The sequence below is a fragment of the Oncorhynchus gorbuscha genome, linkage group LG23 (assembly GCF_021184085.1).
Source record: "Oncorhynchus gorbuscha isolate QuinsamMale2020 ecotype Even-year linkage group LG23, OgorEven_v1.0, whole genome shotgun sequence".
Classification (NCBI taxonomy): domain Eukaryota; kingdom Metazoa; phylum Chordata; class Actinopteri; order Salmoniformes; family Salmonidae; genus Oncorhynchus; species Oncorhynchus gorbuscha.
This window is the reverse complement of record NC_060195.1, coordinates 35,595,754-35,655,015: the sequence shown is the minus strand read 5'-3', so window position 1 is coordinate 35,655,015 and position 59,262 is coordinate 35,595,754. Positions and strand designations below refer to the sequence as shown.

Sequence of the window (59,262 nt, the reverse complement as noted above, 5' to 3'; positions counted from 1 at the left end):
TGTGTGTGTGTGTGTTAAAAACTCCAACCACCCAAGCCATAGACCGTTCTCTCTGCACGACAAGAGGTACTAGTGCATCAAGTCTGACACCAACAGGCTCCTGAACAGCTTCTATCCCCAAGCCATAATACTGCTTAATAGCTAACAAAATGGCTACAAGGACTATCTGAGGTGACCTTTGCATTTTATTCTTATTTCTGCACTTCCTCAATGAACACTCACAGGACCCTACACACTATGCACACTGATACTCCAACACACACACACACACACACACATTTTCTCACTCACACATAATATGCACATACATTTATACTGACTCTACACACCCGTACACCCACTCACAAACAATCATCATTCAAGCTGCTGCTACTCTGTTTATCATATATCCTGATGCCTAGTCACCTTACCCTATACATATCTATCTCTATCGATCCAGTATCCCTGCAAATTGTAAATATAGTAGGGGAGAGCAAGGTAAGTTGTCACACGGGTAAGTTGTCAAACTGTTCATACCTCCAACACTAGAGGCGCTATCTCAAAAATCAAATAGCTAATTTGTGCGACTGCATGTTCTATGTTTAACTTCCTGTTCACGTGTGGTCAAGGTCACTCTAATCTGAGGTGAGCACAAGTTTCTTTTTCCCCCTTCAAAAGTAAAAAAATGGCACTTTACATTTTATTCAATAAAACTTTGTTAGGTATGAATGTTCAAAATTATAATCTTGCACTGAGTAGAGGAGACAATAACGTGTCTTTTGATACTTTAGCTGCAGTCCTATGTTGAGCTAACCTTGAGATTTAGCCAACATTAGCACACATGTCAGTTTGGGGCAAGTTGTCTCAATGACCTTGGGGCAAGTCTTCACATGTGACAACTTGCCCCAGTATACATAGACACATAGAACATGCTCCAAAAATTGTGATATCAGCTCTGATAATAGTATTAAATGTTACTGTAAATTGATTATTATATATTCGTATAGTTTAGAGCAGCAGACGTATCCCTGGACTACACAAGACAGGCTCTGGCGTGTGTGTCTACTAACACACTACATGCCTACTGTATGAGACAGTATACACACACACACACACACACACACACACACACACACACACACACACACACACACACACACACACACACACACACACACACACACACACACACACACACACACACACACACACACACACACACACACACACACACACACACACACTACTTCATACAGTGTCATGAATTTAGTGTGGTGTTATGAAGTGAATTGTGGCAACAAGGATAGTAGACAGGAAGGTGGGCGTAGTAAGCCTGTAATGCATATGTAATTGCAATGAGGAAATGTGTTTTGGAAGGAAGGAAGGATAGAAGGGAAGGAAGGAAGGGAAGGAAGGAAGGAAAGATGTGTAGAAATTATAAAAGAAAGACAGAGAATGGCAGCACACCACCTGGCATAATGTTAAAGGCAGTGAGGCAGGTGAAGTTGCAGAACAATCAATCAGGAGTACAGTGAAGGATTTTGACATAAATTACCGTACTCTGACTCGGTATTGTCAAAAGGTTGCCAGAGAGGAAGATGAAAGTCAGACAGCCATGCCAACAACAGTGGTTGGCTATACAAAGCCACGGCAGGTTTTTTCACCTGATTTGGAGATGCAGCTTGTTCAGTATGTTACTAGGTCAGCTGACATTTATTTTGGTATGTCGCCAAGTGAGGTCAGAACTCTTGCCTACCTGTTTGCTTTGGCACACCAGCTTAAGTTCACTGCAATGTGGGCAGAAAAAGAAAAGGCCAGCTCGGAGTGGTTTACAGGATTCTTAAAGTGGCACCCAACGATGTCACTGAGAAAGCCAGAGGCAACTAGCCTTGCCAGGGCAAGTCGCTTCAACAGAGAAAATGTTAACTCTTTCCTTCGACAATGTAGCAGAAGTGCTACAGAGATATCAATTTGGACCAGGAGACATATGGAATGTCGATGAAACTGGGTGACCATAAACCTGACAAAGTGGTGGGCAGACGTGGATTCAAACAAGTAGGGTCACTGACATCCGCTGAAAGGGGAACCCTTGTCACACTGGCCTGTGCTTTCTCAGCTACAGGGAATAGTATACCTCCATATTTTATATTCCCCCGTGTCAACTTCCTCAATCATTTCCTGATCAATGGGCCACCTGGCAGCAAACGAAGGGCAAATCCCTCTGGGTGGATGAAAGATGAGCACTTTGTTGACTTCCTGAAACATTCTGTCGAGCATACAAAGTGTTTACTCCTTTTGGACAACCAAGACTCCCTTCTGTCCTTTGATGGACTCAAATATGCCAAAGAAAATGGCATAATTATGCTGTCATTATGCTGCCATCCCATTGCTCTGATCGGCTTCATCCCTTAGACAGGTCTGTCTACGGGCCGCTAAAGAGGCACATCAACACCGCGTGTGATGCCTGGATGAGAAACAATCCCGGGAGGACAATGTCAATTTATGACATTCCTGGGATTGTGACAATCGCCTATCCTCTGGCTGCAACCCCCTTGAACATTCAGTCTGGCTTTAGGGTGGCTGGGGTACAACCTTACAACAGGGATGTATTTCTGGAAACCGAGTTTGCGCCATCCTACGTTACAGATCGCCCCATTTAGAACCCAACCCTACCAGGCCCCAGCACCAATCCTGCCCTGCCCTGCCCTGCCAGGCCCCAGAACCAACCCTGCCCTGCCAGGCCCCAGCAACATTCCAGTCCTGCCAGGCCCCAGCACTATTCCAGCCCTACCAGGCCCCAGCACCAACCACCAGGCCCCAGCATCATTTCAGCCCTGCCAGGCCGCAGCACAAACCTGCCAGGCCTCAGCACCATTCCAGCCCTGCCTAGCATGAGCTCAGACACAGACCTGCCCAGTTCTTATGCTAGCACCAGCTCACCCTTGCCCAACAGCTGACAACACACTACCAACTCCAGAGGACATCCGGCCAAATCCAAAAGCTGGCCCCCGGAAACCAGCTTGCAAAGGAAGAAAACGGCGCCAAACAATTCTGACACACCAGTGAAGCAGGCACTAGAAAGGGAAAAGAATAAGGCACAATCTAGCAAAAAGCTGTTTCCAAAGAAAGGGAAGCAAGGGGGGAGTCAAAGTCTGGATCTGCAAAGAACAAGAAGGCAGCTAAAAAAAGAGAAATGGTAGAAGAGTCATCATCAGATGAAGAGGATTGCTTCGGCCTCGTCTGTGTGAAGCCATTTTCAAATCCTTCCAAAGGAGACTTGAGTGAAGTGCGTGAGAGGCAACAAATGGGCCCATGATGCTTGCACCTCAGGCCAGGCAATTTATGTGTGCCAGAACTGTGACTCTGAAGATGAGTCTGATTAGTCAGATACGGATGTAAGTCGTATAGGCTGTTACAAAACTGTGTGTTAGTGTGTTTAAACACCACATCTGTTTTGTTAAGACTTTAAACACTTAAGCAAGTTATCTGCAGCATTACATTACATTCCGATTCCAACAATAACCGTGGATCTATGTGCACGCCAGAGAATGTTCGGTCTACAACTCCGGTGCTGAAATAAGATATGAAGATGTAATGAATACAACATATGTGCCCAATACTTCATTCTTTCATTTGGTATGACATTACAATTCCGGTGCTGAAATAAGATATGAAGATGTAATGAATACAACATATGTGCCCAAGACTTCATTCTTTCATTTGGTATGACATTTATACCATTGGGATGTATTGTGCCCAGTAAATGTTAGACAGCGTGAAAAGTGTGACATCATACCTCACTCTCCCCTACTGGAACTGACCCTGTATATCAAATGAAATGAAATGAAATCAAATTGTATTTGTCACATGCGCCGAATACAACACCTTACAGTGAAATGCTTACTCATGAGCCCCTAACCGACAGTGCAGTTTCAAAAAATATGGATAAGAATAAGAGGGGGGGGGGGGGTGCAAATAGGCTGGGTAAAAGCCTCTTGGACTTAGACTTGGCACTCCGGTACAAGCGGTAGCTGAGAGAACAGTCTATGACTAGTGTGGCTGGAGTCTTTGACAATTTTTAGGGCCTTCCTCTGACACCGCCTGGTATAGAGGTCCTGGATGGCAGGAAGCTTGGCCCCAGTGATGTACTGGGCTGTTCGCACTACCCTCTGTAGTGCCTTGCGGTCGGAGGCCGAGCAGTTGCCATACCAGGCAGTGATGCAACCAGTCAGGATGCTCTCGATGGTGCAGCTGTAGAACCTTTTGAGGATCTGAGGACCCATGCCCAATCTTTTCAGTCTCCTGAGGGGGAATAGGTTTTGTCGTTTCCGCTTCACGACTGTCATGGTGTGCTTGGACTATGTTAGTTTGTTGGTGATGTGGACACCAGGGAACTTGAAGCTCTCAACCTGCTCCACTGCAGCCCCGTTGATGAGAATGGGGCCTATTTTTCCTGTAGTCCACAATCATCTCCTTTGTCTTGATCACGTTGAGGGAGAGGTTGTTGTCCTGGCACCACACGGCTAGGTCTCGGACCTCTTCCCAATAAGCTGTATATAGTGTGCTTACTTACTTAATCGTGTTCTTCTCATTTCTTAATTTGATATCTCCTGTGTTTTATACCTTGTTATTTTTACTTCTACATTGTTATTGATTACTCTATTGTTTGGTTAGATCTTGCAAGAAAGACATTTCACTGTACTTGTGCATGTGACATTAAAACTTGAAATGTGTGTGTGTGTGTGTGTTAGGCTAAAATGGGGTATACTATTACCGACAAACTACAAGCGTAACCTAACCACTAGCAGGCATGTTCATGCCTTCAGAGAGACATTATAAACAATCAAATATATCAAGTTTCACATCAAAGCATCCTCAGTGAGCACTGCAGAAAGCTGCCTATTCAGCGTCAGAATGTCTGTTGACATTTATTCACAAATCCTCTTTCACTTAATAAATTAATTATGTTATTACGCTAAGTTAATGCCATTTATGTTTTTTCTTGTCTTGACTTGGGTCACTGAGAACATAGATTACAAAATAATACAGCGAAATGATTCTACAAAATCCCCCAAATTAATGCATCAACAAATTGGGGGCATGGTGGTCATCAAATCATAAAAACTAAAGCTCTTCTTATTCTCTGCATATTCTTATTTTCTACATATTTTTATTTTTGTTGATGAGATAGGCATTGTTATTTGATTGTAAAATAGTTGCCAGAAAACCGATCTTGATCAAAAGGAGTGGAGATGCCGGGGATTGAACCCGGGGCCTCATACATGCAAAGCATGCGCTCTACCACTGAGCTACATCCCCTACTGAGACCAACATATGAATTCACCCTATACATACTGAGATATCAAATTTGGTCAAAAATAAAGTTGATCGTGTAGGAGTGTGAAACTACTTGCAACTTTCTGTTGTGCGGAACCTTTGTTCATTCCATGTCTTGCTGCTAAACACGATTATTACACTGTATCTGGCATGTACATCTCACGGCGCTCTGTTAAATGTAAATCTACTACCAATGTAAATCTACTACCACCATGCGGTACGTGGAGGTATTTCCTCGGATTCTCGGCTTCCGGTCTTTGAGGAAGCGTTAGCATAGTCGTCTCGTCTCTGGCATTAGATGCAACACCATGGCCGACAAAGCACAGATACAAGAGGCGATTAAAACACAAGGAGAAGTCGTGCGGAAACTAAAGGCAGAAAAAGCAAGCAAAGAACAGGTCAGTATTCAACGCCTAGCACGACGATGTTCCAAAATGTTGTACGTACAGCGGGACTGTGATGGGATGAACAAAGACGCGTGCTACATATGTCATAAACGAAGCTAGTGTTAGCTGGCTACTCATGCCAAAATACGGGCCTTGCCGGTTCAGTCTGTTAACTATCTAGTCAGTTCAATTAGAAGTGGAATTTAATGGCTATTACAAAGTAAAGCATGAATGCTATTTTTCTTCTGCACGTAAGTTAATAATAGTGCTTCAAATTATACAGCTAGTTATCAATCCAAACTGATGCAATCCCCTTAGGATAGTTGTCATGTGCATGGGCTGGTCATTCATTGTGTAAATTCATGGTTCCTTTTAATGGCTGAATGTTGAGCTTCTCCGACCGTCTCTCCCCACCTTTAACTAACTACACAGGTGAGGATAGAGATGATCTGTATGCGTTTTCATTTACTTGGTTGGTTTGATTCTTGGCTGTGACAGGTTGGTTTGATTGACCCCTGCCTCATGTTTTGTCCTCCATGTTGTGATGATGCGTCATGCCCGACCGTCTCCCTAGTGATAGGGTTGCTCACCACTTTTCTCCTGTTCTTCCTGCTCGATGCCAACAACCCTGCTGGGGTCATACCTTCATCTCCGTCCGTCATCTACTTCCTCACACGTCACCATTTGGAATCCAAACACTCCCGACTGGATATTCCTTGATAACACTGCGTTTGGATTGGATAACCCTGCCGTCACCTGGCATTCACGGACTGTGGTTATTGGACAACATGGCTTGGTGGACTTTGCCATTGGACTGTATTGCTGCTCTGATGCTGCACTCCTGAACGGCCATATTGGTTGTTTTTGTTTTTTGTTTGATTTTGTTTTGCTTTCCCCTGCTGGTATGATTAACCTGGGTATGGCGTCCCTGCGTCTTTATGCGGGGTTGGTGGGCTGTCGGTCTGGATTTTGTGCCCGCTCTCTACGCACCCTCTCTGGGATGACGGTGTCTCAGGTAGGACCCTGACTCTGGGGTGGGGGAGGATCTGTTCCAAGGTTCTGAGGAACATTGAACTGTGTTTGTGTCTTTCTTTCCTAGATTGATGAGGAAGTGGCCAAACTGCTAGAGCTGAAGGTTCAGCTTGGAGGAGATGAAGGCAGACACCAATTCACGCTCAAGACCGCAAAGGTAAATACTGCCACCATGGAGAGTGCACCTCACAGGCAGCGGGTGATCATGAAGAGAACTTGCTGCATAATATGTTTACTTCTAGTCTTTTATTGAAAATCCAAATTAGCAGGTGATGTCTTGTTTATGCACTCCTTCTCTCCCTCAACCTCTCTCAGGGAACCAGGGACTATAACCCTAAGCAGATGGCCATCAGAGAGAAAGTCTTCAACACCATCATCGGCTGTTTTAAACGCCACGGAGCCGAGAACATCGACACACCCGTCTTTGAGCTGAAGGTGTGTGGGAGGCACAGAGAGAGAGAGAGAGAGAGAGAGAGACACACACACTGTTGACAATGAATAGAATGTTGTAAACTAGCCGGTGGATTTGTAATAAATCGGGATTTTGTGCTTATGTTGACAATTTGTAGGAAACGTTGACAGGAAAGTATGGCGAAGATTCTAAGCTCATCTACGACCTGAAGGACCAAGGAGGAGAGCTGCTGTCCCTTAGATACGATCTCACTGTATCCTTGTATTAGTCCTGATGCGTACATTGCTAAGTGGGCTAGCCTGCAAGCTGGTCAGGTAATTCCCTGTGTTTTTCATGGTCATGCCTCGAAAGCAAACCAACTGGTGGATTTTAACAAGGTTAGGAGCCAATCGGGTGTTTACTAGTCCTTGACCCCACCCCGTCCCAGGTGCCTTTCGCCCGTTACCTGGCCATGAACAAGGTCACCAACATCAAGCGCTACCACATTGCCAAGGTCTATCGCCGTGACAACCCCGCCATGACCCGCGGCCGCTACAGGGAGTTCTATCAGTGTGTAAGCGTCAGAGCGAACCCTGGTTTGACCGTTCATATCAGCCATAACACTGGAATCATTTTTGCTTTCTGCTACATCCAGATGTTTGTGGATACGCATGACCCATTTTCTTGCTAAGTGTGTGTTTCTCCGCCTCCCAGGATTTTGACATTGCAGGCCAGTACGACCCCATGATCCCAGACGCTGAGTGCCTGAAGATTGTCCACGAGATCCTGAGTGAGCTGGAGCTGGGTGACTTCCGCATCAAGGTAGGTCAGAGACACACAGCACCCGTGGTAAAACATCCTGTGACGCGATATGAGGCAAGGAATACATGGAAGGTCTGTATGTATGGCCAGACTCGTCCTAACTCCCCTCCCCCGCCGTAATATCCTCTCTGTGCAGGTGAACGACAGACGTATTCTAGATGGGATGTTTGCAGTGTGTGGAGTTCCGGATGACAAGTTCCGCACCATCTGCTCCACAGTGGACAAACTGGACAAGGTAAACCCACTGCACCCAAACCTTATGTGGTTAAGGAAATGGAATGCTAAACTTTAAACATGAACAATGGTTTAATATGCAAACCAAGTAAATAAAGGATTTTTTTCTCTCCACCTTTTCTATGCTGCTCCCTGCTTTTCTCTCCCACCTTTGTGTTCTCTCTTCACCCCACACCCCAGATGTCTTGGGAGGATGTGAGGAGTGAAATGGTGAAGGAGAAGGGTCTGTCTGAGGAAGCAGCCGATCAGATCGGACAGTATGTCAGCTTGCAGGGTGAGGACAGGTCACACACACAGAGACTGACCTTTGACCTTTCCCCTGGTCTGACCCTGTTTGTGATTGGTGTGTGTTCCAGGGGGGATGGACCTAGCTGAGCGCCTGCTGCAGGATGCTAAGATGTCACAGAGCAAGCAGGCGTGTGCCGGCCTCACAGACATGAAGCAGCTCTTCAGCTACCTGCAGCTCTTCCAGGTTACAGACAAGGTGAGCGGTCAGAGGTGAAAGGTGAGGGGTCAGAGGTGACAGGTTATCTGGTGACCAAGGTGATATGACAGGTAATGCGTCTATAGAAATCTGTCCATCAACAGCCTACTCCGTAGAGGCATTTAGTTCTCAATGGACAGTAATTGTTTTATTGGGGGTTAGATAGATAATGTCATGATATGATCAGCTGAAATAAGTCTGAGGATGCAGTCCTTTTTTCCAAATCCCTCGCCTCGTGTTCCTTCCTACTGTCTCCTTTTAATCTGTCCTTTCCCTCCCTTTTCTCTTCCCCCTCTCCCAGGTGGTGTTTGACCTGAGTCTGGCCCGTGGGTTGGACTACTACACAGGTGTGATTTATGAGGCCATTCTGACCCAGACCGGCCCGGTCCCAGTGGCGGCAGCCCAGAACGGGGCGGGCGAGAAGGCTGAGGAAGGTGTGAGCGTGGGTAGCGTGGCGGGCGGTGGGCGCTACGACGGCCTGGTGGGCATGTTCGACCCCAAGGGCAGGAAGGTGCCGTGTGTGGGGGTCAGCATCGGCATCGAGAGGGTCTTCTCCATCATGGAGCAGAAGGCTGAGGTAAGGAAGGGGGATGGGGTATTGTCAACGGCCAGCTCTCCCCACAGGCTGGTCTGTTCATGAATGTGTCAGAGAGAAACTCTGTGTGGCTGACTGGTGTGTTGGGGTCTGGCTCCCCCAGGCATCGGCGGAGAAGGTGCGAACCACAGAGACTCAAGTCATGGTGGCCTCGGCACAGAAAAACCTTCTGGAGGAGAGACTCCGACTGACCGCTGAACTGTGGAACGCTGGGATCAAGGTGTGTGTGTGTGTGTTCGATTTCAGATGGTGCGTGTGTAGAGTTGATTTCCACTGGTGAAACGGCTGAGTGTGAGCTGTGGCTATTCATAAGAGGAACCTTTATATAACTGTGTTTGTTGTCAGGCAGAGGTGATGTATAAGAAGAACCCCAAGCTGCTGAGCCAGCTGCAGCACTGTGAGGACTCTGGGATCCCCCTGGTGGCGATCCTGGGGGAGCAGGAGCTCAAGGACGGGGTGGTGAAGCTCCGAACGGTCCACAGCCGAGAGGAGGTGAGATTCTCATACACACACAGCATCTCTGTCAGTTAAACACACACACACTCTTGAATAAAACACCACGTTTTTGTTTTTTTCTCAGATTGACGTGTCCAGAGCCAAACTAGTGGAGGAGATCAAGAGAAGGACCTCGGACGACTAAGTCGTGGTTTTGCCTGACAACACCCCGCCTCATCATCCGATTGGCTCAAGAAGTTGTTTACCACAGGTCTCATCGCTGACCACACAAAGCCCTCAACATGCCCACCAAGATATCACGTCTCAACTGCAGAAGATTTCCCAATAGTTTCATTTGTCCAGGCTTTGCATATTAGTGGTCTCAAAAGGCAGTGGTTTCATGCCGACTACCCAGACACCTGCGTACCCTCAAGGACGAGGAGCTTTGATAATGTACATAAGACAATAGTATGACATGGGTAACATTTCAATAGTCACTGTATTAGTCTTAGCCCTAAAGGTTAATCTGCCTATATAGGAAACATTAAAATGCCTGTCTTATCAGCATACCAATAAAGGGATATATACCTCCACCTTAAGAGATTGATTTACAACCGGTGTATTCAACAGCAGGTTACAATTGAATGTGGTCTGTCGTGTTTTAGAAAACCTACTTGAATAACTAAAACGAGAAACTGTCAAATTACAATAGTAAAACCATTGGCCTGCAATAAATGCTACACGGTCCACGAGTGTTGGATATTTCCAAAACAATATAGGACATGTACCCCTTGTGAATTCTTCCTGTGTTTTATACTAAAAGGGAATGCTGTTAAGTGGTTTGCAGCATCCTGAAAAGATGCCGTATGTAAATGTAAATGCTTACTAAATGTACATTTGTTCAGCTGAACTATCGAGCTGTTGAGTGTTCATTGTTGACGGATGTAACCCTAGTCTGTTGCTGCCTCCAGGATGCTCCCAACCACCACCAGCATTCCCTAATACTACAAGGGTTACACCCAGTCCTTGTGAAAAGACCTCAAATGTACATTTATGGAATCCATGTGGGATATTTCAGATGTATAATTACCTACCACCCTGAACTCCATATTAGACAGCCAAACTGACATTTATTACAAATATTTTTATTCAAATTTAGAAAACAGGCAAAAGTAAAATCACGCATCTACTCACGATTTACTACATTTAAAAGAGTGCAAGACAAGTATTTTCACAATTAAAACAAAACAGTACAGTAGCCACTCTGTCCCTCACAGGGGTGTGTCCAGCCCCGGTAGCTGAAGCACAGGAACCCGTCAGGTTCCATGTGGCGGTACTGCAGGTCGTTGAGGAGCTTACCCTGCCCGTACACCTCACACACACCCTGGAGCAGAGCTGCTGCGTACACAGGAGGCACCTTAGACATCCTCCTGGGGGAAACAGGAGCTGTGTGCACCATGGGAGCGCCCCCACCCCCAGCAGAACGCAGGGGAGATCGGGGGCTGTCGAGGAAGCGGCAGGGAGAGGGGGGGGGGTCTGGAAGGCTTGTCGTGCTTGGGCCTGCCACTTCACAATGATGGCCAGTCTGAAGCACTTCTTAACGGCTGCAGAAATACGGAGGGTACGGGATGATTGACGGAGAGATGCCAGCATTTCAAATGTAAACGAGATGATAACAGAAAGCGGTGTATACTCTGATCATTGGAGATTGGTTCTAAAAATCATGGTTCTAGTTCAATTTAAGAGTTTTGAACGAAGAGCGGTTTGGGAGCCTAATGGGCCTGCCGGCTCACCGAGAAAAAAAAAACAATGTCATCACTATTTGATGAGACATGTGCGTCTTGCAATAGACTAGCCAAAACACCAGCCAATTAGCTGCTTTTGGAAACAGGCCTCGGAGAAAAAAAAGTTTCTAACATTTTGCGCCCTTCATAATATAAACAGAGACACTTTAGGTGACATAAGTAAGTTAAGGATGTTGAAGTGTATGTGCACTTGTTATCGGTGGAAAAAAAAACTGTCACGCGCAAAAGGCATTGCACACCATTGTCCAGTGTGCGTGCATCATATTACGCGAATGCCAGCAAAACCAGTGAACTGCATCAGAAACACGTGGATGTTATGTCAAACGACAATGCTTAAAAACAATAACGGTATAAGTAATTTTAGTTTACCTGGCTTGAGCGGTCCTCCATCATCCCAACTCTCGAAAAAGTACCGTTAGCCTTCAATTGCAGATTCCCATTTCCTATTGATTAGTGAAGTACAACAGAGATATACCGTGCCATCAGGTAAAAAGCGATTACATCGCTGATGTTGTCGGGGGAGGGGGCAAAAGGTTGTAAAGTTGCTCACGTTTGAAGGCCAGGGCGACTGACAATACATTTGTAGTGTCGGAAAGGACATTTGCAGCAAGACAAATGTTGAAAATCTTCCGGAGAAGAAACCTCAAGTATTTTAACTGCACCGGGTCCCAGAGAGGCAGTCCTATGTGAATTTCTAACAGGTGTATCCTTCAGCCTGCGTTATTTCAGAGCTGTATCATTTTAATCTTTGAATGAAAAAATTTATAAAGGGAAACAGGATTCTACAAGGATGACGGTGGTCCCCTATTTGGAGGGATGCAACTACACTTTTCTCTCACAAGATGTCAGCATCTCACCAGGTCTGTTGTAAGTAGGCTTCTAGTCATCATCATCAAACTCTCAATAGGATCTTGAGCTTCTCAGCACATCCTCAAACACATAGTCTGTGCGCTGCCAGTGTTTCTGGGTTGTGTGTAACAGTATTGTATCCATCCCTCAACCAGGGCTGAAACCAGGGACCCTCTACACAAATCGACAACAGTCACCCATGAAGCATTGGTACCTATCGCTCCACAGAAGTCATGGTCTTTGCAAAGCAAGGGGAACAATTACTCCAAGGTCTCAGAGCAAGTGACACTAACTAGCTAGCCATTTCACACCGGTTACACTCACCACCCCCCTTTGACCATCTCTATAGCAACCCCAGCTGCTGGGCAGAGCCCAACTGAGTGAACCAGGTCACGGCACCAATATAACAGCATTGCTTCCGTCCCTCGACCCAGGGTCCCTCCGCACACACCGCCCCTGCAGAGCAAGGGAAACAACTACTCCAAGGTCTCAGAGCGAGTGACGCTAACTAGCTAGCTATTTCACACCAGTTGCATGTGCGCAATGGTGTTTCCCCCCCCCCCCCCCACAGTTGTGTTAGTACTCACCTGTATGGCATGTAATGGGGTTACCTGAAGTGAGGGTGTATGGGATTTTGTAGTGTATATGCTGGTGGATGTGGTTTGATGGGGACACAGGGTTCGAATTGCTTGACTGTTTGGTGATGGTTTTGCTTTGTAGTGTGACGTAGCCAGGCATCACTACAGATGTCTCTGTGTCTGAGTCTGTCATTAAAGGAGTGTGTCATTCCCACTGCTAGCCATTCTCCCTCACATCTGCATATCAAGGTCTGCTATCTCTCTCTCTCTGTGTGTGTAACACATACATCCTGTAAAACATGTTTTAAAGACCAACCGTGTGTGAGGGTGGTTGGGTCGGTGGGTGGTCTGTGTTGTGGTGCTGGTGTGTGTGTGTTACCGTTGGTAATTAGATGTGTTCATTTGAGTCTGAGGGGAATAAGAATTGGCTTTGAACTTGCTTGCTCTGTGATCCACTGTGTGATAGCAGGGGCTGTCTGTCTGGGTCCAAAACAACACAGTGGGGGTGGTGGATAAACCGTGGTTGGAGAATTGACTACTGTGGAGTAGTTTGGCCATGTCTTTGCAGGGGTGCACTGCACCTTCGGATGACTTTTATGGATTTCTGATAATGGCTTTCGGAGCAGCTTGTTAATTTCCCTCTGCCCCAAGGAGAGATGGAAAGTTGGAGAGAAAGAGAGGGACACACTGTTTCCTCTTAGACTGTTCCCAGTAGAGTGCTTTATCTGAAGTGTCTCTATGAAACAAAGTGAATTACTGTATCTAGACTGGCCAGATAAGAGCCCTGCTTCAAGCTAATGAGATTTACATCAAGGTCCTGAACATTTTTATTGACCATGGCTTCTGGACTTGATGCTGAGGTGGATATAGATGAATGGGTTTCCCCCCGTGTGCTTGTTTGAAGGTTTCCTCCCCTTCTCTCTACACCATCCTGTGCGTGTCTGTGTGCCTTTCCATGATTGGGTGAGTGACTGTGCAATATAAAGTGTTGACGTGTGCGGTAAACGAACACACACCCCCATTACACACAACAGCACAGGGCCACTGAGTGGTTACACGGCACTGTGTCACGCGTAAATGTGTTTATTAGTCTACACAAAACCAACTAGATTATTTAGTGCTGCAAGTTGTTACATCATTGGAGGCATAACTGCTGCCTGCCATATTGGCCCTGGTTAGGAGACAGATACGGTACATGACAGTAGCAGGGAGCCACAGGGGACAGTCTTCCCATTGAAAATCCGTTTTATTACTGTGAAGTTGTGAGCAACTGTGTTGGTGAAGAAATATAATGTCTTCGTAATTGAAAAAGTATTTCAAACTGAGTTGGCTTCTGCTATTTTATGCTGCTGCCTTTGGGTAATTTTCAGCTTTTGTATCTCTTAATTTTAAAAACTACGAGGCACATTTGAAGTAGAGGTGAAAGTTCCAGAATATCTACTCCTGTCAGAGTCAAATTAGTCTCTGAGACTGTGTCACTCTGTTGCTAAGAAGTGTCAGCTGCATAGCGACAGCAGATTCTGAGCCGTAGGGCCTTGGGATGCTCTCTCTCTCACACAACACACACACACACACACACACACACACACACACACACACACACACACACACACACACACACACACACACACACACACACACACACACACACACACACACACACACACACACACACACACACACACACACACACACACACACACACACACACACACAGCTGTGTCCCCGCCTCTCTCACCTAAACATCAGGGACAGGGAGTGATCTCTTTCCCCAGTCTAACCTGAGGGCGTGCCCTGGGCAGCGTCAATCTGTTTCCTTTCACCCTGCATCTGCCGTTACACAACTCCCAACAAGTCTTAAAGACTTTGAAACAGACTTTAATAATCTGAGTGTGTGAGTTTTGACATCAGCATCGTACACTGTGTAGAAAACTTTAGCAACACCTACTCTTTCCATGACATAAACTGCCCAGGTGAATCCAGCTGAAAGCTATGATCCCTTATTGAGGTCACTTGTTAAATCCACTTCAATCAGTGTAGATGAAGGGGAGGAGACCGTATAAAGAAGGGTTTTTAAACCTTGAGACAGTTGAGACATGGATGTGTGTGCCATTCAGAGGGTGAACGAGCAAGAAAAAATATTGAAGTGCATTAAACGGGGTATGGTCTTAGGAGCCCGGCACACCAGTTTGTCAAGAGCTGCAACGCGGCTGGGTATTTTCACGCTCAACAGTTTCCCGACCATCAAGAATGGTCTACCATCCCAAAGGACATCCAGCCAACTTGACACAACTGTGGGAAGCATTGGAATCAACATGGGTCAGCATCCATGTGGAACGCTTTCAACACATTGTAGAGTCCTTGCCCTGACGAAGTGAGGCTGTTCCGAGGGCGAACGGTGTTCCTAATATTTTGTACACTCAGTGCATTTGCTTGGTTATGAGAAGGACCTTGATGTTGGCTTCTGAATTGCTGAGGGCTAGCAGGGCTTTTTCTTACTCAGGACTTTGTTCATGTATTTTTCAAACGGTGACCTCGGCAGCATTCAGAATATGTATCAGCATTTTATTTATGCAGTATGTTTTGGAGTTGGTCTTTCTTGAAAATAACTATAGATACTGTGAAAAAAAAGCCACTTGTTGGTCAATAAAATGTGTTGTTTTTATGGTACCTGGTGGAAAGATCTGCCATTCTGCCCTTGTGCAAGGCAATTAACCCCCGACAACAACTGCTCCCCGGGCTCTGATGATGTGGATGTCGATTTAAGGCATCCCCCGCACCTCTCTTATTAAGAGGGGCTGGGTGAAATGCGGAAGACACATTTCAGTTGAATGCATTCAGTTGTGTAACTGACTAGGTTTCCATCTTTCCCAGTTGTGAAAAGTCTCTCGGTCTCCCTCCCTCTCTCTCTCTCTCTCCCTCCCAGTAGATGTGTGTCTGGGCACGGCTGATCAGTGGCAGACGGGCCTAATTCAACCAGGTGATAACATGTGTCCTTTGTGCGGGGGTCAGTACTGTAGCTAATTTGTATTGCTGTGTGTAGTTGAGCGTGTTGGTCAATATTAGCTCTGGAGGCTCTTTCTCAAAGGGATGTGTTTGCTCTCCTTTTCTCCCTCCCTCATACCTCCCAACCCCCGCCCCCTGATGCTCCTGATAGGGATACGCGTCGAGCCGAGCAGTCACTCACCAGGAGAGACGTGTCTATGTACTGTGACAACATTAAAACACAGCCACCAGCAGATGTTTAATAAGGAAGTGTGTGGAGCAGCGTGTGTTGAGGCAGTAGAACTGAGCTTAAATTTGACCTGACCATCCCAGTGTGACTGTAATATAAAGGAGATTTTCAATTAAACCTACATGGAAACTTTTTGTATGTTTATTTATTTCACCAAGGAAGTTGACTGAGAACACATTCTCATTTACAGCAACGACCAGGGAAATGGATATGGGGAGAGGAGGGGGGATGAATGAGCCAATTGGAAGCTGGGGATGATTAGGTGACCATGATGGTATGAGGGCCAGATTGGGGAATTTAGCCAGGACAAGCCAGCAGTGGGGATGCAGGGTGGTATGCTGCTGGCATCGTTGGATGTGTGTCTGTGTCTGTGCGTGTTTGTGGGTGCACATGAATGTGTCGTTGTGAACAATGCCTTCAGTGCCAACTTTTTCCACATTTTGTTACGTTTCAGCCTTATTCTAAAATGGATTATATAATTTTTTCCCTCATCAATCTACACACAATACCCCATAATGACAAAGCGAAAATATGTTTTTAGCAATTTTTGTACATTTATTACAAATAAAAAACAGAAATACCTTATTTACATAAGTATTCAGGCCCTTTGGTACGAGACTCGAAATTGAGTTCATGTGCATCCTGTTTCCATTGATCGTCCTTGAGATGTTTCTACAACTTGATTGGAGTTCACCTGTGGTAAATGTAATTGATTGGACATGATTTAGAAAAGCACACACCTGTCTATACAAGGTACTGCAGTTGACTGCATGTCAAAGCAAAAACCAAGCCATGAGATCGAAGGAATTGTCCGTGGAGCTCCGAAACAGGATTGTATTGAGGCACAGATCTGGGGAAGGGTACTAACAAATGTCTGCAGCATTGAAGGTCCCCAAGAACACATTGGCTTCCATCATTCTAAAAATGAAAGAGGTTTGGAACCACCAAAACTCTTTCTCCGCCTGGCCAAACTGAGCAATTGGGAGAGAAAGGCCTTAGTCGGGGAGGTGACCAAGAACCCGATGGAGTTCCTCTGTGGAGATGGGAGAACCATCCACAAGGACAACTGTCTCTGCAGCACTCCAACAATCAGGACTTTATGGTAGAGTGGCCAGATGGAAGCCACTCCTCAGGAAAATGCACATGACAGCCTGCTTGGAGTATGCCAAAAGGCACCTAAAGGACTCTCAGACCATGAGAAACAAGATTCTCTGGTCTGATAAAGACCAAGATTTGGCCTGAATGACAAGGGTCACATCTGGAGGAAACCTGGCACCATCCCTACGGTGAAGCATGGTGATGGTAGCATCATGTTCTGGGGATGTTTTTCAGCAGCAGGGACTGGAAGACTAGTCGGGATCGAGGGAAAGATGAACGGAGCAAAGTACAGAGCGATCCTTTATGTAAACCTGCTCAAGAGCACTCAGGACCTCAGACTGGGACAACAGTTCAATGACCGTAAGCACACAGCTAAGACAATGCAGGAGTGGCTTTGGGTCAAGTCTCTGAATGTCCTTGAGTGGCCTAGCCAGATCCCAGACTTGAACCTGATCGAACATCTCTGGAGATACCTGAAAATAGCTGTGCAGCATTGCTTCCCATCCAACCTGATAGAGCTTGAGAGGATCTGCAGAGAATAATGGGAGAAATCAATCAAATGTATTTATAAAGCCCTTCTTACATCAGCTGATGTCACAAAGTCTGCACAGAAACCCAGCCCAAAACCTCCAACAGCAAGCAATGCAGGTGTAGAAGCACGGTGGCTAGGAACAACTCCCTAGAATGGCCGAAACCTAGGACGAAACCTAGCGAGGAACCTGGCAATGAGGGGTGGCCTCTTCTCTTCCTCTTCTGGCTGTGCCGGGTGGATATTATAACAGAACATGGCCAAGATGTTCAAATGTTGCTAGGTGCTGTCTGGAAAAAAAAGTTGCCAGGGCAGTCTGAAAAGTTGCTAAATCTAGCAACAAAATTGCTAAGTTGGCATCACTGGGGGGTACCGGTACAGAGTCAATGTGGGGGCCACCAGTTAGTTGCGGTAATTGAGGTAATATGTACATGTAGGTAGAGTTAAAGTGACTATGCATAGATAATAACAGAGAGTAGCAGCAGCGTAGAGGGGGGGACAATGCAAATAGTCTGGGTAGTCATATGATTAGATGTAAGACTCCTGAACATCTAATCAAATGGCTACCCAGCTACCCAGGGGGTAGAAGCTGTTTAGAAGCCTCTTGGACCTAGACTTGGCACTCCGGTACCGCTTGCCATGCGGTAGCAGAGAGAACAGTCTATGACCAGGGTGGCTGGAGTCTTTCACAATTTTTAGGGCCTTCCTCCGCCTGGTATAGAGGTCCTAGATGGCAGGAAGCTTGGCCCTGGTGATGTACTGGGCCGTACACACTACCCTCTGTAGTGCCTTGCGGTCGGAGGCCAAGCAGTTGCCATACCAGGCAGTGATGCAACCCGTCAGGATGCTCTCGATGGTGCAGCTGTAGAACCTTCTGAGGACCAATGCCAAATCTTTTCAGTCTCCTGAGGGGGAATGCTCTCTTCACTACTGTCTTGGTGTGGTTGGACCAAGTTCATTTGTTGGTGATGTGGACGCCAAGGAACTTGAAGCTCTCAACCTGCTCCACTACAGCCTCATCGATGAGAATGGGTCGCATGCTCTGTCCTCCTTTTCCTGTAGTCCACAATCATCTCCTTTGTCTTCATCACGTTGAGGGAGAGGTTGTTGTCCTTGCACCATATGGTCAGGTTTCTGTCCTCCCTATAGGCTGTCTCGTCATTGTTGGTGGTCAGGCCTACCACTTTTGTGTCATCGGCAAACTTAATGATGGTGTTGAAGTCATGCCTGGCCGTGCAGTCATGAGTGAACAGGGAGTACAGGAGGGTACTGAGCACGCACCCCTGAGGGGCCCCCTTGTTGAGGATCAGCGTGGCGGATGTGTGTTACCTACCCTTACCACCTGGGGGCGGCTCGTCAGGAAGTCCAGGATCCAGTTGCAGAGGGAGGTGTTTAGTCCCAGGGTCCTTAGCTTAGTGATGAGCTTTGAGGGCACTATGGTGTTGAACGCTGAGCTGTAGTCAATTAATAACATTCTCACATAGGTGTTCCTTTTGTCCAGGTGTGAAAGGGCAGTGTGGCTGCAATAGAGATTGCATCATCTGTGGATCTGTTGAGGTGGTATGCAAATTGGAGTGGGTTTAAGGTTTCTGGGAAAATGGTGTTGATGTGAGCCATGACCAACTTTTCAAAGCACTTCATGGCTACAGACGTGAGTGCTACGGCTCGGTAGTCATTTAGGCAGGTTACCTTAGTGTTCTTGGGCACAGGGACTATGGTGGTCTTGCTTGAAACATGTTGGTATTACAGAATCAAACAGTGAGAGGTTGAAAATGTCAGTGAAGACACTTGCCAGTTGGTCAGCGCATGCTCGGAGTACAGGTCCTGGTAATCCATCTGGCCCTGCGGCCTTATGAAGGTTGACCTGTTTAAAGGTCTTACTCACATCGGCTGCGGAGAGTGTGGAACAGCCAACAACTGTAACAATCTATTTGAGAGACAAGAAGTCCTCATTGTACACATTTATTTATGTTTTTATCAACATTGGAGACGAAATATAGTTTACATGTTGTCAACAATCTAAGCCAACCCCGTCTGTTTTCCGCACGTGTCGGTTTTGTTGCAAAACAACCAACACGTCTATAGGTCTTTTATGAATGTGCTAATAGCATGACTTTCCACTGACACGTCTATTGTTTTAACAGACTTCATCAGGAGAAAGGGGACATTTCTGTGGAATGGTAATGCTGGATCTGCAGAATGCAGATTCTCTACAATTAAAAAGCCCTTGGTTTTAACAGCAGGACAATTAACTGGGTTGAGTCCCATTTAACAGGTAGAGACCAAATGGTGGATTTAATGGAAAACGTTCTTGTGCAAAGCTGTGGGGTCCTGCAGGGGAGCATTCTTAGCCCACTTCTCTTTCTATGGACACATGGTACTACAACTCCAGATGCTCTCTCTTCATCGAACTATGTTTTCTCTCATAGTCTGAGAGCATCTGGTCGTCACAGTGGTGGCACAGGGCTACTCATTTCTCCTAAGTGGAAATGTTCTCTTTTCTCCCTCTCGCACCTGTCCATTTCCTCATTTGAATTCCATGCTTTCACTTTTACTTCTCCACTCAAGCATAACATTATTGTCATCTATTTCCCACCATGTTCCCTTCGAGAGTTCCTCAATTACTTGACACATTGATAAGCTCATTTCCTGACAGTGGCTCACTGCTCTTCGTACTTTGCAACTTTAACCTCCCGACGTCTGCCTTCGATTCCTTTGCAACTCTCTTTCCCCTCCTTGCCTCTTTTGCCCTCACCCTTTCCCAGTCACCTCCCACTCACAAAGCACTTGAAATTAAGAATAATACACAGATTGCATATATCCCCAAATCGCAGACATGCTTTTAGCCCCACATCCTCTTCCTTTCAGTGTCTTAAATGCAAAACTGATACAGGCACCCTAACACATTGTTTATGGTCATGTACCAAAATACAAAGATACTGGTCTGGTGTTCTGCAAGAAATTGAAAAGATCCTAGGGGTTGATCTAGAATTTGACCCAGTTTCTTTACTGATAGGTCTGATAGGTCTCCCTAGTAGGCATGTTACTTCTGTGGGTAAAAGGAGGCTTTACAACATTTGAGGAAAAACATCCTTTTACAGTAGATTAGTGATAAGGTTCCTTCTATTAAAGATTGACATAAGATACTATTTGAATGGGTGCCTCTGGAATATCTGACATGTACATTGCATTCTAAAACAGACCAGTTCTACAAAGTATGGGAACCTTATCTAAATGACCTAGAACCTGAGGTATCAGCTATTATGCTGCAAGGATTCTCTTAGAATGGCGGGGATCTATGTATTTCAGAACTACACTGTATGTTCCATGTGTGGAACCTAACCTCTTGGTTTAAACTGAGCTTTTTTGTTTAATTTCTGTTCGTAAGTTTGTTTAAAATGTATGTATTGAGAGACGCAATGATGGGGATGGGGTGAGAGAAGCACCGAGCGGGAAGAGGTAAATGGTATACGGGTGTGTGTGGTATGTATGTGTGTGCATATGCGTATATATGTGTATATGCATGAGTGTATGTATATGTATGTGTGTGTATGTATGTATGTATATATATATATGTGTAAGTGAGTGCTGTTGTTTTGTGTGCTTTGTCTCTGTTGTTGTATCTCTTAATATGGGTGAAAATTGTGAAATTCCAATAAAAATACTGTTACAAAGCACTTGGTCTTATCTTTACTATAGGATGTTTTCCTAATAATCTCACTTCAACCCCCCTCCAGGTCTCTGATCACTGCTTTGTTTCTTTTTATGTCCCCCTTCCTCCAACCTTAAGCACCTTCTCCCCTACACAGTTGGTCACGCGCCGTTGCAATCTTCGCTCTCTCTTCTACTACTCTATCCTCTTCCATCCTATCATCTCTCCTTTCTGGTATATCCTTCGCCCTCCTTTCTCCTGATTCTGCCTCTTCAACCCTACTCTCCTCCCTTTCACACAGAACTACCCTATGCCTTGACCTCTTTTCCCCCTCTCTCCAGTTGAAATGCTGTGACTAGTGAGGTCCGGCTGCTGACAACTTGCCCGCTTGACCCCATCCCCTCCTCACTTCTCCAGACCATCTCTGGAGACCTTCTCCCATTCGTCAATTCCCTCAATGCATCCCACTGACTTCAAAATGGCCCCTAGGTGCTCCCCTCCTCAAGAAACCAACACTCGACTTCTCTGACGTCCAAACCTACAGACCGGTGTCATGACGTTGGCCTGTGGGTAAGGTTTACATAATATACCAAGTTTATCATACACATAATGGGAGTTAAAGACAGGAATTATTGGTGTGTGTGTGTGCTCTGGAGAAATGCCTCCGTGTTGTGTTCTGACGTAGTCAATGGGTAACGTAAGCGAATACATTTCTGTATGAGGGCTGATAAAGCCAATTATAGAAATCTGAGAAATAGAGCGTTTGGCCAAAAACAGGGCTATTTCTGCCTCGCGCATTTCAGACGCGTGTAGGCTCACTCATTATTAATTTCTCGAGAAAGGACAAAGAGCCAGCCAATTGAAATTCAGGAGATATTAGCTTGACCAGCGATAATTATCTCTGTCGCGTTTCCACGGGAGGAGACCACGGTGCTTTTCATCAAAAAACGGCAGAAAGGGTTTGAACATAATACATTATAAGTAAAACCTTCCCTTGTTAAGGGAATCCTGTGTGTTGCATTTTGCAGGTACAAAGTAGGGTTAGCTTGCACAAGATGCTAAAGCTAACAAAGGGAACATTCGCCATTTTGTTTCTTGTGCCACATTGAAATTACTCCGCCTCGCGGAACGGAAGTCCCGCCCTTTTGTACTTCCATTTGATTTCAGCGGGTACAATCTGTGACCGCTGAAGTGGGCCCTAGTATATTCTTTCATGAAGAATTATTCAGGTCACACTCAAGTCATTACTTATGATATACAGACGGATATCAATGTCTTATCCAATTGAACTAATAAGTGAAATTGCCAGATTTACATTCTTAAATGGATCTTTTAAATAATATCCAAATTGATGAGTTTTCTAAATAAGACATTGTAAACTTTTTCCAAACTAACCTAGATGAAGCAACTTCTCAGGTTAAATAAAGTTGAATTCCCAAATAGCCTATACAGGTCAGATGTATCATTAAATTGATCAATCAATAAAATCTGATTTTTTGCAAAACCATTCAGAAATCCAGTACGGACAGAAGTCCCGCCCCAGCGGGAATCCCATCTGGCTTCGGCCTTAGGGGCGGCAGGGTAGCCTAGTGGTTAGAGCATTGGACTAGTAACCGAAAGGTTGCAAGTTCAAATCCCCGAGCTGACAAGGTACAGATTCTGTCGTTCTGCCCCTGAACAGGCAGTTAACCCACTGTTCCTAGGCCGTCATTGAAAATAAGAATTTGTTCTTAACTGACTTGCCAATTAAAATAAAGGTAAAATAAAAAAATAAATAGGGAGAAGTGTACCATAGTGGTGAATGTTCCCAACATTTGATCTACTTTTTACACTTATGATATCCAATCAATGGAGATTGCATGGATTATCGTCTCATTCAATTTAATAAGTTCAATTGTTGAACATAACTTAATGTTCTTCAAATCAAATGAGACACTTTTAAACTTCTCATATTAACCTGGGTGAAGCAACATCTCAGGTTAATTAAAGTGTAATACCCATATAGCCTACCCAGATAGGATTAATCATTGGCATTGATTAATAAATTCAATTTGCTTTTGCAAATTAATTCACGTCCAACTTCCACATTACTGGTACGGTTCTGATAGTTCTTCAACATCTATTAATAGATTAAACGTGTCTTTGCAGCTTCCAATGAATTACAAACCCAAACTTTAAAAAAATAGGAACATTTTTCCTCTAAATATTTCTAATAATATGCAAGCTATCAAAGGTGGGCACCACTCCTCCGCTAATTAGTGAACCTCCACCAATAAAAGGATTGATCTCTGACCTCAGCAGTGATACCAACCCTAATTATGCCATTAGCGAAAAAACAGGCGAAATTGCGAACACTCTCCAAAACCAACCATCAAACACAGGCTTTGTGACGGTTCTCCCCACTTTTGCACTTATGTATCGCCATAAAAATGTGGCATCAGTCCAATACCACAGTGCACAGCTGAAGCATGTGCCAGACATGGCTAACATGAGGGGACAGGTAGAGAGAACTGAGCAACTATTGACAAAAGCATGAAATGAAAACATTCTGCTAGTCGAGGAACTGCGTTTGAAATCTGAACAAATTAAAGGTAATTGCATATGATGATGAACGAGCACAAACTCTCCAACAAAATCGTTGTCTCCAGGAACAACTCAGTTTAGCCAAAACTAAATACGATGTAGTCCAGTCCATACCAGATAAATCTGTCGAGTTATCTACAAACAGGAGCGGACAATTTAATAACATGCAGGCAGTTTTGTCGAACGCTACACAAGGTAACAATGTTCGACTCCAAATCCTGCAGACCAAAGACGATCAATCAGGGAACACAATGACTAAGTTGGATGACAAGTCAGCAGAACTCATTGAAGTTGCTGACCAAATTAATGATGAGAGAACTCAGGTGATAAAGATGGAAATCTTGATTTCTAAGCAAGCGGAATAAATCTCATCACAGAATCTCTCGCTCCATACTCAAGACCTCTATCTGTAAACCATGACAGATAAGTTTGAGACCGAAAGGAGCAAGTGCGACACTCACATGTCCAAAATCAGTACTCTAAGCGCTCAAGTGGACTCTGCAATGCAGCAGAATACCACCCTTAGGTACCATCTGGAGGAAATCCTGAATGGTCACGCTCTTCAGCGTGACTACCCATCCAAGCAACCGCAGCCCTGTACTCAAAGGAGTGAAGACAATAGGTTTCAGACATTGTCTCCATCAAGTGTCCCTCAGTCTTCTCCTCTTGGCCATTTGACACTGAGTAATATGGCGCCTCTTGGCCAACAAAGCCTAAGCTTGGCTTCTCCTCTTGGCCTTTCGGCCCCACTTTCCCCACAGGATGAAGCCAACCCTCTCCGTCAGCTTGACACGGAATACCTTGACAAACTCATCAAGAATTTCCCCACCTTTGACCCCGTTCCAGGTCAGCCAAACGATACTGAGGCGTTCCTAGCTGACATAGAGGACGCGTTGGGTGGCTACCAGAACACTACGGGTTCTGACAGGGTTTACCTGTTAAAGCGAACGTCAAATAGACACGTGACAAGGTTCATTCGTCTACAACAGCAACACGTGCTAAATGACTACGCTAAACTTGTCACAGCTTTGAAATTAGAATTCAGTGGTTCTGCGACTAGCAAACACGATAGCTCACTGGCTAACATGGTCAAACAAGCTCGGAACGAACACCCACAAGCTTACTATCATAGGCTTCGTTCAGCTTACGTTGGCCTACTCACTGAAACAGGAATGGAAGACCGGTTACCATTTTAACAAATGTTTCTGTCGAACATGTATCCCACCCTCATTACCTACATGGGCCCTGCAGCCCACGTTGGCTTGCCTATCTTACAACTCAGAGAGCTTGCAAGCACAGCTTTTGAGGCATCAAAAGCTTGCAACGCTAAGAGTCCTACCACTCGGTTTTGAAGTTTGACCAGGAGCACTCACTCCAATTATAGGGTGCATTATCAGGTATTGGAGCGTTGAGAGATGACACATAACAACAGTTTCTACCACAAAACCACAAATCCAATAACCACCGTGGTCGAAATAACTTAAGTACGTCACCATAAAAACGACTACCGCTACAATCGACCTGTTCGCTACATTCCTGCATCCAACCCACATAAAGTGTCAGAGCACAAGGGTAAGAAAGGGTTGAAGGATGATCAAAACGTAGACGAATGTTCTCCAGGAGTTCCATTACGTGAAGAACTAAAGCGAGAAACATTTGAGAAAAGGGTAAAAGATAAGTCACAAGGACTAGACAAGGAATTACTGGACACCAGGTCTGCAGGAATTAACACCCATAGCAAGGACGTTAAAATTAAAATCTCTCCCGGTCTCACTCGAGACCCTATCCAGGGCCTGCTTGTTGATCAAGACACAAGCCCACAGGCTTTGTCTATAGACTCTGATACGAAGGTTGCGAAGAAAAAGGTCAAATGCTTCGTTAAAGCCAAGCCCACTCAAAATCTCAAAAGTCGATCTGCTGAACAGAAATGACACATCACATCATTTTTATTTTTTACTAGGCAAGTCAGTAAGAACAAATTCTTATTTTCAATTCAGGGGCAGAACGACAGATTTGTGCCTTGTCAGCTCAGGGATTCTAACTTGCAACCTTTCAGTTACTAGTCCAACACTCTAACCTACCCTGCCACTTCTGCAGTCATTGCGAACGATCACTCCACTTTGTGGGGAATATGTCCACTAAACACGAATCGAAACGACCATACCTGCAGTCCTGGAGGACTGCTTAACTTGTCATGCGCTAATTGATTAGGGTGCGACAATATCACTCATCTCTCAAACATTGTTCAATGATCTCAAAAGAGCTTTGAAGCCAACTAAACGTTGGTTAAAAGTGGAACGATGCGACACTACACTTTGAGGGGTCACTCAGACTACCTTGCCTCTCACATTGAGAGCCATGCTGAAACTACACTTCAAGGACGTATCGCTCGTCCACCCTGTGTATGTTACCAGCCTCAACTGTACCCCTGCTACTTGGAGCAGACTTGATGGATCGGTTACTCCCATTGAAAAACCAACCAGGTATGGTCACAAGCCACAGTGCCTTCTCCACTGACCACACTATCTTCCTCTAATGCTAGCTGCAATGCAGTCATTCACGAGGGGTATCTGTCGAAAGCAACCCTTGGGAGAAAGATGTTTAGAAACCTCTTGGTGCAGAATCCGATCCAAGGAGATATTACGATATCTCGACACATTCCATTAGCCAATCTGATTGACCATTCATTCATGATTTCGAGCCAGCTATCTCTGTGAATGAGCACATTCCCTCCTCCTTGCAGTCGTGCAATACGGTAGTTGAGATGAACTTCTCTTGCCTTTCGTACACCTCCGCAAGCACTGCGGCCGTCTCAGCAAGAAAAACATTGATGCGCAGAGTATACTCTGCTTCCGATGATACACCTTCTGCTTTGTGGGGGACTGTCAACCCTTACAATGACACTAATGGCATCAGTCCAGCAACTGACTCAATGACTCCCACTGGTGAAACACTTTGCGATATCACAGACCGATATCCTCGTCTCAGTTTGCAGGTACTGAAGAGGTTGCCACACGCGGACGCGCTGGTGACTGACAGACCTCGACCGCCACTGAGGGTGTTGAAGCACAAACACCAGGAGATTTGGTTGAAAGGTTACAGCCATTCTCATAATAATGTGGCCACTGACAACTCGTACATAGGGTCCGAACTTTTCGTTTGCGCCTCGGATACCAACACCACCCGCTGGTGGGGGGGGTCCCGAGACACAAAGGGGGGGAATAGTAGCCCAGACCCATGATGAGCCTTATCGAGGCCGGTGGGGGGGTTGAGACTATGGACAACACCGTATGAAGCCACCAGAGCATAAATCAAATCTAGTTGTAAAATCCCCTTTGAGAACAGTGAGGAGCAGACAGGCCCCCAGATGGGGATTATCTTAGAACACATCTAAGATGGTACTGAGGTGTATCACACTGGTCGTAAAGGAAGTCCAGTGGACTTGTCCACCTCCAAAACAAATGGCAACAATAATCATTCCTTGCCATGTGTTGTAGTCACTACAAGACAACTAGTAAAATGCTCTAATCGTGTATTCCTGTAGTATAACATTTCAGAATAAATCGGTAGGACAACTGGACCCCTTGAGTACCAGTACCAATACCACAGTCAGTCCAGCAACACTCAGTAAGAGGATTATAGTAACCTCACAAGTTAAATTGCTATTGATAATAGTGACATAGGAGTCACTCAGAGTGCAACACGGGGAAGGGAATCTCCATTGCACTCTTCCAATGGTTAACACACGCCACTAATAAATAGAACCCTCCGTTCAGGAGAAAAGTTATGAACCATGATCACACCACGTATGACAGTACTTCCGTAATGAGGTTAGCTCCTCCGTGGATAACATGGCTATGAAGTAGACTTCTTCATACCTACCGCCACTACAATAGTGGAAGACAGTGACTAGTAGTAAAACCACTACAGACTCCCTCGACACCGATTCTGACTGACCTCCAGGCATTGACCTGAAAATGACCTGACTACGTCAGACTCATTTTGACCAAGTGGTAATCTGCCAGGACACTTGGTTTCCTTCCCTTGACATGTGCGCTTGCGTAAGCATAAACGTACATGCGCAACGGAACATCCAATTAGGATTTTTGCTAGTATCACTTAAGGGTCCGAGCAAAATATCAGCCTTAGTGAAGTTTAACATTTATTTTGAGGCCTTTAACTCTACAGCTACAGCACTTATGTTATCCAAGATGGCGTAGCAGTAAGACGTCTTGTCGTGTCGAGTCCCTTGTATATATAGTTTTTTTTCGTTTTTTTCGTTTTTACATATTTTTCTTTGCATATCTTTTAAAACATTTTGCTAAACCTCAACTTCTAAATACTCTCCTGCAACCCGCCTCACCCAATGTAGCTATTTTTCCTAGAGTATTTATATTTATTTCGGATCTGGAACCGCTCAACTGAAGCTAGCCAGCTAACTACCAGCTATCAGTCAGCAAAACATTGCTAGCGGTCTTCAGCTAACCGGTCATCAGCTAACCTTTAGCTCGGAAAGCTCTCGCCAGTTCGAACAACGCGACTCTAACCAGAGCATAACGGACCTATTCTTTTTTTTATCCCCAGATTCCCACCGGAGTCCCACCGCAAACGGAAAATTTTCAGCTGGATCTTCACAACTAGCTATCTAGCTAACCGCAACCCCAGATGATTACTCCTGGCTAGCGTTTCCACCCACATAGCTTGAAGCTAGCCCGGCCAGAGCTCCTGTGCTACTCCTGGGCTACAATATCCGGACCCACGACCGGTCTATCGATGTCACCGCATGAAGAGGAATAAACAGACTCACCCCATCGCGTTGTCCCCCAAAGGCTAACTCTCTAGCCCTTGCTATCTCCTTGCTTGCTAATTCGGCCTGCTAACTGCTAGCTTGTTTAGCCCCGGTCCGCTAACTGCTACCTTGTTTAGCCCCGGCCTACTAACTGTTAGCTTGTTAGCACAGGCCTGCTAACCGTCTGAATCGCCGCGTCCCAAACACTCACTGGACCCATATTTACTCTCTATCTCTTTTCGATTTTTAATTTGTTTATACATTCCGGTAACCTGCCTCACCCAATGTGATACAGAATCGCTATTCTTTTTTATTTTTAGAACACACTCAAGAACCTCCAGAAGCTAACCAGCTAACTAGCTACAAGCTATTTAGTCATTGTTAGTTTTTTTAACCTGGATAACACTCGCCAGTCCAGCTTCCCTGCCCCATCCACCGCTGCCCCCTGGACACTGATCATGCTGGACTGTCCATTAATCACGGTACTCCATTCTGCTTGTTTATGTTTTATCTGTCGGCCCTAGCCGCACTCAGGCTCTGTGTGTAGTTAATCCGACCCTCCCTGCCTAGTCAACGCCATTTTACCTGCTGTTGTTGTGCTAGCTGATTAGCTGTTGTTGTCTCACCTACTGTTTTAGCTAGCTCTTCCAATTCAACACCTGTGATTACTGTATGCCTTGCTGTATGTCTCTCTCAAATGTCAATATGCCTTGTATACTGTTGTTCAGGTTAGTTATCATTGTTTTAGTTTACAATGGAGCCCCTAGTTCCACTCCTCATACCCCTGATACCTCCTTTGTCCCACCTCCCACACATGCGGTGACCTCACCCATTACAACCAGCATGTCCAGAGATACAACCTCTCTCATCATCACCCAGTGCCTGGGCTTACATCCGCTGTACCCGCACCCCACCATACCCCTGTCTGCGCATTATGCCCTGAATATATTCTACCATGCCCAGAAACCTGCTCCTCTTATTCTCTGTCCCCAACGCTCTAGGCGACCAGTTTTGATAGCCTTTAGCCGCACCCTCATACTACTCCTCCTCTGTTCCGCGGGTGATGTGGAGGTAAACCCAGGCCCTGCATGTCCCCAGGCACCCTCATTTGTTGACTTCTGTGATCGAAAAAGCCTTGGTTTCATGCATGTCAACATCAGAAGCCTCCTCCCTAAGTTTGTTTTACTCACTGCTTTAGCACACTCTGCTAACCCTGATGTCCTTGCCGTGTCTGAATCCTGGCTCAGGAAGGCCACCAAAAATTTGGAGATTTCCATACCCAACTATAACATCTTCCGTCAAGATAGAACTGCCAAAAGGGGAGGAGTTGCAGTCTACTGCAGAGATTGACATTACTTTGCAGGCTTACTTTCCAGGTCCATACTCAAACAGTTCAAACTACTAATTTTGAAAATGACTCTCTCCAGAAATAAGTTTCTCACTGTTGCCGCCTGCTACCGACCCCCCTCAGCTCCCAGCTGTGCCCTGGACACCATTTGTGAATTGATCGCCCCCCATCTAGCTTCAGAGTTTGTTCTGTTAGGTGACCTAAACTGGGATATGCTTAACACCCCGGTAGTCCTACAATCTAAGCTAGATGCCCTCAATCTCACACAAATCATCAAGGAACCCACCAGGTACAACCCTAACTCTGTAAACAAGGGCACCCTCATAGACGTCATCCTGACCAACTGGCCCTCCAAATACACCTCCGCTGTCTTCAACCAGGATCTCATTGCCTGTATCCGCTACGGAGCCGCAGTCAAACGACCACCCCTCATCACTGTCAAACGCTCCCTAAAACACTTCTGTGAGCAGGCCTTTCTAATCGACCTGGCCCGGGTATCCTGGAAGGACATTAACCTCAGTTGAGGATGCCTGGTCATTCTTTAAAAGTAACTTCCTCACCATTTTAGATAAGCATGCTCCGTTCAAAAAATGCAGAACTAAGAACAGATATAGCCCTTGGTTCACTCCAGACCTGACTGCCCTCGACCAGCACAAAAACATCCTGTGGCGGACTGCAATAGCATCGAATAGTCCCCGCGATTTGCAACTGTTCAGGGAAGTCAGGAACCAATACACGCAGTCAGTCAGGAAAGCTAAGGCCAGCTTCTTCAGGCAGAAGTTTGCATCCTGTAGCTCCAACTCCAAAAAGTTCTGGGACACTGTGAAGTCCATGGAGAACAAGAGCACCTCCTCCCAAACCCTATTACCAGCCTGTTCAACCTCTCTTTCATATCGTCTGAGATCCCCAAGGATTGGAAAGCTGCCGCAGTCATCCCCCTCTTCAAAGGGGGAGACACCCTGGACTGAAACTGTTACAGACCTATATCGATCCTGCCCTGCCTATCTAAGGTCTTCGAAAGCCAAGTCAACAAACAGGTCACTGACCATCTCGAACCCCCCCGACCTTCTCCGCTGTGCAATCTGGTTTCCGAGCCGGTCACGGGTGCACCTCAGCCACGCTCAAGGTACTAAAAGATATCATAACCGCCATCGATAAAAGACAATACTGTGCAGCCGTCTTCATCGACCTTGCCAAGGCTTTCAACTCTGTCAATCACCATTCTTATCGGCAGACTCAGTAGCCTCGGTTTTTCGGATGACTGCCTTGCCTGGTTCACCAATTACGTTGCAGACAGAGTTCAGTATGTCAAATCGGAGGGCATGCTGTCCGGTCCTCTGGCAGTCTCTATGGGGGTGCCACAGGGTTCAATTCTCAGGCCGACTCTTTTCTCTGTATATATCAATGATGTTGCTCTTGCTGCGGGCGATTCCCTGATCCACCTCTACGCAGACGACACCATTCTATATACTTCCGGCCCGTCCTTGGACACTGAGCTATCTAACCTCCAAACGAGCTTCAATGCCATACAACACTCCTTCCGTGGCCTCCAACTGCTCTTAAACGCTAGTAAAACCAAATGCATGCTTTTAAAACGTTCGCTGCCTGCACCCGCACGCCTGACCAGAATCACCACCCTGGATGGTTCCGACCTTGAATATGTGGACATCTATAAGTACCTAGGTGTCTGGCTAGATTCTAAACTCTCCTTCCAGACTCATATCAAACATCTCCAATCAAAAATCAAATCAAGAGTTGGCTTTCTATTCCGCAACAAAGCCTCCTTCACTCACGCCGCCAAACTTACCCTAGTAAAACTGACTATCCTACCGATCCTCGACTTCGGCGATGTCATCTACAAAATTGCTTCCAACACTCTACTCAGCAAACTGGATGCAGTTTATCACAGTGCCATCCGTTTTTTCACTAAAGCACCTTATACCACCCACCACTTGTATGCTCTAGTCGGCTGGCCCTCGCTACATATTTGTCGCCAGACCCACTGGCTCCAGGTCATCTACAAGTCCATGCTAGGTAAAGCTCCGCCTTATCTCAGTTCACTGGTCACGATGGCAACACCCATCCGTAGCACGCGCTCCAGCAGGTGTATCTCACTGATCATCCCTAAAGCCAACACCTCATTTGGCCGCCTTTCGTTCCAGTTCTCTGCTGCCTGTGACTGGAACAAATTGCAAAAATTGGTGAAGTTGGAGACTTTTATCTCCCTCACCAACTTCAAACATCTGCTATCTGAGCAGCTAACCGATCGCTGCAGCTGTACATAGTCTATTGGTAAATAGCCCACCCATTTTCACCTACCTCATCCCCATACTGTTTTTATTTATGTACTTTTCTGCTCTTTTGCACACCAATATCTCTACCTGTACATGACCATCTGATCATTTATCACTCCAGTGTTAATCTGCAAAATTGTAATTATTCGCCTACCTCCTCATGCCTTTTGCACACAATGTATATAGACTCCCCTTTTTTTCTACTGTGTTATTGACTTGTTAATTGTTTACTCCATGTGTAACTCTGTGTTGTCTGTTTACACTGCCATGCTTTATCTTGGCCAGGTCGCAGTTGCAAATGAGAACTTGTTCTCAACTAGCCTACCTGGTTAAATATTGGTGAAATAATGTTTTTTTTTAACTCACTAGTTTTCTTCTCAGAAGTCCATAGGTCATCCCTGTAGACTGCCCAAAACTAGTGCCTTACAGCTGTAGACTTATCATGTAGTTATCAACTTAGGATAGTGCCCTACGCAACACCCCGCAAATTAGGAAAGCCCTAGATATGACATTAGACAATGCCATGATAGGGTCATTTTGCCAAGACCATGGACGTAGATAGAATACAGTCCAATTAGATGATTAAGGTGGCATAACTATATTTTGTTTTGTTTATGCTTTCATTCATTTTGTTTCATTTTCTTCAGCACGTAGAAAGTGATAGAGCTATAAACAACTTCCCCATACAACCATCAGTTAGTGCCACAACGCTGCTCATTTGGGAGGAAATGTAATGATATAATGTAATGAGCGGACTTCATTCGCATAAACCCTACCCGGGTCGACCACCATATGGGGACCACAACGATGGTCCACAACCAGGACAACCCACAGTCATTTTTATGTTGGTTTGCAACATGCAGGTTAATCGCAAGATTCAACCTAACATGGGGGGACTGTCATGATGTCGGCCTGTGGGTAAGGTTTATGACCCCCCCGATAAATACCTTTCTCCCTTCCCTCTCTCTTGACTCTACAGAGGGACTCTAGAATAGCCTTTGTTAAACAGAGATTCTGGGAACATCAGAAGGTGGGGGGAAATGAACCATATTTTGGTAATCCAACCAGTTGAACCGGTAATCCAACCAGCATTGGTACTTAATGAATATGATGTCAGTTCGGTTGTCATCTGAGACATGCTCATCAATGATAGGATGACATAAACGGAACAGTGGAAAGTCTACACATTATAGTTATCAGATTCACATGGAATTGTTGTGCAATTTAAATGTTTGAATATGAAATTATTTGGGAGGGGATGAATTGTGATTTTAGCTTCTAAAATGTGAGATTTGGGTTTTCATGGGTGAATTAGGCCCGACTCAGTGGCCCACCCACGTGAAGAGACATTGGTTATAAACTATGAAACACGCCCTCCTCTCACTTCCTATATAAAGCCTTGACGACAATATAACTATCTGTTCCGGGTACATTAGGATGACGATCCGATGTCAGAAGGGTTCAGATAATAACTACAGAACGAAGCCAGCGTGAGCTTTGGTTGCAAATGGTATGAACTTTGAACTCTTATTCACTACAGAAGTGATACCTCCTAGCCATTGAGTTAACAACAGCAGCTGAAAATGTGGACAAGGAAAGAACAGGCAGAGTATCCCATCTACCACACAACGACGTTACTACAACGTAACAAATTTACCACCAGAGACATTCTTCAAAGGACTCTGTTGGGCAACACGGCCTTCCATCTACCACCAACCTACCAAAGCGCAGCTCAGAGTAAATATTTATTGCATTTTCCTTTTCCAAATGGGTGGTAATTTAGAATGAATAAGATTCTGTATTTACGATGGAGTAGTTGCCTATGGCCCGATAGAGACATTGCTTCTCCCTTTGTTCTTCAGTCTTCCCGCTCTTTCACTCAAACCCAGCCCCCTTTTCTTTGGCTAACCAGCTGTCATATCTGTTTGTCCGCTAGGGACATTTTCCTTTATGACGTAATTTGTAATCAAGGTATGATTCATTCTGCATTTGTAATCCTGTGTGATTAGTTAGGTATATAGTAAATAAATAATTAAACCCAATTTTGTATTGCTGATTCAACTTGTTAGCCAGGGATCGTGAATATAACCAAGAATTTACAACTTTCAGATGAGACTGAAATAAGGTGACGATTAATATGGACTGCTATTGATGTAAAATATTACTAGGTCTTTTAGAGTTTATTCGGAATATAACTGCTTTATAAATATTTTTTCGTGGTCCCCAACTTTCTAGTTAATTACATTTACATGATTAGCTCAATCAGGTAATATTAATTACAGAGAAAGGATTTTATAGAATAGCATATCATATCACTTAATCCGGCATAGCCAAAGACACGACACCGGTATCCATTTTTTAAATTTCCAAAACACTCGATCATGCTGCCTCTGAACAACTCTCTCACTGTCTCTCTCAGAACGATCTTCTTGACCCTAACCAGTCAGGCTTCAAGACGGGTCTCTTAATCGAGACTGGTCTTCTCTGTGGCACGGAGGCTCTCCACACTGCCAAAGCTAAATCTCTATCCTCTGTTCTCATCCTCCTAGATCTATCCCCTGCCTTCGACCATCAGATCCTCCTCTCCACCCTCTCAGGACTGGGCATCTCAGGCTCTGCACACTGTTGTATTGCATCCTACCTGACAGGTCGCTTCTACCAGGTGACGTGGAGAGGATCTGTGCCTGCACCACATACTCTCACTACTGGTGTCCCCCAGGGCTTGGTTGTAGGCCTCCTTTTCTCTCTATACACCAAGTCACTCGGCACTGTCATATCATCACATGTTCTCTCCTCATTGCTATTCAGATGACACTCAACTACTCCCCCCCCCCCCCTCAGACACCCAGGTGGCGATACGCATCTCTGCGTGCCTGGCAGATATCTCAGCTTGGATGTTGGCCCACCATCTCAAGCTCAACCTCGACAAGACGGAGCTGCTCTTCCTCCCGGCGAAGGCCTGCCCACTCAATGACCTCTCCATTACAGTTGACAACTCCACTGTGTCACCCTCCCAGAGTGCAAAGAACCTTGGCGTGACCCTGGATAACACCCCGTTGTTCTCTGCAAACATCAAAGCAGTGACTCGCTCCTGCAGGTTTATGCTCTTCAACATTCGACCCTACCTCACACAAGAAGTGGCACAGGTCCTAATCCAGGCACTTGTCATCTCCAGTCTGGACTACTGCAGCTCACTGTTGCCTGGGCTCCCCGCTTGTGCGATCAAACCCCTGCAATTTATCCATAACGCTGCAGCTTGCCTAGTGTTCAATCTTCCTAAGTTCTCCCATGTCACCCCACTCCTCCGCACACTTCACTGGTTCCCAGTCGAAGTTCGCATCCAATACAATATCATGGTACTTGCCTACGGAGCAGCAAGAGGAACTGCCCTTCCCTACCTTTAGGCTATGCTCAAACCCTACAACCCAACCCCATCACTCCATTCTACCACCTCTGGTCTCTTGGTCCTCCCATCCCTAAGGGAGGGCAGCACCCGCTCAGCCCAGTCCAAGCTCTTCTCTGTCCTGGCACCCTAATGGTGGAACCAGCTTCCCCCTGAAGCTAGGACAGCAGAGTCCCTGCCCATCGTCCGAAAACACCTGAAACCCAACCTCTTCAACGAGTATTTTAAATAATCCCACAACACCTCCCCTCGCATCCCTTTTCACCCCCCCACACACACCAAAAAATATATACTTTTTTGAGGAAAAATACTTACTTACTACGACTGTGATATGTGGCTGTCCCACTTAGCTATCTTAAGATGAATGCACTAACTGTAAGTCACTCTGGATAAGTGTCAGCTAAATTACTAAAATGTACATTGACAATATGAAATCGGCCTGCTCTATGCGGACCCTAAAGAATAACAGGTGCGCTAGTTCAGTGTAACTTTGATTATGTGTGCACATCATGGTTTACCAGCAGCCCCAAACATTGAAAGAATAGGCTGTAAACCAGCCAAAACAAGCTGGTGAGAAACTCCCCCCTCGTACTCATCTGGAGGTCACAAATTCTGCAGAGAAAAGGGTAAGTTAATTCAACTTGGTTTGGTCCATTATTATTGACTCAGCCCCAAGGTACCTATTGAATTATTTACTTTTATTCATTTATTTTATTTAGAGATGTCCACTGATACAACACCAGAACCAGAGACTCTGAAATTGTACATTTTAAAGTTAAGAGTCTATCTGGTAAGAACACCTTTTTATACACTTGAGTGTAAAAAACATTAGGAACACCTGCTTTTTCCATTACATAGACTGACCAGGTGAATCCAGGTGAAAGCTATGATCCCATATTAATGTCAACTGTTAAATCCACTTCAATGAAGGGTGAAGAGACAAGTTAATGATTTTTTTCCCTTCAGAACAGCCTCAATTCGTTGGGGCATGGACTCAGTGTTTGTATACTCAGTGTATGTGTGCCATTCAGATGGTGAATGGGCAAGGTAAAGGATTGAAGTGCCTTTAAACTGGGTATGGTAGTGTCAGGCAGACCAGTTTGCGTCAAGAACTGCAACACCGCTGGGTTTTTCATGCTGAACAGTTTCCTGTGTGTATCAAGAATGGTCCACCACCCAAAGGACCATCCAACCAACTTGACACAACTGTGGGAAGCATTGGAGTCAACATGGGCCAGCATCCCAATGGAACGCTTTCGACACTTTGTGGAGTCCATGCTCCAACAAATTGAGGCTGTTCTGAGGGCAATATCAGAAAGGTGTTCCAAAAGTTTGGTATAGTCAGTGTACACCGGCGAAGTTGAATGGAACAAACTACCACAGCAACTCAAAGCCATGCCGACAATAACCTTATGAATGTAAATAGCTGGCTAATGATCGAGCAATAGAAATCTATGTAATCTACGTCTGTATCTCTGTAATGTGTCTGTATCTCTGTAATGTGTCTGTATCTCTGTAATGTGTCTGTATCTCTGTAATGTGTCTGCATCTCTGTAATGTGTCTGCATCTCTGTAATGTGTCTGTATCTCTGTAATGTGTCTGTATCTCTGTAATGTGTCTGCATCTCTGTAATCTCTGTAATGTGTCTGTAATATCTCTGTAAATAATGTCTGCATCTCTGTAATATGTCTGCATCTCATCTCTGTAATGTGTCTGCATCTCTGTAATATGTCTGCATCTCTGTAAATCTCTGTAATGTGTCTGCATCTCTGTAATGTGTCTGCATCTCTGTAATGTGTCTGCATCTCTGTAATGTGTCTGCATCTCTGTAATGTGTCTGCATCTCTGTAATGTGTCTGCATCTCTGTAATATGTCTGCATCTCTGTAATGTGTCTGCATCTCTGTAATGTGCATCTCTGTAATGTGTGTATCTGTAATGTGTCTGTATCTCTGTAATGTGTCTGTATCTCTGTAATGTGTCTGCATCTCTGTAATCTGCATGTCTGCATCTCTGTAATGTGTCTGCATCTCTGTAATAATGTCTCTGTAATGTGTCTGCATCTCTGTAATGTGTCTCTGTAATGTGTCTGCATCTCTGTAATGTCTGTCTGTCTATGTAATCTCTGTAATGTGTCTGCATCTCTGTAATGTGTAATGTGTCTGCATCTCTGTAATGTGTCTGCATCTCTGTAATGTGTCTGTAATGTGTCTGCATCTCATCTCTGTAATGTGTCTGCATCTCTGTAATGTGTCTGCATCTCTGTAATGTGTCTGTATCTCTGTAATGTGTCTGTATCTCTGTAATGTGTCTGCATCTCTGTAATGTGTCTGTATCTGTGTAATGTGTCTGTATCTCTGTAATGTGTCTGCATCTCTGTAATATGTCTGCATCTCTGTAATGTGTCTGCATCTCTGTAATGTGTCTGTATCTGTGTAATGTGTCTGTATCTCTGTAATGTGTCTGCATCTCTGTAATGTGTCTGTATCTGTGTAATGTGTCTGTATCTCTGTAATGTGTCTGCATCTCTGTAATATGTCTGCATCTCTGTAATGTGTCTGCATCTCTGTAATATGTCTCTGTAATGTGTCTGCATCTCTGTAATGTGTCTCTGTAATGTGTCTGCATCTCTGTATTGTGTCTGCATCTCTGTAATGTGTCTCTGTAATGTGTCTGCATCTCTGTATTGTGTCTGCATCTCTGTAATGTGTCTGCATCTCTGTAATGTGTCTGCATCTCTGTAATGTGTCTATGTAATGTGTCTGCATCTCTGTAATGTGTCTGCATCTCTGTAATGTGTAATGTGTCTGCATCTCTGTAATGTGTAATGTGTCTGCATCTCTGTAATGTGTCTGCATCTCTGTAATGTGTCTATGTAATGTGTCTGCATCTCTGTAATGTGTCTGCATCTCTGTAATGTGTCTGCATCTCTGTAATGTGTCTCTGTAATGTGTCTGCATCTCTGTAATGTGTCTCTGTAATGTGTCTGCATCTCTGTAATGTGTCTCTCTAATGTGTCTGTATTTCTGTAATGTGTCTGCATCTCTGTAATGTGTAATGTGTCTGCATCTCTGTAATGTGTCTGCATCTCTGTAATGTGTCTGCATCTCTGTAATGTGTCTGCATCTCTGTAATGTGTCTGTCTGCAATGTGTCTGCATCTCTGTAATGTGTCTCTGTAATGTGTCTGCATCTCTGTAATGTGTCTGCATCTCTGTAATGTGTCTGCATCTCTGTAATGTGTCTGCATCTCTGTAATGTGTCTGCATCTCTGTAATGTGTCTGCATCTCTGTAATGTGTCTGCATCTCTGTAATGTGTCTGCATCTCTGTAATCTGTCTCTGTAATGTGTCTGCATCTCTGTAATGTGTCTCTGTAATGTGTCTGCATCTCTGTAATGTGTAATGTGTCTGCATCTCTGTAATGTGTCTGCATCTCTGTAATGTGTAATGTGTCTGCATCTGTGTAATGTGTCTGCATCTGTGTAATGTGTCTGCATCTCTGTAATGTGTCTGCATCTCTGTAATGTGTCTGCATCTCTGTAATGTGTATGCATCTCTGTAATGTGTATGCATCTCTGTAATGTGTCTGCATCTCTGTAATGTGTCTGCATCTCTGTAATGTGTCTGCATCTCTGTAATGTGTAATGTGTCTGCATCTCTGTAATGTGTCTGCATCTCTGTAATGTGTAATGTGTCTGCATCTGTGTAATGTGTCTGCATCTGTGTAATGTGTCTGCATCTGTGTAATGTGTCTGCATCTCTGTAATGTGTCTGCATCTCTGTAATGTGTCTGCATCTCTGTAATGTGTCTGCATCTCTGTAATGTGTCTGCATCTCTGTAATGTGTCTGCATCTCTGTAATGTGTCTGCATCTCTGTAATGTGTCTGCATCTCTGTAATGTGTCTGCATCTCTGTAATGTGTCTGCATCTCTGTAATGTGTCTGCATCTCTGTAATCTCTGTAATGTGTAATGTGTCTGCATCTCTGTAATGTGTCTGCATCTCTGTAATGTGTCTGTCTGTATCTCTGTAATGTGTCTGTATCTCTGTAATGTGTCTGTATCTCTCTGTAATGTGTCTGCATCTCTGTAATGTGTCTGCATCTCTGTAATGTAATGTGTCTGCATCTCTGTAATGTGTCTGTATCTCTGTAATGTGTCTGTATCTCTGTAATGTCTGTCTGTATCTCTGTAATGTGTCTGTAATCTCTGTAATGTGTCTGTATCTCTGTAATGTGTCTGCATCTCTGTAATGTCTGTCTGTCTGCATCTCTGTAATGTGTCTGTATCTCTGTAATGTGTCTGTATCTCTGTAATGTGTCTGCATCTCTGTAATGTGTCTGTAATGTGTCTGCATCTCTGTAATGTGTCTGTATCTCTGTAATGTGTCTGTATCTCTGTAATGTGTCTGTATCTCTGTAATGTGTCTGTATCTCTGTAATGTGTCTGCATCTCTGTAATGTGTCTGCATCTCTGTAATGTGTCTGCATCTCTATAATGTGTAATGTGTCTGCATCTGTGTAATGTGTCTGCATCTGTGTAATGTGTCTGCATCTCTGTAATGTGTCTGCATCTCTGTAATGTGTAATGTGTCTGCATCTCCGTAATGTGTAATGTGTCTGTATCTCTGTAATGTGTCTGCATCTCTGTAATGTGTAATGTGTCTGCATCTCTGTAATGTGTAATGTGTCTGCATCTCTGTAATGTGTCTGCATCTCTGTAATGTGTAATGTGTCTGCATCTCTGTAATGTGTAATGTGTCTGCATCTCTGTAATGTGTCTGCATCTCTGTAATGTGTCTGCATCTCTGTAATATGTCTGCATCTCTGTAATGTGTCTGCATCACTGTAATGTGTCTGCATCACTGTAATTTTTTTTTTTTTTGCACTGTGGAAATAAGTCTATAGGATCCCTGTCACGTTTTAAACGGTCAAATAAAATGTATCAATCAATCACAGAGAGGAAGACACATTTCAGATGAATGCCTTCAGTATCCACTTCCCCCTGTATCGTGTAGATTTCACTGAATGTCTTGTTTGTTTTGTCTTCCTGGTGCTGTGAGCTGTTAAACTACCGTCTCACTGCCTTTGATTGTTTTGTCATTTGCCATATCAAGTGGAACTAAAAATAATATAAAACGGGAGAGAGAGAGAAATTGCGTGTGAAATTGTTTGTGAGATTTTGTAACAATATCTGGGTATTATATGCCTGTGTGGATATTCACCCTACTCTCCTCCCCACTGGGCACAAACTGGTTGAATCAACGTTGTTTCCACGTCATTTCAACGAAATTACATTGAACCAACATGGAATAGACGTTGAATTGACGTTTGTGCCAGTGGGTCATGTCTCTCCCCGTTTTCAAATGGATGTTGATGCACAGGCATAGTACACATTAATGAAAAGATAAGTCTATAAATCTGGTCTGATTCAGGATAATGGTATTAGTGTACAGTATGATATTATTGTAGTAGACAGCAGTTTTAGCAGGACTAGTGTGAGAGAGAACCGAGGAAGACAGAGAAGGTTGCGTTTGGAAACCTTGGTAAGGGTGGTCGAAGAGAGAATAGAGAGAGGTAGTTGAGAAGAGAGAGAGAAGGAAGGTGGAACTGTAGTTCCAGCCAGATGGTGGTGAAGCTGTTACATTGTGTTGTCACAGTGTTGTCATAGTATTGTCCAGGATCTCTTCCCTGATTAGCTGAATGGATAGGTCCTGGTGATTACCCAGCAGGCTGTAGGGTTATACGACCTCTGGGGTGACAACACAAAGGCCTGTCATTTATTTGACCGGACAAGACCATAACATGTGGATGTCTGTGTGTGTCATCATTAAAATGACCCCACCGATGATTGCTGTTGGCAATTGGATGTTGAAAATAGCAAACACACAGTGAATACCGGATTGCGAATACCAGCAACAGCAGAAGTTATATAGGGTGTGTTTCTCTCTCTCTCTCTCGTCGGTCTAAAAATTTGAAGTTGAATATTCTGAACATCGTTGTACAAGCAACCAGTAGGCCTAACACAGTAGGCTAATGTTTTTCATAAGCACCCCAATTGTTTTCTTGTTCCATTCTCTTATAATCAGTGACATCCTGACAGGTTGGCTTCATTAGCATGCAGATTCCAGCTCGTAAACTACACAATTCTCAAGCCAGTGAGTTTGCCAATTATGAAATTGCGTGAATAATTTAAAGACTCATGATCCTCCTCTCATCGCTTCTGTCATGATTATTTATGGCTGCCCGGCCATAAACCTCCCTGAGCCTCTTCTCCACTTGCACATTAGGCTACACATCCACTTCAACACTCACCCCCTCAATAGAATAGAACAGAACAGAACAGAACAGAATAGACTGTAAAATAGATAGATAGAATGGCATTGCATGGCAGCAACAGAATATACCGAATGGAAAAGTTTGTCAGTCAATATAAAGGGAGTGTTTGGCTTGACAATACGCATTTGAGTTGTCAAGCCACAGACAGATATGGGGCCATGATAGCATAGCCTGTGCACTAGCCAATATCTTTTCACAACAGTGAGAGGTGTTGACAGCAAAGTCCGAAGGTCAATATTTACAAACACACCAGGGCATCATGTCATTAGTCCGAGGATAAGGGGACCTGCATTTAGACATGGCTGTTGTAATATGGTAGGCTACATGAAATACAAACGTCCATGACATCCTATTTAGTTTGAAACTGCGAGGATACTCGAATATGTCCAGACTTAGTACAGCCTGGTACACCCCTTACTATATGTCCCCCGTCGTCGCATCTGAGAACTTCTTCTTCTGAGCCAATCATCAGGACGCAGCTGTGTATGGCATTTAACCCACTGTCGCACAGTGAACGGACGAGCGCGAGGAGGAGGGACCGCCGGTTAATAACCCAACTGCACTGCATCTGTCATCCTCATGGTCTCCCGACGTGTCCGGCAGCATGTAGACGGGCTCCTCTAGTGCCACTGCGGAGAGAGAAATGGCATTAGAAAAATATTCTCTAATTTTGACACTATCTACGGATGCAGAGTAACCTGATGTTCCACGGCTGTATTTGGGAGTCTTGGTTAATTGTGTTCAGTCTATCGGTGCACGCGCTACACGCTGCGCACTTTGGCGGTGGTGACAGTCAAACTATGTTATCTGTTTTCTCAACCAGTGTAATCTAAGGAATTAATCGTTATACAGGACTATACACCAGCAACACGTACCCAGAACCGTGGAGCGTGACTCCCGCTGGATGTAACGTTGAGCGGAGTGACGCGGGTCGTGTGCGGGCGAATAGAGCCGTGGCGGAGCAAACGCACGAAGTCCAAATTCCATCTCGCTTTCCGTGCCTCTTCTCGCACCATAACGGAGATGTTGTTCCTCGGAATACTGCTCAGCATCTTCATACAAGGTAAGATGCAGGAAGGTATCCAATGGAGTTACATCCATTTTTTTGTCGTCAGTCATTCTAGCCTTAAAATCACCTTTTTAGCAATATGATTGTATCGGCAATCATGACACCTTACTAATGTCGTATTTAAAGTCTGAAGACGTAATAAGGCTAATTGCCCACCACAACGCCAATTCTTTGATTTAACATTTTACATTCATGGCTCAAATGCGCGTTTTCAGTGAGCTTTGGATACAGGCATGGCTTCTAATTTTCCAAATAAATGTACTCTTTGCAAGGATTGTATTCCTTGAATCTAGGCTGCTCTTAATAAAACCTTTATGACAGCAGGAATATTTGATGAAATTAGAGACTTTAGGAAACAAATGGAAACGACTTGAATTTCAACTTTGTGATCTGATTACGGGAAATACTTAAGACATTTCCATTCCAGACTTTGGGCAAAGGTTGATGATCTCTTGTACAACCACTATTTTTGGATATTCGGAAGTTGGCATCCCCAAGCCGCCGCTCCCTCTGTGAGTTGTTGCCGACTAAGGCATAGGCTGCACGCATAATTCTCCCACGGATCGACAGTTTTATTTATTAGCCGAGTTAATTATTGTGTGTTTGATGTGCTGGTGTAGGCCTAGTCGACAAGGGTCGCATCGTATATCACCGCGGTGTCTTTTTCTCCCTCGTCCCGAGTGAGCGTGTTTTGATTTAACGCGAACACCTTTTTGGCTTACAGGTCTCTTGATTTAAAAAAATCTGAATACAAATTCACCTCACCTCCAACCGCACATCAGAATAAATTGTAAAGTTGTTGTTCAATGAGGAAGCGCATTCAACCGACACCGGTGTGCAAACAGCGGAATCGAGGCTGACGTCTTATCGGCACGCAGGTGCTTGTGGCCAGATGCGCGTCCAGGTGTGTTTGAATAGCCGCGGAGACAGACACCGGGACTGGGCGCCACACGGCGGGGTCGCGCACTATGTGTTGACTGCCTCCCGGGGCGCGCGCCCATCTCGTGTCACACACTCCGGTGACAGGTGTTCCAATGTGTATTAGGCCTAGACTCCAGTCCACCTGATATTTCCTTCGGAGGGGATTTTACCGCATAGCGGGGTGCTGGGGTTTGAACAGCAGGGCCTTGGAAAAGGTCATAAAGAGGTTCCATATGATTTGATTCACTTCCTCACTGCACCCCTTTTGATTTGAACCTTCCATACATGTTTGTCCATGGTGGAAGTGGTCAGAAAGTAACCTTTTGGACCCGAATACCAACACATTCAGGAGATAGAGGTGCTCAAAGTTGACCCATTTTGCATTCCCCACCATACCATGAGACATGTTTTCATCACTGAAAAAAGATTAACGGTTCAGTTTGATCAAATTTGAAAGCCTACAAACAGGGTTGTCAAATTGCTTCATTATTTATATAAATAAATACAAATCTTCATAAAAACTCTATTTTTTTAAGCTTTAAAGTCAGTTACCTACAAACGCGTAATACCTACAAACGCGTAAATCATTTTAAAAATAACGTTCAGATATATTGTAGCTCAGACTGTATTTTACGTCATCTGGGTTGTTTTTGTGTTGAGCCCGTCATTGGTTGAGGTACAGCTTACTTAAGCAATAAGGCCTGAGGGGGTAAGATATATATGGCCAATATCAAATCTAATCAAAGTTTATTTGTCACATGCACTGAATACAACAGGCCTTGCAGTGAAATGCTTACTTACAGGCCCTAACCAACAGTGCAATTTTTTATTAAAAAAATAGGTATTAGTTGAACAATAGATAAGTACAACAGTAAAAAGACAGTGAAAAAACAGTGGTGAGGCTATAACAGTATTGAGGCTTATATACAGGCACCGGTTAGTCTGTCTAATTGAGGTAGTATGTACTTGTAGGTATGGTTAAAGTGACTATGCATATATGATAAACAGAGGGTAGCAGTAGCGTAAAAGAGGGGTTGGCGGGTGGTGGGTGGCGGGACACAATGCAGATAGTCCGGGTAGCCAATGTGCAGGGGCACCGGCTAGTTGGGATAATTGAGGTAGTATGTACATGAATGTATAGTTAAAGTGACTATGCATATATGATATACAGAGAGTAGCAGCAGCGTAAAAGAGGGGTTGGGGGGGGACAACAATGCAAATAGTCCACGGCAAAGAGCTGTTCTTACCCACGATGCAACGCAGAGTGCCTGCACACTACCCTTAGCCGTGGAATATTGGCCATATATCACAAGCTCCCGAGGTTCCTTATTGCTATTATAAACTGGTTACCTATGTAATTAGAGCAGTAACAATAAATTGTTGTCATACCACAGCTGTCAGCCAATCAGCATTTAAGGCTGGAATCACCCAGTTTATCATATAGAATTTTTTGTACATTTTACCTTCATTTAACTAAGCAAGTCAGTTAAGAACAAATTCTTATTTTCAACGACAGGAATAGTGGTTAACTGCCTTGTTCATGGGCAGAACAACATATTTTCTAACTTATCAGCTCAGGGATTTGATCTTGCAACCTTTTGGGTACTAGTCCAACGCTCTAACTGCTACCTGCCGCCCTACCCAGAATACTGCATGGGTGTCATGTTTTGGTTTATAAATGTACTATAATGTTAAAATTTCAACTTTCATATGGTACCACATGGATGGTTGGAGTTCCACACATCGTAGAATGTTGACTTGAGTGGGAATATTCATTGTTATAAATTAAACTATCTATCTTCCGTAGGAAACCTACTGAAATCACAGAACTATAGATAATAGAATAGACATTCCTAAGTTAACTTTCAACAGTGGGTGGACCGGTGGACAAGTTAAAGTTTCAATTCAATTTAAATGTCAGTGGTGTACCAGCTAAATTGCAGCGGTCTGAAGGGATAGGTCCATTCTATGAGTTCCATTTCTATGGTTGAAATGACACCCACCCTGTATTCAAGACTATGCAGTGTCTCAACCAATGTTGGGCACAACACAAACACCTCCGATTATGTAAAATAGGGTCTAAAGTACAACATTTCTGAAAATGATATTTTTGGGGGGAGTTTACATATTTTTAGATCATTTACATTCATTTTTTTTCATTCAAACATTTTTTAAAGAAATCCTAGAATAGTTTGACAAACCTGCTTTTAAGCTTTCAAATGATATTAAACTGAACAGTTTATCTTTTTCAGTGGTGAAGACACAATCAGGTCCAAAAAGTCACTTGCTGACTACTTCCACCATGGGAAAACATGTATGAATGGTTTCGTTCAAATCAGAAAATGATTGAAATCATTTGGAACAACCTAGACGGAACTGTAAACTCCATTATGATTTCCTCATGAGGAGGGAAGACGACAAGGGAAAGAAAAAAACATGCATGAAAAAGGTACAGTGCGTTCGGAAAGTATTCAGACCCCTTGACTTTTTCAACTTTTCAACATTTTGTTACATTAAAGCCTTATTCTAAAATGGATTATGTTTTTTTTACCCCTTATCAATTTCCACACAATACCTCATAATGACAAAACAAAAACAGGTTTTTAGACATTTTTACAAATCTATACACACTACCAGTCAAACGTTTTAGAACACCTACTCATCCAAAGGTTTTTCTTTATTTTTTACTATTTTGTACATTGTAGAATAATAGCGAAGACATCACAACTATGAAATAACACATGGATTCATGTAGTAACCAAAGAAGAGTTAAACAAATCAAAATATATGTTATATTTGAGATTCTTCAAATAGCCACCCTTTGCCTTGATGACAGCTTTGAACACTCTTGGCATTCTCTCAACCATCATCACCTGGAATGCTTTTCAAACAGTCTTGAAGGACTTCCCACATATGCTGAGCACTTTTGGGCTGCTTTTCCTTCACTCTGCAGTCCGACTCATCCCAAACCATCTCAATTGGGTTGAGGTCTGGGGATTGTGGAGGCCAGCTCATCTGATGCAGCACTCCGTCACTCTCCTTCTTGGTCAAATAGCCCTTACACAGCCTGGAGGTGTATGTTGGGTCATTGTCCTGTTGAAAAACAAATGATAGTCCCACTAAGCCCAAACCAGATGGAATAGCGTATCGTTGCAGAATTCTGTGGTAGCCATGCTGGTTAAGTATGCCTTGAATTCTAAATAAATCACAGACAGTATCACCATCAAAGCACCCCCACAGCATAACACCTCCTCCTCCATGCTTAAAGGTGGGAAATACACATGAGAGATCATCCGTTCACCTACACCGCGTCTCAGAAAGACACGACGGTTGGAACCAGAAAACTCCAATTTGGACTCCAGACCAGAGAACAAATTTTCACCGGTCTAATGTCCATTGCTCGTGTTTCTTGGCCATAGCAAGTCTCTTCTTATTATTGGTGTCCTTTAGTAGTGGTTTCTTTTCGAGGTCAACCGATTAATCGGCATGGTCTGCTTGGCAGGCTGACCACCTGTTACACGAGTGCAGCATCAACAGGACCTGGTGGCTGCAAGGAGCCGAGGTAAGTTGCTAGCTAGCATTAAACTTATCTTATAAAAACTATCAATCTTCACATAATCACTACTTAACTACACATGGTTGATGATATTACGAGGGTAACTAGCTTGTCCTGCGTTGCATATTATCAATGCGTTGCCTATTAATTTATCATCGAATCACAGCCTACCTCAACTTCACCAAACGGGTGATGGTTTAACAAAAGCGCATTCGCGAAAAAAGCACAATCGTTGCACAAATGGGCCCAACCATAAACATCAATGCCTTTCTTAAAATCAATAATTTTTAACCTGCATATTTAGTTAAAAGAAATTAATGTCAGCAGGCAATATTAACCAGGGAAATTGTGTCACTTCTTGCGTTCAGTGCAAGCAGAATCAGGGTATGTGCAACAGTGGCTCGTTGCGAACTAATTTGCCAGAATTGTACATAATTATGACATAACATTGAAGGTTGTGCAATGTAACAGCAATATTTAGACTTAAGGTTGCCACCCGTTCGATAAAATACGGAACGGTTCCGTATTTCACTGAAATAATAACGTTGTTTTTTTCCCAAAATTATAGTTTCCGGATTTGACCATATTAATGACCAAAGGCTCGTATTTCTGTGTTTATTATATTATAATTAAGTCTATGATTTGATATTTGATAGAGCAGTCTGACTGAGTGGTGGTAGGCAGCATTAGGCTCGTAAGCATCCATTCAAACAGCACTTTACTGCGTTTGCCAGCAGCTCTTAGCATTGTTTGATGCACAGTGCTGTTTATGACTTCAAGCCTATCAACTCCTGAGATTAGGCTGGCAATACTAAAGTGCCTATAAGACCAGTTCTTGTTCTTGACATTCTCCGGATTGACTGACCTTCATGTCTTAAAGTAATGATGGACTGTTGTTTCTATTTGCCTATTTGAGCTGTTCTTGCCATAATATGGACTTGGTCTTTTACCAAATAGTTCTATCTTCTGTATACCCCTCCTACCTTGTCACAACACAACTGATTGGCTCAAACGCATTAAGAAGGAAAGAAATTCCACAAATGTATTTTTGACAAGGCACACCTGAAATACATTCCAAATGCGCTGTATACATAGTGTACAGATGTGATGATAGGGTTGATAAAACATTTTGTTTGGAATATGGATTGTGTGTTCAGATAGGGACAGGGACAGACAAGGTCGGTGTGTGTTTCACGTTTGAAGTTTTATTAGTCGTATGTTTCAGGGGGTTTGAGAGAGAGAGGGAGGGAGGGAGAGAGAGAGAGGGAGAGAGAGAGAGAGGGAGGGAGAGAGAGAGAGAGAGAGAGAGAGAGAGAGAGAGAGAGAGAGAGAGAGAGAGAGAGAGAGAGAGAGAGGGAGGGAGGGGAGGGAGGGAGGGAGGGAGGGAGGGAGGGAGGGAGAGAGAGAGAGAGAGAGAGAGAGAGAGAGAGGGAGGGAGGGAGGGAGGGAGGAGAGAGAGAGAGAGAGAGAGAGAGAGAGAGAGAGAGAGAGAGAGAGAGAGAGAGAGAGAGAGAGAGAGAGAGAGAGAGAGAGAGAGAGAGAGGAGGGAGGGAGGGAGGGAGGGAGGGAGGGAGGGAGGGAGGGAGGGAGGGAGGAGAGAGAGAGAGAGAGAGAGAGAGAGAGAGAGAGAGAGAGAGAGAGAGAGAGAGAGAGAGAGAGAGAGAGAGAGAGAGAGAGAGAGAGAGAGAGAGAGAGAGAGAGAGAGAGAGAGAGAGAGAGAGAGAGAGAGAGAGGAGAGGGAGAGAGAGAGAGAGAGAGAGAGAGCAAGAGTGGGAGAGAGAGAGGGAGAGAGAGAGGGAGAGAGAGGGGGAGAGAGAGAGAGACCACTGTGACTGACCCAAAATTAAGGAAATATTTGACTATGTACAGACTCAGTGAGCATAGCCTTGATATTGAGAAAGGCCGCCGAAGGCAGACCTGGCTCTCAAGAGAAGACAGGCTATGTGCTCACTGCCCACAGAATGAGGTGGAAACTGAGCTCCACTTCCTAACCTCCCGCCAAATGTACGACCATGATAGAGACACATATTTCCCTCAGATTACACACACCCATAAATAATTCAAAAATAAATCCAATTTTGATAAACTCCCATATCTACTGGCTGAAATACCAGTGTGCCATCACAGCAGCAAGATTTGTGACCTGTTGCTACAAGAAAATGGCAACCAGTGAAGAACAAACACCATTGTAAATACAACCTATATTTATGTTTATTTATTTTACCATTTGTACTTTAACTACAACACTAAATATACATATATATATTACACTTACAAAAGTTTCATAAGAATAAAGACATTTCAAATGTCATATTATATATATTTATATATATATATATATATATATATATATATATATATATATATATATATAATATGACATTTGAAATGTCTTTATTCTTATGGAACTTTTGTAAGTGTAATGTTTACTGTACATTTTTTTATTGTTTATTTCACTTTTGTTTATTATCTATTTCACTTGCTTTGGCAATGTAAATGTTTGCCATGCCAATAAAGCCCTTAAATTGAAATTGAATTGAGAGAGAGAGAGAGACTAGGGCAACGTTTGTGTGTTTGTTGAGAACAAGGATTTGGAATCACAAACCCAGGAGCAACAGATGGTGTGTACGGATTTTGTCTCCTTGGCTGGGAGATTTGGTGTGTATGTGTATATCTTCACTGGAAGCCTGTCATATGCCCATTCTGCTGTACCCATGGGGACTGCATGACATCACACCTAACTGCTCCATGAACTGAACTCTGGGATAGCACTGCACTCCACCCATAACCACTGATCTAGAGCCAGCTCTCCCAATCCGTGACCTATCCCTAACCATAAAAAAAATATAAAATTGACCTTTATTTAACTAGGCAAGTCAGTTAAGAACAAATTTTTATTGTCAATGACAGCCAAGGAACAGTGGGTTAATAACCTGTTCAGGAGCAGAACGACAGATTTGTACCATGTCAGCTCAGGGGTATGAACTTGCAACCTTCCAGTTACTAGTCCAAAGCTCTAACCACTAGGCTACCCTGCCGCCCCATTAACGAACAACACATCAGAACTGGCCCAGGATCAGTTACAAAGTAAAACGGGAACACTACTTAAACCTTATAGGTGTAAGGCTTTATAACTTGGCTGTAAACATGTGTATGAACATTTATAATGTCTTATCAACCACATACATACTGTCCCTCAGCTTCTCCTTTTGAAAGGTGATGAGGTCAATGTGACGTCATGTGACAGTGAGTGATTCGCCTGATATGTCTATGGCAACACGTGACTGGTTTAGGGGGAAGTCTGATGAGCTTCCAGGTTTTTAAGTGACCTGGGTCATTCGTTTTTGTAGTTGGTGCTCTGGTGTTTAAGGGTACAAGCACCTCACTGTACATTATTTAGTCGATTTGCATTCTCCCGTTGATCTATGCTGTGCCTAGTGTCTCGGGTAGTCTATTTCATGAAACTCATTATATTCGATTTACATTTGCTGCTCTGTTGAATATTAATCTCTTTTTGCTCTCTCAACCACTTCATTCATCTAGTGTGCGTGTGTGGCAGGGTGTCTGTGTGCGTGTGTCACAGACAGATTGCTCTTTCCCCCTCCTGTGGATGTGTGTGGTGTTGTGTTTTGTAGTTATGATAGGCTCCGCCCCTCAGTCTCCCCCACAGCATAAACCAGACGCAAAAAGGTCTCTCTCAGGGCATGTGTGTGTGTGTGTGTGTAGGTCTGTGCGAAGAGCCATTGAATTTTTACCAAGGGAGCATTTTGCTTTTGGCTTACAAATTAAAGTGGAGAGCAGCGAAAAATATAACGCAGAACATTTTTGGGGGGTAAAATATGAAGTATTTTCCAAATATGAAGCCTCGTGCTGGGTAAGCTCTGGCTCTTCTCCACACAATATGGAACACTCATCACAATACATTTGGATTCACTCAATGAAAATTCCTTCACATCCAAGCAAATTAAATATATAAGAGGACAGTACTGACTTTTCATATTCAGTGTCAGCGCATTCCCCCCCGAAGACAAATACATTGTAGCACAGAGTGATAAAAAAAAAAAATACTTAACCTTTATTTAACAAGGCAAGTCAGTTCAGAACAAGTTCTTATTTACAATGACGGCCTACCCCGGCCAAACCCGGACTACGCTGGGCCAATTGTGTGCCGCCCTTTGTGACTCCCAATCGCGGCCGGATGTGATACAGCCTGGATATGGTATTTGAGAAATATATTTGTAGAATGGACATTCCCTTTCCAAAGCAACATTCTGTAGTGGGTTCCCCGGCTGCCATATTGTGAGGACCATTTACAATGTCATCCGTATAATATGGCTTTTTAAAACTTTTTATTCAACCTTTATTTAACTAGGCAAGTCAGTTAGGAACAAAGGATTTTTTACAATGACGGCCTACCAAGAGGCAAAAGCCCTCCTGCCGGGATGGGGGCTGGGATTAAACCTAAATAAGAACGGACAAAACACACAGCACGACAAGAGAGGCACCACAACACTACATAAAGACAGACCTAAGACAACAACACAACATTGTAGCAACACATGTCCTTCTGTAGCTCAGTTGGTAGAGCATGGCGCTTGTAATGCCAGGGTAGTGTGTTCGATCCCCGGGACCACCCATATGGGACCACCCATACGTAGAATGTATGCACACATGCCTGTAAGTTGCTTAGGATAAAAGCGTCTGCTAAATGGCATATATTATTATTATATTATTAACACATGACAACAACACAGTAGCAACACAACATGACAAAGGGCAAGAAGGTAGAGACAACGCATCACGTGAAGCAGCCTTACAAGTGTTAGTAAGAGTGTTCATGATTGAGTCTTTGAATGTAGAGATGGCTGACCATTCTCCCACTCCCCTTCCCCTCTCTGTCTCCCCCCTCTAGATGTGGTCACCTCCTTGCCGCCCCTCCCCCCGGGCATTATGGACTGTGTGGAGGCAGAGAGTGGGTGTGAAGCAGATCCCCAGTGCAAGGAGCTGTACAGCACCTTGCGGAACTGTGTGTCTGAGGAGGAGGTGGCTCCGCAGGGGAGCAAGGCCAGGATAGGGTGCCTGGAGGCCCTGAGCGCCCTGCACTACCCCCCCCTGTTGGCCTGCAAGTGTCAGCGCGGCGCACGCAGAGAGGAGCACTGCCTCCGAGTCTACTGGAGTGTCAGGATCCTGCAGAGTGAGTGTGTGTACATGTGAGCGTGTGTGAAAAAGGGAAAAGTGTGTGTTTGTGTGTGTGTGACATAAATGTGTATGTTTGTTACTAGCTTGTAGAAGTAAGGATTCACTATAGATTTCTAGCACCACTGGTTCTTGACTCACCATTTGGCCACGACTAGGTTGGACCCTTAGCCGTCCTCTGTGACCCGACCCTACATCCATCGTGTGATGCTACTGTCAAAGCCACTTGTTTGTCTGCGTCCTAAATGGCACTCTTTCCCCTACATAGTGGGCACCCTATTCCCTATGGGCCCTGGTCAAAAGTAGTGCACTACGTATGGTAATTACACACTACTCTAACACAACAGAGTGAGTGCTCTCCCCTACCGTGTCATTATGAAAAATAATGACCCGGATTTACATATGAACAGAATAAGATATGTATATTTAGGTTGTACCCACACCCATGTAATTATTTCAAATCTGGAACAACATGCCTATTATTAAGTAAATATATCCATGATAGATTTTAAGAGTAGGTGTTATTATGATGTTGGCAGAAGCTGTGTGAATATAATGAAATGGTGGTTGTCTGATTCGAGTCCCTGTTATAATGTGATGTTTCCCTGTGTGTTCTGTTATCTTGTGATTCAGTCTCCTGTGGTGTTGGGAGATTATGATGCGATTAGGGATGCATAGATTATGTGGTGATCTCTCCTGCGTGTCATGGTTAGGTTACAATGCGATATCATGGTGTTGGGGTTGTGATATAACGTTGTCTCCGATGTTGTCATGATGAGGTTGTAATGTGATGTTCTCCTCTGTGATCATGTAGGTTATGAGGACTTGGAGGCGTCTCCCTATGATGACTCGCCAGTGGAAATGTCTCACATGGCCTCCATAGTGGCCGCAGGTAGCCAACGACACAACCCCCCCCCCCCATTACATTAAAACCCTCAGGCACTCCTGTTCAATATATCAATACACTACAAAACCCAATCAATCAACTCATCTACACAGCCCTCAAGTGACCAGATGTCTACTTTCTCTCCTCTATCTATCTCCCTCGCTCTCCTCTTCCTCTCTATATCTCTCCTCCTCTCTACCTTTCCCCATTCCCCTCTCTCTCTCAGCCTCCTCTCTTCCTCTAGATGGACAGAACGCGTGTCTGAAGGCAGCCCAGGACTGTGGTCTGTATGAGAAATGCGGGTCCTTGAGGTCTGAGTACGTCCTGGCCTGCACTAAGCGCGCCCCAGGCTCGGAACACTGCAACAGGCAGAAGTGCCACCGGGCGCTGCGGCGCTTCCTGGAGCGTGTCCCAGGGGAGTACAGCCTGGGTTTGTTGTTCTGCCCCTGTACTGACAAACTGTGTGGGGAGAGACGCAGGAAGACCATCGTCCCTTCCTGTTCCTACCAGGAGAGAGACGGGGAACAGCCCAACTGTCTGCATCTGCAGAGCTCCTGCACGAGGGACCAACTCTGCAGGTCAGACACACAACATGTACGCACACATAAACACATTTGTCTCTTATAAGCGCTCACATTTTCATATGTGTACGTGTGTGTTTGTGTGTCTGTCTCAGGTCCAGACTGGCTGATTTCCAGCATAACTGCCAGTCCTCCGGCCACTCCCCCTCGGGCTGTTTCAGAGATAGTGGAACAGTGTGCCTCAAATCCTACGCCGGACTCATCGGTAAGAGAGATGAGATGAGGCTATAGGAGAACGAGCGATGCAGATATATGAAGGATGGAGAGGGCTGAGATGAGGGAGTAGAGAGACGGAGAGAATAAATAGTATTCTAGGATATAGATTTGGGTGGATCACTAGACAGTGATAAAGATGACAAGAGGGTGTTATCGGGTCATGTCAGGGGTGGGTGAGTGGGGTGTCAGATGGCCAGCGGTACGACTTGACCTTTTGCAGTAGGAGTTGACCTCTGTAACCTTTGACCCCCTCCTCCAGGCACCATCATGACCCCCAACTACCTTAGCAACAGCACTATGGACGTGGCCCTGTGGTGCAATTGTGAGGGCAGTGGCAACCAATGGAAGAACTGCCTGAAGATCCAGAACATGTTCACCAATAACGTCTGTCTGGGTGAGTCTATACATCCACCTACCTGTCAATTAACCATCTAACCAATCAATGCAATTTTCATACGGCAAGCAATTCATTTACTACTTGACACTTCAATCCATCAATCTGTCACATGGTCAGCTACACTCGCTCTCATGCACTCATGTGAACATGCACACACACACACAATATGTAATGTACTGTGTCTATCTGTCCGTCTCACAGAGAACTCCATAAGTACCATGGGTAGCTCCCCTCCTCGGCCAGTGGAGAGCATTCTTCCCCCTTCCCCTCGCCCCTCCCCCCTGGACCAGCAGAACAAACTCAGCAACAACGCCCAGGATGAGCTCAGCAACAATGCTGTGAGTACTACTACTCAACATTACCCAATGCTAACCTAACATTACTCAACATTACCCAATACTACCTAACATTACTCAATATTACCCAATACTACGTAATAATACTCAACATTACCCAACACTACTTAACATTTCTCAACATTTCTCAACATTACCTAATATTACTCAACATTACCCAATACTACCTAACATTACTCAACATTACCCAAAACTACCTAACATTACTCAATATTACCCAATACTATGTAATAATACTCAACATTACCCAACACGACTTAACATTTCTCAACATTACCCAATACTACCTAACATTTCTCAACATTACCTAATATTTCTCAACATTACCCAATACTACCTAACATTTCCTCAACATGACCTAATATTACTCAACATTACCAAATACTACTTTGCATTACTGAACATTACCTAGTGTTACTCAACATTACCCAATACTGCTTAGCATTACTTCACATTACCCAATACTACCTAACATTACTCAACATTACTCAATACTGCCCAACATTGCTTAACATTGTGCAATATCCAATTTCAATCAAATGTATTTATAAAGCCCTTCTTACATCAGCTGATGTCACAAAGAGCTGCACAGAAACCCAGCCTAAAACCCCAAACAGCAAGCAATGCAGGTGTAGAAGCACGGTGGCTAGGAAATATTCCCAAGAAAGGCCAGAACCTAGGAAGAAACCCAGAGAGGAACCAGGCTATGAGGGGTGGCCAGTCCTCTTCCGGCTGTGCCGGGTGGAGATTATAACAGAACATGGCCAAGATGTTCAAATAATCACAGTTGTTGTCGAGGGTTCAACAGGTCAGCACCTCAGGAGTAAATGTCAGTTGGCTTTTCATAGCCGATCATTCAGAGTATCTCTATCGCTCCTGCTGTCTCTAGAGAGTTGAAAACAGCAGGTCTGGGATAGGTAGCACGTCCGGTGAACAGGTCAGGGTTCCATAGCCGTAGGCAGAACAGTTGAAACTGTAGCAGCAGCACGGCCAGGTGGACTGGGGACATCAAGGAGTCATCAGGCCAGGTAGTCCTGAGGCATGGTCCTAGGGCTCAGATTTTCCGAGAGAGAGAAAGAGAGAGAGAGAAAGAAAGAGAGAGAATTAGAGAGAACATACGTAAATTCACACAGGACACCGGATAAGACAGAATAACTACTCCAGATATAACAGACTGACCCTAGCCCCACGACACATAACTACTGCAGCACAAATATTGGAGACTGAGACAGGAGGGGTCAGGAAACTCTGTGGCCCCGTCCGACGATACCCCCGGACAGGGCCAAACAGGCAGGATATAACCCCACCCACCCACAATACTACCTAACTTTACTCAACATTACCCAATTTACCTAGCATTACTTAACATTACCCAATACTACCAAATATTAGTCAACATTACCCAATACCATTTAACATTACTCAATACTACCTAACATTACTCAACTCTACCCAACATGACCTAACATTACCCAATATTACCTTACATAACCTGACATTAACCAATACCACCTAACATTACCCAGTACTACCTGACATTACTCGATACTACCCAATATTACCTAACATAACCTGCCATTAACCAATGCCACCTAACATTACCCAATACTACCTAACATTGCTCAACATTACCAATACTACCTAACATTACTCAACATTACCAATACAACCTGCCATTACTCTACATTGCCCAATATTACCTAACATAACCTGCCATTGCCCAATGCCACCTAACATTACCCAATACTACCTAACATTGCTCAACATGACCAATACTACCTAACATTACTCGACATTGCCCAATACTACCTAATAATACTCAACTCTACCCAACATTACCTAACATAACTTGACATTACCCAATACCACCTAACATTACCCAATACTACATAACATTACTCAACACTACCCAATACTACCTTACATTACTGAACACTATTCAACATTACTCAACACTTTGAACGACTCACCATTTTAGCTGAATTTCCATCACTCAGAAACATGCATTGCTCTTCCAAACACTAATCACACAACTGGCAATCAAATAAAGCAAAGTAAAATACCACTCCACCCAGCACTGACCACTTCCAGGCCAGCTTAACCCCGCACTGAACAATGCCAGCTTGACCACAAACAGATGGACTGACCACTGCCAGCTTGACCACAAACAGATGGACTGACCACTGACTGACCGTTCGATTAGACACTGACCACCTGACTGAACACTAACCATCAAGTACCGAATGTTCAACCTAGTACACACCTCTAGCACTCTGGCCATTGACCACTGCAGTGACAACAGGCTGCTGGAATGACCATTGACCACAGGAGTGACCGCTGGTGGCTGACTGCTAAACCCTGTCTGGTCCATTGAGCAGAATGACAGTGAAGCGCTTTATGTCTCCTCTGCTCCCCGCATGCTCAACACAGCTAGAGATTATCTGAGCTGCGAGCTAGACCAGGGGGATTCCAATACTCTTGCTCTCTCTCTCTTGCTCTCGCTCTCTCTTGCTCTCGCTCTCGCTCTTGTCCCTCTCTCTCTCATTGGCTGTCTGTCTCCCTTTCTCTCTTTCCCTCTCCTCAATTCTCTCTCTCCCTCATGTTTTCTACATCTCTTAATCTCTCTCTTTCTCTCTGTCTCCCTCCCTCTCCCTCATCTCTCTCTCTGAGAGGATTAGATGAAGGTGTTCGCAAGAGGCCGTGCATCAATCAGACTTCATCAGTATTAATTTATGTATGCCCATCTGTCTCTCTCTCGCTCTCTCTCTCTCCTTTACTCTCTCCCCTAATCCTTCCTTCTACTCCGTCCTCCTTCTCTTTCTCTCTCTCTCCCCTCTTTGCTCTCACTCTCTCTCTCCCTCGTCTCCGCGTTCCACATTGTAATCCCTCGCTCCATTCTCTCTCTCTCTCTCTCTCTCTCTCTCTCTCTCTCTCTCTCTCTCTCTCTCTCTCTCTCTCTCTCTCTCTCTCTCTCTCTCTCTCTCTCTCTCTCTCTTTCCCCTCTCTTCTCCTCACTCATCCCTCATCTCATTCTCTCTTCCTCTCCTCTAACAATATATATATCTCTCTCTATCTCAGGTGGAGCAGAGTGAGGAAGAGGAGGAAGAGGAGGAGGGGGGTCAGTTTGATGTGATCCCTCTCTATGCTGAGAAGGCCACTGTGTCCAATCTGGGTTCTGGGGGTGGGGGGGTGTCCCCCCGTCTGTCCTCAGCCCCCCCTCCCTCCCTGCTGCTGCTCCTTCTGCTACTGTCTGCCTCTCTGAGCTGGGGGTAAGGAGGGGCGGGGCCCTTGCACACAGACACAGAGACTCTGAGAAAGGCACAGAGAGAGAGAGGAGGGAGAAAATAAGAGAAGATAAAGGACCTCTAGTGTTTATTGCTTCCTTCCTTCTCTCTTCCTTTTGAGACAGTCTTGTACAGTCTGTTTTCTTTTTTTTGCTTCACCTCCCACTGTCAAGTGATGGTTTTGCCCGATGGAGACTTTTTGTGTATGACAGACATAGAGGTGAACCAACTCCACAGTGACAGAGGGGGGTTATAAAACTGAGTGACTTGATATATGATATGTGAGTAATTTCCTCCTTTGGTGAAGACGTGACAGGTTACCATGAGTCCGATGGCGCTTTAGTATATCCAAGCTTCACTCTGTCCATTCATACCTCTGTACTCTCCAGTGATGGAGAAGTGCTTACAGTCAGTGTTAGGAAGGAATGTACACCTTCCTAATATTGAGTTGCCCTCAGAACAGCCTCAATTCGTTGGGGCATGGACTCTAGAAGGTGTCGAAAGCGTTCCACCGGGATGCTGGCCCATGTTGACTCCTGTGCTTCCCACAGTTATATCAAGTTGGCTTGATGTCCTTTGGGTGGTGAACCATTCTTGATACACA

The 59,262-nt window shown here is 44.6% G+C and overlaps 2 protein-coding genes, 1 long non-coding RNA gene and 1 other non-coding gene across 5 annotated transcripts in view; 3 read left to right on the top strand and 1 right to left on the bottom strand.

The window, feature by feature from the left end:
* Nucleotides 1–5,226: 5,226 nt before the first annotated feature.
* Nucleotides 5,227–5,298, bottom strand: trnaa-ugc. Its single transcript has one exon. It is a non-coding gene; the product is annotated as a tRNA-Ala (tRNA).
* Nucleotides 5,299–5,557: 259 nt separating this feature from the next.
* LOC124010857 (histidine--tRNA ligase) lies at nucleotides 5,558–10,288 on the top strand. 2 transcript variants are annotated; one of them, XM_046323587.1, is made up of 14 exons: nucleotides 5,579–5,714; nucleotides 6,277–6,717; nucleotides 6,802–6,891; nucleotides 7,050–7,169; nucleotides 7,304–7,399; nucleotides 7,574–7,699; nucleotides 7,840–7,947; nucleotides 8,084–8,182; nucleotides 8,362–8,455; nucleotides 8,538–8,665; nucleotides 8,967–9,242; nucleotides 9,364–9,480; nucleotides 9,606–9,752; nucleotides 9,841–10,288. In XM_046323587.1, exons 2-14 carry the CDS (start codon nucleotides 6,319–6,321, stop codon nucleotides 9,898–9,900), a joined length of 1,860 nt encoding a protein of 619 aa, XP_046179543.1. In that variant the 5' UTR covers nucleotides 5,579–5,714; nucleotides 6,277–6,318; the 3' UTR covers nucleotides 9,901–10,288. The 2 variants fall into 2 exon arrangements, with proteins under 2 accessions (XP_046179544.1, XP_046179543.1); XM_046323588.1 differs by lacking the exon at nucleotides 6,277–6,717 and having other exon boundaries at nucleotides 5,558–5,714.
* A 1,452-nt stretch (nucleotides 10,289–11,740) lies between these two features.
* LOC124011656 lies at nucleotides 11,741–13,577 on the top strand. The gene is made up of 2 exons (XR_006834607.1): nucleotides 11,741–12,367; nucleotides 12,505–13,577. It is a non-coding gene; the product is annotated as an uncharacterized LOC124011656 (long non-coding RNA).
* Nucleotides 13,578–42,520: 28,943 nt separating this feature from the next.
* LOC124011664 (GDNF family receptor alpha-4-like) overlaps nucleotides 42,521–59,262 on the top strand; it is a 20,644-nt gene continuing 3,902 nt past the window's right edge. The window contains exons 1-8 of the mRNA XM_046325126.1: nucleotides 42,521–43,259; nucleotides 52,655–52,936; nucleotides 53,753–53,830; nucleotides 54,051–54,402; nucleotides 54,501–54,610; nucleotides 54,881–55,015; nucleotides 55,220–55,356; nucleotides 58,453–58,643. Of these exons, the coding sequence (XP_046181082.1) occupies nucleotides 43,220–43,259; nucleotides 52,655–52,936; nucleotides 53,753–53,830; nucleotides 54,051–54,402; nucleotides 54,501–54,610; nucleotides 54,881–55,015; nucleotides 55,220–55,356; nucleotides 58,453–58,643 (1,325 nt within the window). The 5' untranslated portion in view covers nucleotides 42,521–43,219. The remainder of the gene's footprint in view (nucleotides 43,260–52,654; nucleotides 52,937–53,752; nucleotides 53,831–54,050; nucleotides 54,403–54,500; nucleotides 54,611–54,880; nucleotides 55,016–55,219; nucleotides 55,357–58,452; nucleotides 58,644–59,262) is intronic.

What these genes read in the sequence shown, in the direction of transcription:
- LOC124010857 (XM_046323587.1), top strand. Translation starts at nt 6,319, where the DNA reads ATGCCAACAACCCTGCTGGGGTCATACCTTCATCTCCGTCCGTCATCT. An exon ending in ACAGTATGTCAGCTTGCAGG is followed by an intron (nt 8,456 to 8,537) that starts GTGAGGACAGGT and finishes TGTGTGTTCCAG; the next exon opens with GGGGGATGGACCTAGCTGAG. An exon ending in TCATGGAGCAGAAGGCTGAG is followed by an intron (nt 9,243 to 9,363) that starts GTAAGGAAGGGG and finishes TGGCTCCCCCAG; the next exon opens with GCATCGGCGGAGAAGGTGCG.